This window comes from Strix uralensis, chromosome 1, assembly GCF_047716275.1.
Source record: "Strix uralensis isolate ZFMK-TIS-50842 chromosome 1, bStrUra1, whole genome shotgun sequence".
NCBI classification, from domain to species: Eukaryota; Metazoa; Chordata; class Aves; order Strigiformes; family Strigidae; genus Strix; species Strix uralensis.
The window spans coordinates 154,958,972-155,031,060 of NC_133972.1; the positions used below are offsets into that span (position 1 = coordinate 154,958,972).

At 37.8% G+C, this 72,089-nt stretch overlaps 1 protein-coding gene across 1 annotated transcript; it reads right to left on the minus strand.

Moving 5' to 3' along the window:
• Positions 1-6,481: 6,481 nt before the first annotated feature.
• Positions 6,482-31,755, minus strand: EIF3E (eukaryotic translation initiation factor 3 subunit E). Its single transcript, XM_074886558.1, has 13 exons — positions 31,615-31,755; positions 29,660-29,774; positions 26,587-26,704; positions 22,528-22,570; positions 21,965-22,069; positions 19,907-20,032; positions 18,307-18,431; positions 17,070-17,196; positions 14,875-14,976; positions 13,781-13,890; positions 8,155-8,257; positions 7,771-7,905; positions 6,482-6,646 (listed from the first exon to the last, which is right to left on the minus strand). The coding sequence occupies exons 1-13, from the start codon at positions 31,702-31,704 to the stop codon at positions 6,608-6,610; spliced, it is 1,338 nt and encodes a 445-aa protein (XP_074742659.1). The 5' UTR covers positions 31,705-31,755; the 3' UTR covers positions 6,482-6,607.
• Between the last annotated feature and the right edge of the window lie 40,334 nt (positions 31,756-72,089).

The window sequence follows — 72,089 nt, forward strand, 5'->3', positions numbered from 1 at the left end:
TACTGAAACAAGCTTAAACTTTTATATTGTTTGCATTAAAATTTCTCTTCATGGCCAAATGAGTATATTCAGAGTTGGTTAGCTCCAGGAAGACATGCTCCAACATCACGATCACCTAATTCATAGACATTTTCAAACTCCTTAAGCTATGGAATGTGTTTATACTGCATTATGATTTTACCTGATACTAGAGTTCAAATTTGTCCAGGGGCCATAATGATTGTATGACTGCAAACCCTCACATAGCAGGTATCTTGGGACACAGTGGATGGAGAAGTTTAGTCCATACCACCAGTGCAGTGTGGATGGGTGAGGTGTGCTGTGCCTAGTAGCTACTCTGCTACCACGCAGCCTACTCTTTTACAGGGGGAAATAGGGATTGTACATGGCCTGAATTCAAAGTGCCCTATCACTGAGGATCCACTGAGCAAGACACAAATACAGTACTCATAAAGATGTGTGTGGAGTGGAGTTAAGGAAGATGCTGAGATGTAGCTTACTCCCTAGACCAGGCTGCTAAGACACCATAGCCATCTGCTACCTGAACAACTTCATGTGAGTATCTTTGGATAGCTACAATTCAGTGACAGTTTTGCTCTTTCCAAAGCATTGCTCATTCTCATACAAAATGAAACTATTCATTAGGAGGCTTGCAGTTTTGCATTTTCACATCTTTATATTTAATCAGGACTGCATTATACAAGTAAAGAAGAAAGTTACTTTACAGCCCATCAGCTACCTGCTCAGTCATGGAAATAAATTAATTTCACAACTCTGCTCCTGCTGCTAGTTTTCATCGTTTCTAAGGATACTGAATTAATGAATCCAGCTGCAGGGAGCTCACATGCATCTCCTGTGTAGTTTATTGGCAGTTTATTCTTGGTACTAACCACCACACTATGCTGTTAGCCAGTGGCCTCAGAAGTCTTTCCTGCATTATTGTGCTATGAGGAGGTAGGTGTCTATTCAGTGCCATCTTGCTTATTTACAAAGAGAGTATATACATGAAGTCCTCTGCTGACAGATACAAAAGGATCAAGGAAAGTGTAGCCCACTTTTCAGCAGTGCTGTGCTCTCTGTGCTTTCCACTGACCTGCAGTCACTGATTCCTGGTTCTGAGAACAGTTCCAGCAGTCAGTGCTTTTTGTTGGCACAGCACAGCCTTAGGCCATAAAACTTAGTGATGATTTAGAGTGAAGGAAAATGTGTCTGCCTTTCCAAGCTGCTAGTGGGATTTTGTTTAAACCCTTATTTTAATGTACAGCTCACAGGCCTTGGATTTTGCTTTCCTCTTGGATATTAAAGGTTACATAATTAATTATCAGCGATTGCAGAGGAGTTCCTCACACCATTCTTTCACTTGTATATGCTGTAAAAGGAGCCCATTCCCCTTAGCACTACCTTCCTCTTGTAATTAAAAACCCTTGAATAGCTTTTGCAGGTTTAATCTCTGATGGCATTTCTACGATAGGAATTGAAAAGACATTTATTGAAACTATTAAAAATTTTATTACAAACATGGCAACATATCTTCCCTAAATAAGATTAGAAACAAAACATTTTAAACCCCCAAGAATCATAGCTTTACACATTACACTTGTTTAAAGAGAAAACTCCAATCTTTATTTTCTACAAAAGAAAAACTTGACAATATAACATTGTAACTGCTCAATAAATTTACTGAAAAAAAATAAACCAACTTCATTCAAAGACAGTCCTTGCAGCAGGGGAGGTACAAGATTTCCCCATCTTCAACCTTTCCTCCCTTCCAAAAAAAGGGGAAGAAAGGGAAGTCTTAAAATAGCCCTCCTCTCCCCTTTCCAAGGGCTTCTTTTTGCCGTTACTACAAATATTTTTGTAAAAGCAAAGCCAAAACAAGAGGCACAAAGTGGATCTTCATGTAATTTAAAGAGGAAAACAACTATTCTTGGATGTTTATAAAATATTGCTACTAATGAGATTGCTAAAGCTTTGTCAGTAGAAAGTTATGACAGAATTTGCAATTGTCATGCTTTAAGTTTCATCTACTGCCAATCTATTGCAAACTCATGCTTTGGCCAGCTCCATCCTTTGGCTGAGAACATGCTTTGCCTTCCTCCTTTTGCTCTCCCCTCTCTGTGTAACTCCATCACTCAGTTATTTTGTGAAGACCTCCTAGATTCACTGTGCGAGGAAGACTCTGTTATCAATACCTATGGCAACAAGCTCTGCTGAGCACAAGTTTAGCCACGTGGAAAAGCCATTCGGCGAGCATTCGCAGGGCAGAGCGCTGTCATAGTACCGTCATATGCATCTCATGATAGGGCTCAGCTTTGAGATTCAGGTTCAACAAAGCTTTCCTCTGACTAGCAGTGCTGGCACATACAGAAAAAAATCTGGGGACTAAATTCTTACTGAGCCACTGAAAGCACACAGTAGCTTTACTTCAAGTCAACTGGAACCAAGGCCCTTCACATCCTACAGGATACCAATATTTTGAATGAGGCAGCCCCCTTTCACTCATCAAAACCAGGAGAGATCTATGCAATTTAAGAGAATGATTTTAGCAACATCACCTTAACTGCAGAGAGGCTTGAGAACACATGTGCTCCTCTCCAACCATCTTTATATCTCTCCAAAAAAAATGTTTATTTTTTTTTACGTTAAAGAGCAACATATGTGAACTTTTTCACAACTTCTCCTAGGCAGAGACAATGGCAGGTGACTGACAGGAGTAATACAAATAAAAAATTTGTTTAAAAAACCCTTTCATCTGAAATCAGAATTTCAGAAAATTGGAAACATTACTTAAAACATACTTGCAGGTACCTGAGATATCACCAGTGAATGTAGTTTGCTCTGAATATTACATCATAAAAATGGTTTATATTTTAGTAAACTGACTAACAAATGTCTCTTCTGGAAAGTGACATGGATTCTCATTTTGAACTCCTGTTCTGAAATCCACCTGACTGTGTACTTACAGCAGTGGTTTCAAGCATCACTGCATCAGGATTTAAATGCCAGTGCAAAATCAAGACACCCCCCTACAAAAAATAAAAGTCAACCCACAGAAGCATTTTACATCTACAGCAAGCTGAATAAACTTTGCCTTTTGAGCTTCCCAGAAAGGACCAAAAGAACCCAAAAGAGTAACAATCATTTACTGCATGTGAATGTAGTAAAAGTGTTGGGGTTTTGTTGTTTTTTCCCAGGGAACTGGGACTGACCCTTTGAGATGTACAGCAGCTTGCTGGTGCAAGAATTCAAGTGTGGGGATAACAAAAAAATATTTTGATGTATAACACGTTTACAGAAGGTACTGTAATCATTTTGAACTGAAGTTTGCCTTTAAGGTTTACACATGGAAAAAATTTTCAAGCCTCAAAACTGTTCATGTAAGTGATGTTTCATCCAGTATCTGAGGGAAACTACCAAGAATTTAAGCAGTGGTGCAATCTGCATATAACTTTTCTATGCATGTACACCTAATAGATGAAAGGTCAGAAAAAAAGAGAATGGAAAGCCATAACACAGTACTGTGCTCCTGAAATTAGATAATTTTAAAAGTCTGACTATTTAAGTAAATCCTTCCTGTCAAAAGGAAAGCTGCATGTGGGCCATTTCCCTGCTGTTTACAAAAAACATTCCAATTTTATCTCATTTAAAAATTCTTTAATTATTACACAACAGTACTTTTGTGATTGTGTTATCAAACAGGGAACATGGCTATTACACAATCTGGATTGTTCTAAAGTGAGTGTTTTGGGGTTGTAATGATACAGAACGAATCTACAGTTTACAATTTAGTTAATCTCCTGAGAGAAAACTTGAGGAACAATAAGAAACTTGGCATAAAGAGCATGCTCAGCCTTAGGAAACTACTCTCCAAAGGCAACTTCCTAACTTAAGTCCTGATTCAGACTCTTCATCCCCATCATAGGAACCAATCCTATACATAAAGTGAATCTGTGCTGTAGACAAGCTTTTTGAATTGGTGTATACAGCCTGCTTATCTACCTGCTTATTTCCACCACTTCTTAAATTCCATCTGTTAGGCCAGCATACTGTCATAAGAAATAATTACATTTGGACAAAATGAGTGTTACAGGACAGCAAGAACAACTGGCCAAGGATACACAGGAGAAAATGTAAAAGAAGCTGCTTGCAGAATCAGAGTGCCTGCTGAATGTGCTAGTAACCCAACTAATACTTTCTAGGAAAAAAGAAAAGTTTAAATAAACAATTAATTACAAACCTATCCCAGTTCTAACTATTCTTCTACAGTCCTTTATGCAACAGTAAAATACTTCCCCTGGTAAATGCCCTGTACACCTATTATCTTTTAAATTACAAAAATATGATTTTTTCCCCTTTTCTCCCCCCCTTTATTTTTACAGCTGTGAGCACTACAGGATTAGACTATAGCACAATGGGAAGTTAGATTAAATTATCTGCTGGAAGCTACTTCCATTACTCTGTTTTATCAGATACATTTTAAAATAAGTTATCAGTATGTATATTAATAAATATAACACATTAAATCATAATTTAGACCGGAAAGGACTTCTGGAGGTCATCAAGTCCAACTCCCTACTCAAAGCAGGTCTAAGTATCAGGACAGTCATGTATGTATTAAGTTGAGCATCTCCAAGGGTGGAGATTCCATAACCTCTCTAGGTGACAGGTTCCAGTGATTGATCATCTTCATGGTAAAAAATTAAAAATAATCTTTTTTTACTCCCCCTTAAATCTAATTGCAATGTCCCCATGTTCCAATTTGTGTCCATTGCCACTCATCCTGTCCCCATGCACCTTCAAGACCAGTCTTGCTGTGAGTCTTCCCACTGAAGGGACTGAAGACAGCAATAAAATCTTGACTCAGACTTCTTAAGACTGAACATTACTCAGCTGAGTTTCTCCTTGTATGTCACATGCTCTTGCCTCCTCACCATTTTGGTATCCCTCCACTGTCTTCCACCAGAGGATCAATATCTGCCTTGTATTAGAAAGCTCAAAGTTGGTCACAGTACTCCAGCAGTGTTCTCACAGGAGGAATAGCGATTTCCATAAACTTGCTGATTCTGCTCATACAGCCCAAACAGGACACACTGTGGTTCTGCTACAGGCATGTCTCTTTCCACAAGGGCACCTGCTAACTTATGGTTCACCCTGCTGTCCAGCATATCCCCAGGTCCTTTTCTGGAAAGTTACTTTACATTTAGTTCATGACCCCTGCCTGCACTGCTACATGAGGTTATTCCATCCCAGATGCAGGACTTGACACTTGGCTTTGCTGAACTTCCAAGATGTTCCTGTGAGCCAATTCCTCCAGTCTGCTGCAGTTCCCCTGAACTGCAAACCCACCTTCCAGAACATGGGCAGCTCCCTCCCTAGTTTGATATAGTACAAGATTAGACATGGGAGAGTAGAGAGAAAAGCCTGCCTTGAAAATCACTTCTAAAGAAAGACACCTGCCATCTTCACAGACAAATCAGTTCCTGTGACTGTTTCCAAGCCAACATGTAATTGTGGACAGTAAGTGGGAGGGTTGGCAAGTTAAAACAACTTTCCACATGTAGACAAGTTCCAGAACTTTCAGAGCAGAGAGGCAAAAAAGGTACAATGTTGGAATAAGGTGAGAGTCATTAAATTTTCCCCCAAACCTTAAATGCCAAATTGCATGCAGAGATAGTATCTCTTCCTTTCTAACATTCACTTCACTGATCAGTCACTATACTTCAAGAACCCTAACAAGGATCTTGTATTTTCTGACCTAGAGGTGCTATGATACATTCTGCAGTGCAAAGGTGCTAAGGAAACCCAGGGGAGTGTGAAACACTGGCTGAAAAAAACCAGAAACTTCAAAAAATCCTTCAAATTACAATAGTTGAACACCACAGGGTTTTGGTGCTTCATGTTTGCATCATGAATCTTAAGAACTTCTGATTTCAAAACAAAAGCTTTAAACCATACCCAGATCATTAGTCAGACCTTTTGAAAGACTTTTTCCCCCCTGAAACAAAAAGCTCTGCTCCAGAAGGTTTCCAAGACTGGGCAAGATTAAAAATGGGATTTGGAACAGTAAAAATTCTGAAGCATGAACACACAGGTCTACGCAAATTATGCTGCATGTAGATTATGTTAGGTTTCATAAAAGGTATAGGCTATCCACGCCTTCAATCTACCAAGCTGCTTCTGTGACAAAAACAAAAAGATTTTGGCTTGGCCAAATGTTCAGTGGGGAACCATTTGTTTGTACCATCTGCTTTTAGTTTTTTATGTGACGTTTGCAATGGATAATAAATAATGGTAATTCCCCGCTTCCAAACTCAGACAGCTCTGAGAGCAATAGCATCCTTCGATACAAACAAATCTAACCAAACTGACATTTTAAATTGTGCAAACTGCAATCCAAAATGCTTCAAGAACACCACTATGCTAAAAAGCCCATATACAACACAATGAAGTATCTAACTATTTAAATTAGAGAGATACACAGTTAAAATTAGCCAATTTTATTCAAATAATGTTAGATGTAACACAATTACCTTTTCTCAAAAAGGTTACATATTTATGTACTTTTTAGTCAAATGAAAACTGATTCTTGCCCCTCTGCAGAAATATTTCAGTAGAAGCCAGAGTCTTGAGTAGCCCAGTTAGGTGCCTAAAGAATAAATAAATAAGGATCAGTACAAAATAATTACTATATTATCTGTTTGTTACTGAAATTTATGAGAAATTATTTAAAAAATTTTAATACTAATAAATGGCTAAGAAGTGGGAGTATTGTTAATTAGTGAAGGGTACCCTGTAAGTTTAAAGGAAGTGTTGATATAGCAGAAACACATGCTGTAATTAAGTTGTACAGCCTGAGTTCCCCAACCTAGTAGTTTCAAAAAGGAGTTCTAGAAGATTCAAAAAAAAAGAAAAACTTTGGCAGCTATGTTTTTTTAAAGAAAATAGTATCATGTTAAGTTTCACATGACTTCCCTTTAAAGGAATAAACTAATCCACCACTGCTTGTCCAACTTCCATCAATATTTCAGCAGTGAGGAAGCCCTATAAAACTTTTAATATTTTCTAAGTTCTTTTAACATGTGGTTTGTTTTTTTGGTTGGGGTTTTTTTGTTGTTTTTTGTTTTAAGTACATACGTCCAGGTCCTTAGTAGACTTCAGTCATCTACTTTACACTGTTCTTGTCCCTCAAAGCTTCCCATATTGCAAAGTGCACAGAGGTAAAACCAGATGATCTTGACGACTTCCTTATTTTCACTGGTTCTACTTAAACCTTTGGCTGACCTAGTTATATTCTCTAGTGTTTAATAAAATGAGTTTAACAGTTAGGGTTTTGCACTACTCCCCTTCATGTTCCAGTTTTAAGCATCAGTCATTCTTCTCTCAATACTATGTATGTATACACCTACAGATAACTTTCAAGTACAACCCACTTGAAAAAAGTAATACAACTACTTTTATAAATGTTACCCTTCAAACCCAGCCCTTTTCAGGTGATCATTTAAAGGAATTAGAATCAAATCATGACAGAAACATTACCTAGTAACGCAACAACAACAAAAAAAAAACCCTAGTGATGAGAAGAGAGGTGAGAAGAAAACAAGAGTCACTGTCTAACGCTCACTACAAGAAAATAAGCCTTTTCAATTTATTATGTAGTGCCAGAACTTGAAGTAGGTACATCTGATGAACTAAGAAACAGGCTAAGAATTATACTTAAATATCTCACAAAAAAAGATAGCAGGAATTCCAAGAAGTATGACTTATACCAACCTCAGATCTACCACTCTGATTCAATTTCTTCTCAATGTTCATAGCCAACATTTGACTACGAAAAGACAGGCTTTTGGTCTTTTCAATCACTTGTTGATAAGGTGAGACTGCATTGTTGCCCATCACTACATGGCCCTAAAACACAGGAAAGATAGAGCAAATTTAACAATCACTCAGAAGGCATATGCCTTTAATTTAATGTTCTGTTTTCAGAGCTTTCACAAATCATCTTACACACAAGATTAAAAAAGAGTAAGTGAAGTCCACTACACATTATGGGAAAATAAAAAAAGCAGAAACCAGAATTTGCAGTTTCTGAGTAAGTTAAAAGAAATTTAATGAAAAATTTAACACGTTCACTTGGATCCATCTACACAGCCTTACCAGCTTTGAATCCAGTTTGGCATCTAATCGTGCATTTCGAATTAGATTGACAATCCATCTTTCCGCTTCTTCCGGAGTCATATTTAGTTTATCTGCCAACATACTAAAAGATAACAGACTTAATCAAAAAGTGAAACAGAATCCCTCTATGTTGGTAAACATGACTAAGGACTGAATACAAGTTAAATCGACACAAAATGTGGCACAGCCCAAGACTTGTATTCAATAAATACCACATATCTGGGAAGCATACTTTCATTTGACTGAAATGACTTTAAAGCTTACATACATGCACTCCTGCACATCTCCCACCCCCACTGCTTTACACTGGGACATTGTGAATAAGGAATTCACATCCTGAAAGTATACTTAGTCATCATCTTGCACTTCAATCTTGACCTGTACAATTTTTATATATTCCTATTAAACCTTGCCTACATGAACATTCTTTGGAAAACTGTAATTAAGTAAATCTCACCACAACATAAAACAGCAACCCATCATTATAAAGAGAACTGAATTGCTTTTATTCTTATGTAAATGCAGCCAGCAGTCACAAAGTTTAGACTAGTTAGTCCAAGAAAGCGTCTCTCAGTATCTCAGTAGCTCATTTAGCAATAAACTTCACCCTGAAGTTTCAGAAACAAGAGCCATGAGACAGGGTTTGGTATAGAAGATGTGACAGATACACTATGCTCAAACTTGTTGCAATTTCAAAGAGAGATGGTGGGGGAGGACAGAGAAAGGAAAATTCTTAATGAAACAAGCACTCTAGTCCAAGAATAATTCTTTCTTATGGTGTTTCCTGTGGCTTTCCAGCCAACTTCTTTAGTTTCCTGCTGGCATTTGGCTCATACAGGACATTTGTAATGCTCATTCTTCCATCAGCTTTCAGACTAAGGTAACAAACATGAGGTGAGGGCTACAGACATGACCAAAAGGCCAGCTGGCTACGCTGAGTTGCACAAGAGGTCAATTTCCCACCATTTTACAGGATCTTGCTTAAACATATTCTTCTGCACCTGAAAGAGTGATTTCCTTCTTGATGATTATGAATGTGAAGCAAATACTTGCCTCGTCCACCTAGATAGACTATCTATATAGTCACCTTTATACAGTCTACGCTATGTTCTTGATCTCTCACTCCTCTCCCAACTACAAAAGTAAATTCCACTTTTTGTCATACAAACATGAAGTGAGGTGAATAGAAAAAAAAACAAAGTAACTTAAAATACTGAACTTGCAAGAACTCACTGCAGTGAAACAACACAAACGGGCAACAAAGTATGTGGAGTTTGGCAAAGCAAGGGGAAGTAAATTCCAGCCACAGTTGCTACCCTTCTACTAGAACTGTTAAATTATGGTTGAGTTAGCAATTCTAGAGAGTTAAGGCAGACAAGAGAACAGAAGATATCAGGGATGTAAATTTTTGTGGAATTATCAGTCATCTAGGCAGAATAAGCCTATTTCAATAAGGAATATAATAAGATATCTGAATAGGAAGAAGCTACAAATTCCTTTACTACCTTTCAATCAGTGATGCTAAGCACCTCACTTGAAACTGAAGAAATTTCAAACTTAAAAGAACATGGGGTAGAGTGCATGTGTGTTGCATGTTCTCGTATTTCTCTTTCAGAAGCATCAATAGGATTCAGATAAAGTAACTCCTCCTCCAGATGACCACAGGAATGGCTACTGCCACTACACTGGGGATTAAACTACCTACCTTTGGGATTAAAGCGTGGAACCTCTGTCCTTGGAGGTAGTCAAGAATCAACTAGACAAGGCCTTAAGTAGCCTAATGGAACACTGCAGTGGGTCCTGCTCAGAGTTTTAATCGGATGCACAGGACTGAACCAGATGTCTGCCAGAGGTCCCTTCCAACCTATAGCACCTTTCTGCTTAACCTAAAGAACTTGAGTACTTGGCAGAGAAGAGGGCACAGACTTCTGGAGACTAATTCCAAGCCAGAAACTATGAAGTGCTTTGTATCACCTAGCAGATAATTCTACTTTTTCCTATTATGCCTAGATTTTACTAGCTCAACTTCTTCAGAGGTGGGATTTTTTAAATTAAAGCATGTTCTATAAACAAATATATAGCATATATGCAAGCACATGATAGAAATAGCATACCTCTATCTAGGTATTTTTTCCTGCACATGCATTTGAATTAACTTACAAATCTCAGCATGAAAATGACAGGGTAGAAAGGGATATGAAAACCTGTTTTATCTCAACTTCTAGCTTTGTGATTTACATGGATTTAAAATCTTAATGTAAGAAAAGTTAAAGTAACAACTATCTTTTAATGAAATAAAGATGTCGGTATTTTAAAAAACCTAAAACTTTATCAGACTTTGATGCAAAAGATGACCTTATTTCAGCACTTGTGGCAACTGTGTTCCATTTTAGGATCTGCTTGCAGATTACACCAAAACAGCCAGCACCACCCAAAGTGTCTGGATGTATAGCATGGAGGAGGTATTTGCCTGGTAAAGCAACATACACAGCCAAAAAAGCATTCTCCATCCTTCCAGAGCAAACAAAATTATGTTACAAATAATACTATTCTCCTATTGCACTGTTAAATGGGTATCTAATACTCTCAAGAGATGCAAACTACAGTTTAGCCCCCATACATGTTTAATAGTTCAAGTAATAGTAACACATTCAGATTTACAAACACATATTAACACCATTAACAATAAAGAATGGAAGCAAGAAAAGTTGTTACTTAGATTACCATTGTTTATAAAGATCCCCACTACAATCCAATAAAAATTAGTGAACCATAATGAAAGAATTTTATTAATATTTAAGGAATACTGTCTACCATTTCAAGTTGCAGGTGATTTCAAAGGGTAGTTTCCCAATGGTAGTTTCAAAAATAGTTCTTTAGATTATTTCTGTACCTGTTTTATAAAGGAAATTCACTTATTTGGGTCATGCTAGGGCCAGAGTTATTTAGGTTTTCCTTTGCTTAAAAGGCAAGTTTACTGAATTCTACATATTTTCATATATAAACAAGCCTACTGTTTTCTTCTGTACTGCACACAGAAGAAAAACACATAGAGAAGAAGAATGAAGCATATTCAGGTCTTCAGTTAAATACAGACATATCAAACTAACCAAAACACATTCTGGATTAATTTCATCTATTACTTCTATTAAACATAATATTTCAAACAATAAACTAATTGTAAGATGGAGATGTATAAATTTTAAGTTGCAACTGAAAGCAACTACGTCCTTTGAAAAAGTGTCAGCTGTCTGACAGATGTTAAGTAGTTAAAAAAGAAACCATTAAATGAGCCATGTATTTTCCATTTAACATAAGGCATAGCAGATTTCCCACTAATTGTTTTCAAATTAGTTCTGAATAGTTAAACAGTACTTATCAAGCAGTGTGGTACAACCAACTAGTTTTAAACTCCAGGCATAGCAGTGGAAAACCCTTGTGGACCAAGAAATTGGAGAACTATACCTCATTCAAATGTTTAATTAAAAGCACTTCAACCAGCTAGTTTCTTCAAAAGCAAGTCTGAAATGCACTAAGAAAAATTTATGCACCCCACTTAAGCCCAAATCTAATGATTGTTACAACTTGCGCAGAAATGTAAGACTTACGTCCACAATTTAAAACACAATGACCTACTGAAAAGCATCTCATTACTGACAATTCCACATGCAGTTACCTGAAGCGATACACAGCAGGAATATCTGAAATATGTCCTGACTCAAAGCTTATCACTTGCCACAGAACACACCATAATGCTTATAAAATAAAGACACTGCTACCTATATTTATGCATCACATAACAAAGAGAGTCAACTACAATATTTTCTGTCATACTTGAAGTTGAAATACCACATATGGCACAAAAAATATGAACTGTAAAATAAGTAATAAACACTAAATAAATGACAGCCACCTACCATAGATCTTGATTTGCTAAATAAACATTGCTATTTTTGCTGGAATGAATCACTGGTGTGTTACCCACAGTTTATCAGTATCTTCTGACTGAGAGGCTTGAAGCATAACTAAGACACATCCTCAGACTCTCTGCTCATTGACTGGAGCCAGACCAGAGAAGCACACTGCTTAAAAAGATATCTAGTCTTTACTTAAAAAAGCTTAAACATCTAGTTTCATTGAAAACTTATGCTGGAATATGTGCAGTATTCACAGTACTAAAAATCAATTGTAGCAAAATTGCAAGACACTATAGGGTTTTATATTCCCCAGAAACTCATTCCTAAGAAAACTTTATTTACATTTTTTTCTTCAAATGCTTATTCAAAACCCCTTTATCCTTAAACATGCAATACTCTGCTTAAAGTCATTTTAGATAAAGCATTAGTCTCCTTATAAAAATGAACCTAAATATGGAAGTTTTGTTCACAGTATCTAGTTCAGTTTCCTGTGACTATGCTTAAAACACAATACACCACAGCTGATTAAACTGCACAGATTCACTGTTCGCTTTTTACATTGAACTCATTGACTATTTTAAGCTGATACAAAGGATAAAAAAATAATTTCCCAAATGCACTGAAGAGAAATGTGTCACCCAGTGAAAAGTAATGAGTCTTTGTCCTTTCTCCAACTACACCTATCTATGAGAAAAGTAATCCTTTCAATAAGCTTGCAAAATCTCTAAGACAATTTTCTCTCAAGTCCTTTCCTTTTGAAATCAAGCACTGTTAAATCGGTTCCTCAGAGGACCAGACACACACACTTGCTCTGGATACAAGATCGTAACAAGACTCCATTGCACTTGATCGATTTAACAGCTTTGGTTTCTGCTGTCTCAAGGATCTCTCCACTGTTCTCCACCATTGAGATTTTTATAGCATTCAGTTTTTCACTTCACTTTTTTTCCTTTTTAAATTTAAGGGATGTGGAAATATTGGGAATGGGGGCAAAGGCTAAGTGGAAAGGGATCTCAAGCATGCATAACATCTTCCTGCTTAGTTGCTACAATAGAGGCAATCAGAGCTGATCCATTTGAAAAGTCTGCTTTTACAAAATTAATCTGAGTAAACACCAGTCATCCTTGCTAATAAGACGACAATTTTCTTGCAGCCGGATCACTCACTTTGTGCCATAGGGAATAAAATCTATTGTTCTCTATTTAATTAATGAAAAAAGCAATACAGTTCTAAGTTTTCAAAGAATATACCTACAAGACAGACATGGGTATCTGTACCTACCAAATATAAATTTAAACAATCGCTGTATTTGCAATTTATATTAGGTGACACTGGGTATGAAAGTTCCCATTAAATCCAGTAGAGAGCTAACTTGACACCATGAGAAAGTTTTAGCTTGAAAGCACTGTTTGGTTGGGGCGCTGGGGGTGGTGGAGAGAGGTTGTTTTAAGTTAACCACGAGAACTCAACTTTAAAATATGATTGCTGTAATTTAAGTATATCACATTATTTAAGTATACCACATTAGAGCTATAAAACTAGGAAGACAACTATCCAAATTAATTTTTAGTTAATGATTTTCATTCCATCTGATGAACTGAATATTTTACTACTGAAGTTTACACTGTTTGTCAAACTATCATCCATGACTGATTTTTCTGAACTGGTGTATTAAGAAGTTAACTTACCCAATGCTGATACACTGATGGATGCGACAAAAGGTCTCAAATATAAAGAGACGGGCATTCTCAATGAAGTCCTCAAGGCATGCCACTAAGAAGAAGTCATTCACAAGCACCTGCAAGTGCAAGGAGAAAAGGAACACTAAGAACAAACATGGAAGTAGTCATTTACTGATAGACACTGTCAATAAACAGGATCAGTGAACAGCCCATCTAAAAACAGTTCCTGGTGTGTTCCAAGATGTGGAGAAAAAGCTACAGATTTAGCAGAAATTTTCGTTGTTCTACAGCTTGCTAAGCTAAAATTGCATGCTAACATGATCACCAAGGTCTGACTCAAGAAGAGAACAAGGTCTCCTGCTATCATAATTCTACAAAAGATCCCTCCAACATGTAAAATTTAATGCCCCCCTCATACTGTAGAATTCTTCTCTCTGCCGTTTGATGAACATTCTCTTTACCATGCAAACTAGATTACGTAGTAGTGCAAGAATGCCTATACAGTTCAGATTACAGCCCTATGCAGTGAAGATTATTATAAGACTTCTGATTTACCCAGTTAGGTGACTAATACTAATGACAGGAAAGCCAAACCAGAGGCTATAAGAATTGGTACTAATGTTCAGTTAATAGAAATACCTTTACACTAGTCAACCCAAGTGTTAGGTATCTTTAACTGTTCATAGTAGATAGCTAAGATTCTTCCAAGAATATGTATTTAACTATCCTAATGTAATTTCACATTACTTTCACCATTACGATTCCAGGATGCAGCAGGCAAATCCAAGCTTTTCTTCAAGCACTTTTCAAACACTAATGGAAAAGCTGAAACTCAGCCAGATACATGATTACCTATACACTTCTTGTTCTAGAACCGCTTAAATATAATTTTAAAGCTGCATTTTTACCATAAGTCTTAAGTGTTACAAAATGAGTTGTCAAAAAACCCCCAAAAACCACACATGCACACCTGTGGATCGAGTCTCATCAGAAAACATTGGCAATGGACTCAAACACCACTTCAAACAAGTTAGCTGGCCATTGTGAACTTGAGATCTTTACTTAAGGAAGGGAAGTCTTATAAATGTTATAAATCTTACTGTTTCACACTCCCTCAGCTTCTTCTGTGCACCATCAAAATCGAAATTAACGTACAAGCATTCCACAAACTCTGTGATAGGGTCCCTGTATGTGTAGGACTCCTGTCAAAAAATTAGGAACAATATTAGAAATCAAGGCCACAAGATCACTCCAGTCTTCCTTATATTCTTCAAACAAAATTTAATATGGGAAGCAAGTCCATATATCATCTTAAATAAATTAAGTTAAACTTCCCGATTCCTCTTATAAAAGTTGAGTAAGTGTGCTCTTCCCCCCCGCCCCCCCTCAATAGTATGGATAAACAACCAGAAGTGCAGTTTCATTTTCAGCATTTAGTGGTGCAACCTTTGCATTAAAAAACAAGTCAGAGACTAGAGCTGGTTGTGTATCAAACCTCCAAATTTCTTAAGATATGGTAGAACAGATAGTCTAAATTCTGATTTCAAAGACTAGTCCAACACCAAATCCTTCATGCTTCAAATTGAATGATCCTATGATTTACACTAACAACATAGTTAACACAAATAATGCTACTTTCTATATACAAAATGCTTGAGTTTATTTTGGCATTACAGGAATTACTCAACATTCTTAACTACAAGGCATAAACAACACTAGATCTATATAAATCTGTGTAAATTAAGACATAATTTAACATCCTCTGATATGTCTCTAACACTTATTTTAAGACAGCTTAACCCACTATCTGTCAATATCTGCTTCGGCATACAAAATGATCAGCAGATTAAGGGAATTACTGAGATTTTTTTTCTGAGCAAAGCTGTTTTTTCTTCTACAAAAAATGTATTTACAGTCTCATTATTTAGGTTTAAAATTCAGTTTTATAGTTAAAGGGTTTTTTTACATCAAAATAGTACTTGTTAACCACATAATTAACATCCACTATGTAAAACAGTCTTGGATTGATCACCTTTTAAAATAGATACGAACAAACTGCTTACCTATCAGTTCAATACTTGCAAAGGTATTAGAAGCATTAGCAATCTCTAACTGCTAGTAGTGCAATCGGCCTACCATATGACATCTGACAGAACACTTCATTCAAGGCTTTGTTTTTCCTATGTAGACAAGTTGCTAGTTATCCTGTCTGAACTGCTTTCAAATCTGTAAAACCTTTGCCATTTTATGATTTAATATAATGAACCATACAGAGTAGAAGAATACTAAGAAATAAATCTCTTATCAGGTATTTCAAAGCCAAAGCCAGAGTTGGCATTTTCAAAAGGAACACCCTAGTGATTGGTTTTTTATTCACACCAATTGTACAAGATAAAATGAAAGCAAAAAAAAGTTGTAAAATGTTACTTTACTTCAAATATTAGAAATTCATATTACATGAGAAGCTCAACACTAAAATCAGTTTTTAGCTCAGAAGATGAGTCTCAACACTTCGATTGGTTTATAGTTTCTTGTGCTACTTTTTTGAACACTAATGCTTAAACACAAATTAAGATATGCTTAGAGTTTTATTTTTGCATTGACTGTGCTTTGCATAGGTAGTTACATAAATGAAGTGGATCCTATCAATTGCTAGCCTGTAATAACTGCACTGTCACTATATACCATAGTTTATTATTCAGAATATATGTTATTATCATCAAAAGTGTCTGAAGCATGATGGCTTGTAAGCAAGTTGCATGCCAACTTCAGATAAAAATCTTTGCCATAACCCCCTTGTTTGCTATCAAGCACAATTCTTTTATTGCTCACGTCCATGTCTACATCCTCATGTAACTGTGCCAACAGAAACATTTTCGAGAAACTGCACATGAACACAAACCAGTGCACACAGTTCAGTGGTTATGAAATGCAAACAAGATCTTATTCATACAACAATTCCTTGTAGGGATAGCTGAAAAAGAAGAATCAGATACAAAGGCATTTCACACGTCTTGCTGAATTTTCTGCATTTAATCATACAGAAAGAAAAGCAAAATTAAGTGCATATTCTATTTTATTCATTGCTTGTTGACATGAAAGGAGGAAAAAAGTTATTCCGTCCTCCCACTGGCTGACAATGCATTTTGCTTCACAAGGGAAAATTAGTTCCATGAGAGAAAGTGAGCACCAAAATCCATAAGTAGAAGCCCTAAACCAGACGTATTATTAGAAGAAAGTTATTATGGAGTTTGGTAAAAAAAGGACAGAAAACTTCCGATATTTCAGTCCTTACCTGCTGAATAACCTTGACTAGATCTTTCAGCACTTGTCTACGTTTTCGAACATCCTTGTTTGTTATGACTGCAGTAGTCAGATATCTGAGGATATGCGGGCACATTGTCTGAATTGCATTGAGATATCTAGAAAGAAAAAAATACAGATAAAGCTCAGATAATGCAATTTTGTATTAAAACAGTATTCATGATAAATAGCTTATGCACCTTTTATGCAATAGAATACCAGGGCTTATGACTGACCATTTATTCAAATGTAGAAGAATGACTTATTTCTGTTAACCTTGTGATCACCTTTTTCAGACAGGGAAAAGGGGGAGGGAAGCAAGGGGAAGAGAAGGCAGCAGTGCACTAGGGAGAGAAGGAGCTAACACTGCAAGAGAACAGTCCATATGCTAAACTGATGTCAACACTGGCCTAATCTGTCAGCTACACTGATTTCACAAGAGGGGTTTGCATGGGCACACAGAACCACAGGAAGTCCTTTTTCATATTGTCATCCGAGCCTGCAACTTTCCTGTTCAACTCTCCAATAAACTAGCCCATATTTACAAGTGAGAAGTATAAATTAAAATTAAAAAACAAACCAATACATACACTATGAAACAAAAAGGAGACAAAAAAGCCCACTAAAAATTACTAGTCTACTGGGATCATCATGCAAGAAATTCAACTGCTTTTCTTAAGTACTATTCTCCTCTTCTAATAGATTACCTCCAACCAGGTACTCGAAGGAGAGCAAAACTTGTAACTAATTTCAAGTGTTAAGCTGTTCTAGACTCCTAGATCTATAAGAAGTCAGCCCTCTCAAAAATGGCTATAGTGTTTCAATTTTCATTTTTATTCTCAGATTTTTCTCAAGAATCCTTCTTAAACGGGTTTTTTAAAATCAAAATAGAACAACACCTTCCCCTCCAGCCCTAAAAGATGTGGTAGCACTTGGTAATCTAGCAAAACCAGTTATTCTGTCCCCCCCAAGCACTAGGGAAAAAAAAAAAAGCCAGTTCTTCCTACTTCACCACTCACTTCCCCTTCAAAGAAGTATACCCGTGCTGAAAAGCAGATTATACACAAAAAAAAGACTTGGGGAGAAAAAAAATTTCAAGTGTTAATATCATTAGAGCTTCTGAAACAGCCTCAGGCTATGGGTTGAAAAAAAATGTCTGACAACTTTGCGTATTCATCATCTGTCTTCATTTTGATTTAAAGACCCCAGCATAACACAACATAACTTACTGCGGTTGATAGAGGAAAAGGTCAATGATATTGTCTCTTCCTTTAGGATGATTAAAAAATACAAACAAAGACCAGTGGATGAGCCATGTTCTTTGCTGAAGAGACTGCAGCGGAGAGCTGACAGACTAAAAGAAAACATAACATTGATTTAAGTGAAATAAAACACAAAGTTTGCATGAATACCAATGCATGGAAACCTCCAAGTCTTCAAAAAATTTGTGATTTCCTACTGGCTCTTTTTAGCTGTTACCACTCTCAGGCTGAGTTTGACCTCCAGCTTTTTAACCTGTCATCTGTTAAAGATAAATCTGCTGAAAGTTACAACCAAGAAAAATTTTCCAGTATTATATTCCAACTTGTCTGCCAAAATTTGTATTGTTATGGCAAGAGCATGGATTTTAGTTTCCCAAAGACTACCATACTAAGATAGGTTATTACTTCCCTTTTTAATCCTCAATTTTGTTTCTTGTATTCTTCTCTTCAGATGTGATCTGAGGAACTACTTGGCTTCTCTAGCTTTTCAGTTTTTCTTCCTCTCTAAAGCCTCACAAGAGCTTTTTTGCCAGTCTCAGACAATGATGAAACACCATAATCACTTTCAGCCAAGAAATAAGAATGTAACTATCTTCATTTAAACCAGCTGATAATGCACAAATAGGAATTCAGCTCTAAGTATCTGTATTAGCTCCAAATTTCAGCAGCACCTCAAATAGATTGCAAAGCAACATGTTGAGAATGAACTGACATAGCAAGTAATAATCACTCTAAAGAGCATGACAACTACTATGACTCTATCCTAAAAAAATCTTGGGAGTCTAATGAATAAGTCAAATTTAATAGTCTATTATAACCATATAGGTTCATAAAGATGAGAAAATTAGAGAAGAAAATTTATTAACATTAGTTATCTACCACACTGAGAAAGAATCATTCTGGGCAGGGAGGGGACGGACCACCAAAACAAAACACCAAACACCTTTTCAAGGTTCTGGTTTAGGAGAGTAAAACTCTCACGTTTCAGATATGGCCACTGAAGATTCACAAGCAGAGAAGAAGACTGAGAGGTCTTCAATCACTTCAGCTGCTCTGAATGAGTACTGCAGCCCCACTCTTTCCCTTCATGTTCTTGGTGCTCATCTGAACTCAGGAACTGATGAGGAAGCTGAATTGGCTGAAAACTATTTCCAGAAACAAGATGTCTTGCATTTTTTGTCAAAAGTGCTATCTTCATGCAAGAGTATAGTTTAGTTACATGTATTTTATTCTTTATCCAAAATTAATAGCACAACTATCTGAAATTTAAGCAGCAATTTCACACAATGACACCTTGCCCTCAAACTCATCCTTGAGACTAGTTCAGTTTTCTGTTTACTGGAAATACCTTAAAAGTTCTCAGCTATATTTTCAAGTGTGATAAGAGGAAAAAAGGAGCCTCACTATTTCTTCACAAGCACCCTTTGACTCTCCCACAGTTTTAAACAAACTATCTACTGAAGAAGTGGTAAACTATTCCTAAACAAGACTAAGTGATTCGTAATAAAACTTGAATATCAACACGTCTAACCTCTCACCTTACCAACATGACCAAGATTTTACTTACATTATTATCTATTGTCTCCTTCAGTCTTGTGAGATCTTCCATTGCTGCATCCCAATTCTGCATCAGAATTTCAGATGCCAGTTTTCCCCACAGGGAACTCAAAGCATTTCTGTCTGTTGCTGGAACCTATTTTCAACAACAGCAGCAAAGTCTCTTAATTTTTCTTAAATTATTATTTACTTTGAAATATGAGGAAAAAAATATTTTCTGGCAGTAGTTTTAATTAACAAGATACCAAATTTGCATGGTCCTATCTTTCCAAATGGAGTACTTTTAAAAAAGCAATTTAGGGACAGAAGAAACAGCAGTAATGCTTCTGAAGTTGAAACTAGAAAATCCCATCAAAGTAAGACAAAGCTTCACACTACTGCAGTTTAAGTTAAAGAAAAAAAAGAAAAAATGAAATGACTGAGCACCACATGATACACTAGTTCCAATTTTTTTTTTTTTTTTTTTTTTTTTTTTTTTTACACACCATATAAAAATGCTTCTAAACTGCTAGAACAAGGTTATTTCAAAGCAGGTTCCTGAAGAATTCATGACAGTAGGTAACCACCTTAAAAGAGTTAGTACTCAAGGTTCCTTCTGCTAATGCTGTGCCAAAAAGCATACTTCTTACAGAAACATCCACTAAAACTGCAACTTTGCAGTAGTGAATCTATTTCCTGGAAGGGTAGTCCTAAGGTCAAGCTGTGTTAGTTTTATACAGGAATGAATTACACTAGGTCATTCACAGTGTCAAATTCTCTTCTCAGATCAGTTACAATAGTTCTTTCATAGGTTATGTTTCATCACACAGAACTTTAAACAAATCTCCCATCAGAATTAGTAACAAAAGCCTTATACCAAGCTGTTACCAACACAAAAACAGTACTTTACTTTTTGAAATTAGCTATTTGACATGTAAGAACATAACGCTAAGCCCAGAATTAAAGCATGAAGAATTAAGAATAGCTGCTCACAAGCCTACGTAAGTAACTTTTATTTCCCCTCAGCACACGGCATGTACCTTCATACATAAGAACTCTTCATCATCAATATTTAGACTAAGAATTCACCTTATTCCTACTTTAAAACCTATTCTGATTAAAGACACATTTCCCAATTTTGCAACAAACCAACCTCAATATACAAACCACTACATAGTTTCAGCAATCACTCCACATATCCATGAGAGATACACAGTTTAGAAGTCATTATCTTCCAGACAACCCAGGTACCAATTTAGCTGATACTTTCAGTTGAGGAAGTTCACATGCACTGTGGTGGTTCCAAATCACATGATTAGTTAGCTATTCACAATAACTGCCTTTAGATACTACAGCTGTTATAGCTACAGTATCTGGATTTCCAAGCAGTTACCTTAAATTTCCATTTGTTAGTAAAATGGCACATTCAGCGACCACCAACAATAAATTTACTGTGTTGAGATTCTTAGAAGACACTAAATCTTCATTCTCAAAATTCACTCCCACCATTAACAAATGATATGAATTACAACAACATGAGAAGAGTTGCTTCAGAGACAATGGATCTGGTTCTACAATTCTCATTTAAGCTGTTTACATTTCCTAGGCAGATGACTTATACTCTTAAAACCATCACAAAATTCAAGAGAAGACAGATGAGAGTTCAGATAAGAAGCTGGCAATTCACCATTACCACCAATTATGTTCAATCCACCTGCAAGCTTTTCACTACTGTTGATAAGATCCACACAAAAAACAAGTAGTATTTTTTTTTAAATATTTTTTCCAGGATACATTTACAGTGAGGAAAGAAGCAGCATTCTGTAATTAAATGTCAACATGAGACATACAAATTAAAAGGACAGTTCTGAATTCAGCATGACAATAACAGAATTGCTGGAAAACAGTGATGATTATTAACAATTATTTTTCAACTTTTCTTCGGTGCACACAAATTGTTTCAAAAAAGCTCAAAAGTATTGTATTTTAAGAATAAATACAGAAAACTTACCAGTCTAAGTATTTAATTGGGAAAAAACTATCAAACAAACCACAAAACAAAACCCAAAACCAAACACCCAAAACTTACCAGAACTCTAAAGAAGTAGAGATACTCTGCAGCTCCTGAGTAATTACCACATTCATACTGGAATTTTGCATACCTGTAGAGTGTATCTAGGTACTCTTGCCTAAACTGAAAACAAATACAAAAAAAAGCTTTTCACTAGGAAAAAAGCTGTTACAAGCCAATTTTGATAGTAAAGTAACTTTTGAAATCTTCAGGTTCTTTGAAAGACATTGTACACAGATAAAACAATGGAAAACTATTATACTCTTAATCCACACCACTGAATTAAAGATTATACCAATACTGGAAAAAGAGGTGAAATTCTGTATTACAAAGTAAAACACATCTTAGTTACCAGGATGCCGCTAACACTGAGCTCCGGCTTTACTTTTGTATAAAGACTAAAAAGTTTAAAGGCATTCAAATAAAATACATTAGCATTAGGAATTCTGCCTAGTAGCTACTTTGGCATGAGACAGGCCAAAATGCTGGTCTGTAACTGCTCAGAGCTGTTGGCTGTGGGGGAGGTTGGATGAAGATATTCAGAACTGAATTCAAACAGATATAACAATTAAAACACTTACACCATGTTTCTCAGCTAAATAGTCAAACAGCATCCGACCGTCCCTATAATAAAAAAGATAAAAACTGCTGTTTTTGCAAAACAAACATTGTCACCATGCAACGCTCTGCACAACACAACCTTTAGCTGTTAAGAGTAAAATACCTGAATAGAGTATAAATTTAAGATGATACTCCTCCACTGGTGAGAAAAGCAACTGCAGAAACAACAAGCCAACTACTCCTAAAGTGCTGCGAAGAAGTTTTAAAATCTTAAAATTAATATAATTTTAAATAAATAATGCCACCTGCAACAATAACTCGAGTTAAGAAAGGGTGGGAAGTTTTTTAAAATTTGATGGCATCCTTAGCTTTCAGTATGAAAGCCAAATTCTGACTTGAGCTCTTCCTGCTCATGTTACTCTAGCCAAGCAGTTTGACTTTAACACAACAGGAAAAAAATATGCCAAAAACTAAAGTAAAACAGAATTAGAAAGGAAAACTTCTCCCACAGTTAGCACTGGGACACAATGGTTAGCAAGAATACCTCTACCACAGCAAATGCCTGCAGAATGCACAAGTATAAACAGTAACTATATTTAGTTAAGTTCTAAACATCTAATTTACACATGATCAAATTTCTGAAGTTTTGGAGGTTTTTTTTTTCAACATGGATAATAAAAGGACAAGCAATATTATCTAGATCAAAGGAAAGCTCAAGCCTCCAGTAGGCAAGCATGAAATTATCTACCACCAGTTAGTCTCATATTAATGACCAGAGGACTTCAGATACCTGTGGTATTTTTAAGCAATAGTTAACTTAGTGTATAATTTTTTATCCAGTGTCTACAATGGATTTTGATCAGCTCTTAGAGTGAAATTTAAGCACACCAGCTTTTCAATGCAATAAGAATTCCATTCAAACTCTGCTGTAATCACCTGGCAACAAGAACCATAGTTGAATTTATATAGATAGTTCATATTCATAAATAGGAAGTATTTTCAATTTGGCACTTCAACTGTATGGACTGTCTTTCTACAATATAGAAAGTATTGATGATATTTTTCTATTCTCCAGCCCCCCACTGAAGCGCATGCTCCATCACCTGTAGCTACCCTCCACTTCATCTCTTCTGTGCAGTCACACTTAAACAATCATGTGGCAAAGATGACTTGGACAATTCATGGAACTATTATACTTGACAGAACATGTACTCACGATTTAACTGAAGAGGACAGCACCAAGCTATACATTCCTCTTAGGACAAAGATACAGTAGAAGTGTATGCAGCAGAAAATGTCCCCATTTACTCTGAAGTCAACTGACTGAGTTTAATTAGAACTTATAGTGTAAAATTCTACAGGGAAATGGCACATTGCCAAGGTAGCCAAGAATGACAATACCGAGTAATACTTGTGGAAGCAGCAAAATAACGTCATGGGTTTCTTCCAGTGGAACATACTTCAAGGATGAAGAATACTGACTAATCCTCTATAATTTTAAAGTCAATGTCCTCCAACAGCTGCTTAGAAAAAAAGCAAGTGAAAAAAAGAAACTGAAATGTTTTGGCTTATTCTTGAAAGAACTTCCACTTGCAAAGTCTCCTTTATACATCTCCTACCGCTTCCCAGACTTTGATGTTCCAAATGGCACTGTCCTGGATCAAAACCTAAAGCCCTGAATATTAATATGCAGCTCTAAATTTGATACAGATTCCAAATCACCAGCAGAAATTCACAGCAGTCAAAGAATTAAAAGTTGCTTTCTACTGTCTGAAGCATGCTACTCAGGTCTAGACAGATCCGACACTTTTCAGCCTAATTCTTTCTCCCTATTACTGTATAGCCCCAACAGTCTGGATTAGAACTTGTCAAGCCAATAATCAAAAATCAGTATTTCTGAGCTGCAGAGTTTTCAGACATTTTAACAAAAAAAACAATGTATCAGTTCTGAAACAAAACTTGCTGCATATGAGTAGTAGGACTAATACTTTACAGCATTAGGCAAGTTAAATTCCATGCATTTTTTGATTGTATCTCTTGCTTCCAAAGAGGGTGTTTCCAATTTAAAATAAATACTACTGACCAACTTCGGTGGATCAAAGGTCAAGTACCAGAACACACTTCCCAAGAAATGGTAGCACTTAGAATTGCAGCTAGGTCATTTTTTTTCTAGGCCAAATATTATTATAACAACCTACTGCAAAGCAAGAATTGAACAAGATCTCTATATATGGGTCAGAAGTTTAATTACATTTGAATAGAGTTGTGCTAGTATCAGGAAGCCTCTTCTTTAAAGTTAAGATAATCCCAGTTAATAACTTCAAGGCAGTTAACTAACAGCAATTGAGTCTTTCACTTTCAAAGCTATACTTCCAAAAGCTGTCAAACAGCTCCTGGCTTTGCATAAACACCTAAGTAAATGTAAATATCCATGCTGAAATCAAATATAAAAGGTGGCTTACTTATCCTGACCATGCTTTCTGCAGCAGAAACTTAAGTATATTCTGGTGATATCAGAATAGAAAATAGAAGCTTTTTCTGAAGTGCTGGAAAGCTAACAAATTTCATGATTTCTACTGACAACTTGTTTCATGTGCACATTGAGACCCAATGCAGTGCACCTCAACATTTCTGCACTGACCAAACTCTAAATTAGACTATAAGAAATTCTGAAAACCATGTGCAGAGTGCAGGAAGCATAGGCCAAATGGGCCAATTAGGTTTCTCAGCAAGTTGGGCAAAGAGGAGAAAGGGAAAAAGGATGATAATCTGCACTCAAAACAAGGAGTAAATTCTAATGAAATTCCTTCCCCTTCAGTGACCCATTCTCTTCAGGGGGGTTGCTCCCAAACAAAGGCACACCTCATCAAGAAGATTTCTGCAGACTAGAAAGAAGGGTTTGTGCAGTCAGTGTTTTTCTAAGATAATTCCAGAAGCAATGTTAAGTGTCTTCCATATCAGCAGATGCATAAAGCTTGCCAACAATAAACCCAAGTACAGGCTTCACCTTCAAATTCAAGTCGAGCCATAGGTGCTCTATCTGATGTGGTATGTTCTATCTGAAATCTTAGAGCAGGTAAGGCTGAAGAAGGATTCTAATTAATTTTCCAGAGTTGGTTAGACACATTTACAACAGCAATACAATGCTCCCTATGTAAAGACAACAAGCAGTAACTTAACACTAAACAAATACCTAGTCAACCCTCTGTTGAAGTTTCATAGTTTAAAATTAAAAAAGATTAATCTTCCTCTAACTGACCAGCTTCTGAAAGCACATTTTTAGAATACTTAGCTGAAAACTGACAGGAAGAATTCAAAGCAGATTCATGTGCATTACTTCCTCAATCACTACAGTTGAACCCTTTCCTACCGAGTCCAATTCAGGTTTAACCACAAGAACTCTCACAGTCCTTAGATACAGTGTGCAGACAAACTCATTCTACTTTAATTACTCCCATGAGCAAAGTGAAAGAAAGTGGATACATCTTAAAAAGATTATGACCACTATCTTATATCAACAAGATGGCCAGTTAAGGGTGTGAGGGAGGGGAAGGAGGGAGGGAGGAAGGACAGAGTCCTGAAAAATATGTGCTATGAGGCTGAAAGGATGCTTATCCACTGGGCCTCTCTGAATAAGGAAGACAGCACTCCATAATCCTCTGTGGAAGGTAGAAAAGGGAGAGAAAGCAGATGGTCTCCTAGAAAAGAGAATCTGAATTGTTTCACCCCACATTTTCCCCCCAAAACCCCCAAATAACCCCCTTCAAAAAACAAACAAAAGCAGCTCCCCAACCTCCCCAAAACCAATCTTGGCTGTGATTTGACTGCACCGAATGACGGCTGTCACCTGTCCTGAGTTGATTCATGAACATTAGGAACCTTATGCACAGCAGGTAAAAGCACTGAAAAAAAAGAGTAAATTGTGTCCAGCAATTTCAATTACCTGACCACAAGCACTACTTATATATTGGCTAGAAATAAAAATGTCTGTCTTTGCAGGTGCTATACAGAGAGTTTTCCTATCATCAATGACTAAGAGGTACCAGCAAGCTGTTCTGAGAAGTTATTTCAGAAGTTACCTAGTAGACTGCATTTGCCTTGTAGTCTCTGGATCCTCAAACATCTTGACAATAGGTTCAGTTTCAGCTTGAAGCTGCTTCAGCTGTGCAACAACAGTCGTTCTCTTCTCACGCAAAGCTAAACACAGACAAAAAAAAAGATTTTAATGTAATACCTTAATGTTTTACAGAAACCAACCTGTAATTGCATGGTGCTGACAGCAGTTGAACGTGTCTTCCCAATTCCTACCTCACTTGTCCTCTCAGTCAAGTCACAAAACCAGAGATATCTAACAATTCATTAACTTAAAAACCTTCTAACATTTGGTTCCTTTCCTCCTGGGTGGAGTTGTAATCAAGCCACTAAAGAGCGCGTATAGCTGGAGCAGTCTGTATTAGAGAAGGTATCTTCAGGCTTTTGCTAAGGGAAAAACAACCTTTTAAGTAAGTTCTCTTATTCCAAGTAAACTTAGAAAACAAGTAAACAGTGCTATGATGCCAGTAAGGTTAATCTTCCTCCAACTGACCAGGTTCTGAAAGCACATTTTTAGAATACTTAACTGAAAATTGACAGGAAGAATTTAAAGCAGCTCCATATGGAAATTATGATTTGAAACACTATGCATGTTTAATTAGAACATTAAACCTTTAATGACAAATAGTTAGGAAATAGAACTAACAGCTTTAGAGTGATTATTTTACACAGACCCAAACCTCCTCACCAAGTGCTACCAGTGCAATAAAATGAACACTTAAATAAAATTCAGAAAAGCCTATATATTTAAAAAAACCCTGAAACAGTAGCACCCTGAGACTGTCTATATGAGCCAGAAACATATGGGATAAGAGGAACCAAGATCAAATCCCAGGAGAGAACAGTATGAAGGAAGCCATGAAAGTGAGCCACACACCAGTACACTCAATGCCACAGTGAACCTATTGGACATTTCTTTTGTGATTTGACTACATATTTATTTGTGAAGGAGGTCCAAAGTGGATAACACCATAATGGTGACTGAGCTAAATCTAAGAATGACTTGCCTGATAGGAAGTGTTCCAATAAGGAGAAATTATCTCCAACTTCCGATGAATCTTGAGATTATAAAAGAGGAAGGGGAAACAGATGAAAGAAAAACCATTCAGTTGACTTACTAAGAGTATGAAAATGTTTTCCTGTGACATCCCCTGGCTGTGTAATTTTAAGTTGATCTCATGAAAGACAAGGCAAAAGCAACTGTAAATTATACAGAGACATTTCTAAGTAGAATAGTGTAAGTGAACTTAGCTTGAATACTTGAAACAGTGAGGTCTTCACAAAAAAAAACCCCACAGTGTAAAATTCTAATGAAACCAACAATTCCACAAATAGAAGTAAACTGTCTGTACATACATACTGGTAAGTGTTGATGCATGGAGATGACACATACCAGAAATATCTCAAAGTTAAGACCTTTTCATAGAAAGCTATATAAGCAAGCACCCTGAACACCTGACTCCGCATGAAAGTACCACCTCTGCTTAAGTTCATTTTATACTGTTGAATAAAAGCCATAGATCAAACAACAGTAGGTCACCACATAAAAAAAAATCGCGCCAAACCGATGATGCAAAATCTTCAAGAGATGTGTGAAAAAAGTATAAGAAATTCATTCAACTTCCTTGTAGCTATGACCTTATGAAATTATACACTTAGCAACCTGCTTAGGTGGCTGTAATCAGAATATTAAAAACATTAAACTAGTTACTTTGTGAAAGTGTGTTAGGATTGACATTTCTTGTGCTGTTTACTACTTATACAGTAATATTCTTCTTCAACGATTTAGAAAGGCTGAAGCAAGAAAAGAAAGAGGAAAAGCTATTCAGGCTTTGAGATTTTTACAGCCCTGAGACAGTCTGACTTTTTTTTAATCAGAACTGATAAGTAACCTAAAGGTGAAGCTATCATTACAACTGTTTCTTAGATTACAGAAGTGAAAACCTCTGGTTCTCATTGTTTATTATCAGCCCCACGCATCATTGCATATACACTCATGAACAACAAAATCTAATGCTAGCATATCAAAGATTTGGTCAAAACATTGAATCTGATGTCCGTAAGTCTATGAGTTCACATCATGTATTTCCAAAAAGGCTAACTGGCAACTCTGCCATTTAAAGAGCAAGACCAGAGGCAGAAGAACTTGTACCTGGCTATACAAAAGCACTTGAGCCTCTTCCTCCTAAACTGCAGGCAAGACAGACTGTAGTCACACCAGTTTAGAAAAAGGTGAGGAATTCCACAAAACGAAAAGAGATGGAGAAATAGGAAGAAAGCGTATATCCAAAGACTAGGGTCAGGAAGGAAAGACACCCCCACAAGCTAACAAACAAAAAAAACAACCCAGAAAAAAAACCCAAACCACAAACCCAAGCCACCCATGAAGGACAGAAATTAGAGAAAGCAAGATATTCTGATTTTCTCCACCTCTCCAAACACTCCTCAGGAAGATAGAAATTTTAGTAGTAAACAGGAAAGTTTCCAAAATAATGGAGAATACAGTAAGATATTAAATTTCATATTCATTGTTATATTAATTATGGTTGATTTTCTTCTAGAGAAACAGCAATTTGTATGTTGACAGAAGCTAAGAAAACATGCATTTTCAAAAACGTCTGTATCTCCGCAAAGTCTAAAAATCAGCCATGGACAAACAGATTAATGGAATTACTTACAATGGAAATCTAGCCTTAATATACTGGATGCTTTAAAGAAAAAGTTTAGTGACCCCAAATCGTTGTGCAATAGTGTTTAATTTGACAGATGAAAAACAAGTACAACTCTATTAGGTTATATCTCTAAAGTGCTTGAAATGACCAAATCACTATTGAAATACTTCAGCTATCACTCAAAGACTAAAATCCTGATAGACCAACAAGCCCAGACTTCCCAGTGTTCGGGGATTCTATTTGTTTCAGTATTGCACATCCTTTCTTTCAGGCCAAAGTTAAAGAGTATTCTAGTTTTTGAGTGTAACAAGCGAATTACCACTAGCTATTTAATTTTTTTAGATAGAAAGGTTGTAAAACAAATTTTAGTTCTAAATGAGCAGCTTACCATGTGGAATTTCATCAGAATAAAGATTTTTGTACACATCCATAGCAAAATCCACCATGTTGGTATCACTAAGGAGATCCAGTTTTCCTTGGAGTAGCTCTTTTTCATTGTATATCTGAAACAGCAATTGTTAACAGATTTCTTTGAATACTATATAATTTCCAATTCATGTAGTTACCTTTACAGAACAGTTTATTTATGGATTTTTGTCCCATTAAATCATTTTAAACATCAAATCTCATAGCTTTGCAAGATCTCACAGCTCTATCGTTTAGCATGCTTACTATACAGCCTCTCTACGTTTCAGGTCTTGGCAAGATACCAGCAACTTCCTGCTATTTGTGAATGAAGGAACTTCAAACACTAGTTAGAAAACAAGTAATATTTTAGATTACTATTCCTTTAACAGGAATAATTCCTATTACAATTCATGGGGAAAAAATGCAACATAAAAAATCTCTAAAAATTATATATATTTAAAAGAAAATAATAAAACTTTGGTCAGACTTTTCTTTCAAAGTAGTGAATAGTTTCCACAAAATAATATACTGAATGAACAGTGCAGATTAATCAAATAATTTAAAGTGGATGTCAGAAGTGATACTCAAGATCAAACTTTAATTGTAGCACAGATTAATCTAAAATATGTTGTTACGTGTACAGCATCAGAGCAAATTTGGTTTGGCTCATGTAATTCGATGTTGTTCTTTTAAACTTGTCATATTGGTTTTTAAGACTCCTACCCCACAATTTAGTCATGACTTGTAAACTGCTGTTAGATCTTCAAGACGTAGGTAGGGGCCTAAACTAGAGTATACCTCAAAAACATACTTTCATGAAGGCTGTATTACAATTGACCACACCATATTTGGACATCTTGGATACAGAACCTGCAAAAGTTTAACTGAGCTCTGAACATCATGTTGTTAAAGCTTTAACACTACAAAAATAACTGTTTAATTAACTTGAGCTGATTCACAAATGCCAAATAAGTAAAAATGCCCCCAAGATGACAGACACAAAGCACATACACTAAATATAAAAGCTGTTTACTCTCAATGTATGCTTGCTCAATGTAATACTCTCAATGTAATTGATTTGTTTCTGAAGCCTAAAATAATACCTATTTTAAATTAGAAGTTTATGTAATAGTACACATCTTGTTTAAACTTAAAATGGATGAGTGCTTCAGATACTTTAGATTAAACTCTCATAGATCTAAAATATCACCAGCATTATCGGGTTCTTTGTAGCAATATAGTTAAAAATATATATAAAAAGACCAAAGGACAGCATTAGGAGAACTTACACTTGGTTTAAACACTTTAAAATTGGTGATGACAACACTTTAAAATAAAAGTTGATTAACAACACTATCTAGACGGACACAACCCCACCCACCGCCTTGCAAACCCACGGCTGAGGGGCAACACGAGTGACAACGGCCGCAGACGAGGTGCAGAGCTAACGAGGGCTGTACCACGCCGTCGGAAAATAGGCAGAAAACGAACCACGGCTGTTAGGAAGAGCTTCTACTTTCCCTCCCCCGAATAAGGCTTAAAGGAAGGAAAAAACCCACACCAAATCCGAGGAAGGGGAAAGAGGAGTTCCCTCTGCCTCGCAAGCGATCAGCCCGGACAGCGCCGCTGCGGGAGGAGCGGCTGCCCCAGGCCTCCTCTCGGCCCACGGCCCTGCTCTCCCCCCCCTTCATGAGGAAAACCCACACGCCTCTTCCTCGCCCTCTCCCCACGCGGCGCAGCAGCTCCGAGCTCCTTCCTCAGCAGACGAGCTCCGAGTCGCCTCATGGCCCAGGCCCGGGCCACGCAGCGCCTGAGGAAGGAGACGGCGACGGACACGGCGCGCCCAGGCCCGCGAGAGGCACCAGCCGTAGTGGCACCGCCTGCCGCTCCCCCAGCTACAGGGCGGGCTCTCCCGCCTCTGGGGTGGCCGCGTACCTCCTTGACGGAGAGGAACTCCAGCAGCGGGAAGACCAAATGCCGGTCCAAGAAGTGCGCGATCTTGGTGGTCAGGTCGTACTCCGCCATCTTGGCGACGGAAAAGAAAAGAAAGAGGCGGGGCCTGGCGGCGCGCGGGGAGGTGGCGGGCGGCCGCGGCTCTTATGGGCTGGGCGCCTGCGCATGCGCGGCCCCGTTCGCCCCGGCCGGCACGGGGCGGGGGGCGGGGGGCAGGGGGCGGGCGGGAGCGGGAGCGGGTGGCTGCTCCGGGGCGCCTGGCAGCGGGATGGGAGCGGGGCTTTGTCAGGGAGCCTCGGGTGTTTGCTGTGTCGGTGTGGAGGGAACGGCTGGGCTGAGGGCTGGGCTGTTTTCCGCTCCCTCGCTTGAGGCGGCTGTAGGGCCTGGCCGGGTGCGCGGGGTGGTGGGGCCGGGGCCGGGGCCCTGTGGGGATGAGGCGGGGCTGGGCCCCAGGCAGAGCCCTGCCTCTGCTTCGGGTTGGGTGAAGGCGCTAGTATAGCGCGTTAGTAAGTGATCAGAGAGAGTTTGTGTCTTGTGGTGGGGTCAACTTAATGGAGTTTGATTTCTGAAGTGAATTTCTCCTAAAAGCATTATAGAGTAGTTTTGAGGTGCGAGTCCAGTCCCACCACTTTGTGCTTGGTGTGTGAGCATGACTTGGTTTAATCAGGTAAAGAGGAACCGGGAGGGGGCTCAAACTTTACAACCAAGTGAAATATTTACCAAGTGTTGGTCTACATTGGCCATGGTTCTGAGCCCTTCGTGGTGAGGGTATGGCATGAGTTGCAATAAGGAGCCTGGGGAGCTGGTGGGCAGTGGCTTACGCGGTGAAATCCAAGCAAGCGTGGAAATGTATTGTTGAGTTTAGCAACAGAAGCAGGGGAATCACTAGTACCAATGATAACTTTCTTGTAGCCAAAGTAAGGAAAATGGCAAGTTCACCATGATGTTAACTCTCACCAGAGTATGGAAAGATGTAAAAGGTACTTTTTGCTTTTATAGTTTGTAAAGTTTTCTGATGACTTTTGTCAGGGCATACAGTTGATTCCAGTGAGTCAAGCCTCATCTCTTCACATAAAATATGACTCAAGCCTTTGTCACAAGGAAACTTTGTCTTCCCTGAGCAGAGACATAAATCATTTGCGTAGTGAATCGTGTAACTACAGACTATGTCTATGGCAGCTACAGTAGCTGCTTATGCTGAATAGTGAGTTACTGTAGTGTAGTACAGATTAGTTTTAGAGTTGGTTTGTTTTAAATGTAAATGGGAAATGAGAAGTAAGGAGGTAGTACATTTACTAAGCCATTCTTTGGGCTTCTAGTGATGTGCTCCCTGCCTTAACAGAAGGATCTAAAGGCTACAGAACTAAGGATGTGACAGGCTGGCTTTTAGAGGTAAGTCTTCAGAGTAGTTCAATGCTTACAATGGTGGAAGGTGTCCTGTAAGGAAAAAAAAGTATTTATGCAGGATGAATGAAGGAGTGTGTTCTTCACGTGACCTTGAGTTGTTAACACTTTTATATAAATCTGTGGTGTGTATAGTTTAGTAACGCTCTTATCAGGACATCAGCTGTGGAAAAGAATCTCTTTAGCTGCAAGACAACCTTACAATTTTTTGTAGTAATTGTAGATATCGTTTGCTTTAAATGGTACCTGTATGGTACCTACACATGTCTGATGGCATACATCATCTCTAATGGTTAAAGCTATCCCCCTACAACACTTTTCCCATAGTAACTACATGGTTTTCACCAGGGCCTGTTCAAACTTGCCGTTGGTTGTTCTTCCTTGTGGCAGTTAGGTTACAGAGCTGCCAGTGGAAAGTGGGCTTGGAGTTGCCAGTGGAAGGACCTCAGCAGTACAAAAGGCTAAAGCATCCAAGGCTCTGTGCAGTGCTTGATTCTATTTGATAAGTGACTATCTTCAAGAAACAAGTACAGTAATGAGTGAAAAGGTGTAAAGCACTAGCTGGGGAGAGCCTTTTAGCAGAAAGACAGTTACAACAATACTGTGCCAAGAAGAACTCTCAGGACAGCTGTTTGTTTTAAATTCCCAAAGTGGAACGTGCCCTGTGCTGAGGACTGCTGTTCTGAGAAAAGCATGTTTAACTGCTTTAGCCATATCATTTAGTAAAATAGCTATAGCCCTCTTGGTGAAAATTGTTCTAAAATACACGTAAGCTTTCATCTCAAAACAATCTTAGCCAGTCTTAACTCAGTAACTGGAGATTTGCATTTATTTTGAACTCTTGCACAAACACCTGACTGAGGAATTATACAAGGCATAGCGACCTCTAGGCCAAATTTAATTTTTGACATAGACCAAACTTGAAGCTGAAGAGCTTTAACCTGGTGGAGCGCTTCCCTTCTGGAAATTCAGTCCATTGTACTTAAGTTTCTTAAGTACCAGTGTACTTAAGATTGCTACTTTGGTTCATGAAATAAAAGCCGTTTGGCTAGAATTGTCTCAATAAATATCTTAAGAAAACAGGAATGTATCTTGCTCAGGCAGGGTCTTTTGATTTCATAGTTCTTAAATAGTGAGGAAATTTTGTCTAAAGGATTCCATTTACATAATTGGTTGTCATTTATCTTACTGTTAACACAGCAGTGGAATCCAACATTCTTTGAATTGTTAGAATTAAATAATCACTAGGAAATCTTAGTAAAATATTTTTCTGTCTCACATTATCAAAGGGAAATTAACTTCTTCCACATCCTTTGACACAGAAGACATGATTCTGATCTTATGTAACTTGTTTGTTTTTTTCATTTTGGTATTTGTAATTCAGAAATAATAATTCTGTCTTTTTTTTTTTTTAGCTTTGTTTATATCTGAAATAAAGATTTTAATTCCTGCATTCCATAAGTATTTTTACACTTGTTAAAATAAAAATATTCTTAAAATCAAGAATGTGACATCTAGAAGAATTCGCTGCTGTCAACTATTTTCCGCTAGCAGTGAAATTTACACTTAAGTGTATCTCATAGTGCAGCTGAATCATCATGAAATAGAAGATGACTACGTTGATGTACTATTTAAAGTATTTGGGAAAAAAAATAAATGAGGAAACTCAAAGAGTCCCAAATGGAAGTACCACATTAAAACTTCATAATTATTTGATACATTTTTTATGGTGCAAGGTTATTAGTAAAGAACTTGTCTAATGGAATGATAATTAAAATTAATGGAGTTACTCTGTGGAGTATACGAGCGGAACTTGTATAAGCAGGTTTTCCTCACTTGAAAGGATGGCCATATTAAAAAGCTGAGGGCAGCAATGCTTAACTGATTGTACTTTACCAGTGAGTGGCATTAGGCTCTATCCTCAGTTTTCAGTGTGACATTTGCTGTATTTTTGGAAATATTTCTCTTAGTAAAAAAGCAAACAATTTATGGAACTCATGTTGCAAGGTTCACCGATAATTTGAATCAAGTGAACATTTGAATAGAAGTCAGTCAGTTCTAATACATTCTCTTTCAAGGTTTCAACCAAACAGTATATTTTTGGTTGACAGGTAGGTAGAATACTGCCCCCCCCCCTTCCACAAAGATGATGAAAAACAGAGGAAGCAAGAAGATAATTATTTGATATGGAAAGGTTTTTCATGTGTACTTTGCACTTGTGGGGAAAAATATTCCCTTGCTCATAGCTTACAAATACAGGATACCTATCAGAATAAAGGCTTAAGGGTTGAATCTCTTATACATGTAGATGTCTCTTCTGAAAGGATGCATCATGTATCATAATATACTGGCACATGATAGGGTTAAAATTATAATTGCGAGGAAAACCATATGACTTGTGGCTTTGAGCTTGTTCTTAGTCTGTTGCTTTGCTTTATTTAGAGAATGCAGTATATCAGATTAATGGAGGGGGGAACCTTTTACACAGAAATAGTCTTTATCTTTCCACCCTCTGGTAGAGTTTTGATTTTGTTCATCAAGGTAACAAGAAAAGGTAGGAGAAAGTATAATTTGATTTGAAAATAATAAATGCATCTTCAGTGTTACCAGCTGGCCCAATTCTGTGCTTTCAAGAGAGATTTGAAAGGCCTGTTAGAAGACAGAACTAGATCTGGGAATTACAGAAGATTTCAGTGAGATTAGTTGAATTTCTTAGGAATAAATTAATTCATCTCTCTAACTATGACATAGTGTACTTTAAATATACAGAACAAGGCAAAGGAAATTGTAAGTAAAGCTCTTTATCCCAGAGTATTGGAATCGGTGAGGAAGGGCATAATTTAATCTCAAATTTTTATTATTGGTGATGATGGATGAGCATGAAAGAAACCAGGTTTTCTTTCCAATCCCAAATTGTTTGCAGAGAGAGATTAGGAGAAGAACTGTTGGAGTTCAAGTATATTTGAACGGGAGATCAGAGAAACAAACGAGGCTTTTCAAAATAAGCATGTTCTAAAGTTATTTTCAAAAGAGTATTATAGATTAAGGGGTACAATAAGTCACGCGTTAAGTAACTTGAAATTGTTACTCCTTTGATTTATTTAAAAAAAAGGAAGAAAAGGGAAATAAAGGGGAGGGAGGAAAAAAGGAACTTTTCCCAGTGGGAAATATTTTTAAATGTTATATCCTCAGGAAGTATTTGGGGAAACATAATAGGTTATTATGAAAAAGTTCCAATATAATCAGTGTACAACAACTTGTAGTTAATGTTATTTTATAAGTTCTCTACATGCTGATGAACAGCAAGCAGCTTTTACTGTATATTCTTTCTCTGTCCTTGACCACTGGATCAGTTTAGGTTCAGTTATGAAAAAGTAAACATTTGTGGAAAGATTGTACATGAAAATCTGAGTTGAAGGTGATTCAGATATTTGTATCACCAGGCTTTTTGAAACAACCATTTGAAAACCGTCTGAATTTGATACAAACCTGGTTGTAGCCATGAGTTTCACGACCTCTGTTCCTGTTATATGGTCTTTTTTTTGTCTCAGATATATTTTCTGACTGGCTTTAAAAATTTACTCTCCTCTTCATTGTTTGGGAAGCAGGGCTTGAAACTATTTTAGCTTAAGATGTTTACCTCCAAGTTTTAGTACTTTTAAATGTTTTTAAAATCTTTTTAATACATAGAAAATGGAGAGGGTGTTTGTTTCACAAGGACTTTACTGTAAGGGTGGCAAACTGCAAGCATTATATAGGAAGGGGGTGCATTTCTTGAAACGGAAGAATTTTTTAAGCTTTCTCCAAGTAAAGGAGGGTAAAATAATTTTTTGACACATTCATGTATGTTAGGTAGTACCTGCAGAAGTTTACCAGCTCGCAATTAATTCATTTTTTCTGTGTTTTCTTCTTTTATTATGTTGTAAATGTTTTGTTACTGCTTTATTTAGTACTGCATTATTTGCAGTACTTTATTTAGTACTGCATTAGTTTCTCTATTTAGTTACTGCATTATTTTAATCTAATGAAACTGGTAATCTTCCTTTCAGTAATTACAGCACATTATGGATACCATGTTGCTCTAATAAGGGCTGCAAATGTGTAACATTTGTAACCTGAAATTTGACTCCTAAATACAGGATTTTAAAGTACCTGAGCAAAAGTAATACCCAAATTTAAACACTGTGCATGCCCTGCTTGCTCTCTAGGTTCATTAGGAACTGGTCAGCTCTGATCCAGAAGTCTACAGCTCTTAACATAAACACAGCATAACCTTCTTGATAGCCCTGCTAACTGGAGCACAAATAGATAGATCAATCCCACAATAAATTAATGCTCAAGTAAGCTGCCCCAAGAGTTTAAGGGGAAAAACAGAGGAAAACAGATGTATAATGCTTGATACATGTTCCATCTTTTTTAGGTTCAAAATCCATAGCTTTGTAATCAGGTGGTGGACCTGGGCAACAACTTAAACACATCAGAAAGCAGTTCAGAATCAGAACCAAGCGGAAGGGAGCTGTATCTCCTTCACTTCTCATTTCCCACCTACAATTTTTTTTCATAAACCGGCCCATGTGTACCCTGGCCTGGGTTGCCAAGTAGCTCATTTAACTTCCTGTGAGGATGGGGTATTATTCTCTTGTAGCAAGACAAAATTTAAAGAGAAGAGAGACTTAGGGTTGTCATCTGGGCAAGTGGACAATGCAGGTGTGGCAAATAAGTTTAGAATGTTCCTCTAGCCAAACTAAATGTTGCTGTGAGCAAATGGTCTGGACGTTGGTTTCAGGTATCTTAGGAGGAGCTTATAATTAAAATTGGGGGCACTCTTTAAATAGATGACTCCCTGGCAGCTGTATATTTATCTGCATTTACTGAAGAAATGATTTCTCATTTCTCAGGATTGTTCATTAATCACTGCTGCCAGCCTGCCCTGTTAATTGGGATCTAAGCTGGCTCCGGTAACATGGAAGATGAGGTGTCAGAGATTGCAGCCCCATACTCATTCTCCTGCCCCATTCTGTCATGGGACAGGACTGTGGCTGGCAAGCCTAGTCCTGCCTGCTTTGCAGAGGTGAGTAGCTTGGGAAAGGGTGGTGGTGAATACTTGCAGGTAGTACTAGATGCCTTTGCTGTGGGAGCCCTCTGGGGTATATAGCATGGATTTAAGGGCAATCTGGAGACGTTGTATGAGCATGCTGTATAAATACAGGCAGGATATTTGACCTTTGGATGCCTTTATTGTACCTGTCTTCAGGAGGTCATGATAGCGGTTAAAGTCACCGTAGCAAATCCTACAAGAAAGCTGTATTCCAATTAGTCTAATAGATCCATGGCGTTGTGCATCAGTGTCAAACAGATGGCATTTGTTCAGAAAGGATGGGACTGCTACAGGCTGCAGGATACTAGCTTGTAATGTTATGGGCAAGGCAGAGTAACCAACAGCCCATAGTGGATCTGGGTACTAACAAGATTAGAGGTTTTACCCTACTAGATACCTCACCCGCACTCACTTCCCCCTAACATTAAGTTCAGTAGGTCTTGGCTTCCCTTCCCAGCAGGGAGGTCACTGCTGGTCCGGGAATGCTGGGGACAAAGTCTTGTTGGATTGTGGTGTGCCGCTGCTCACAGTTACTGGCCTTGGCTGTTACAGACCAAGGTCCCTGAGCACCCCCTGGCAGTTGTTTTCTCACATACCCTCTGATCTCCAGGATCTTTCCCCCAGCTGGGATTTTCACTGCCTTCTTTCCAGGCCCCTTTCTTTTCTCCAAAGCCGTGTCCTTTTTTCAGGGAACCCTTCTTTGAGGCCCCTAGCCTCTCATTTTCTCAAATAGTCTATGTGTAGAAACACAATGCATGATCAGCCTCCTAATTGGGGGATCTGTCTCTTAATTGGAGGAGTTGGGATGTACCACTCTTCAGTCACAGTTTTATCAAAATGTATAGCCAGACCGTACTGGTTGTCAGTAGGAAGCAGCAGTCCTCCTGAGAGTTCAGAAGTTCAGGTTCAGGCATTTGCACAGGTATAGACCCAGTTATCACCTGCCTGCCAGTGTTTAAACTTTTTGTTTGGGGTTTTTTTCCTACAACAGTAATGCACCAAAGATGCCTGAAAATAGAAGAAGAAACCATTGCTATTTCGGGCTTTGTCCTTGGGAAGTGGACTGAGTCACCATGCTAACTACAAGAAAAACATTCCAGTCTTACAGTGTTCCCTGTACTCATCTCAAATTAACTTTTCCAGGAGGGATAACATTTTAGGCGCATTTGTTGAGGAGGAAAATTGAAGCAGGGAGATGATAAAGACTTACTCAGAGCTAGCACAATAGATTGGTGGCAGGACCAGGGAAAGAGGAAGAGATCTGACCTCACTCTGGTCTCTTGCAGTACTTAATTGTTGTAGGGGCCTCCAGTCGGTAATGAGTCTAAGACAGTGGAAAGCAGAATTTCTCACGGGGGCGGGGGTTGTGGTGAAGATGTTCATTTCTCTTCTTTTGTTCAAGAGCTGTCTTTGAAGGCATTGTTCTTCCACAGCTGCAGTAGCCTACATTCATTGTGATAATTGTGGGACAATATGTAGAACGGATGATTGATACACGTGATAAAGTTGTGTAAGAATATTACTAGCAGATCATATGGAGATAATAAATTATGCAAAGACAGCTTAAAGAAATAAGCTAAGGACAATTTTTGTGGGGTACAATGTGGGAAATGGTACAGCAGATTGAAATAGGGATAAAAATGGGTGAGAGAAACAGCAACTAAAACATTTGCTGGAACAAGTCACATAAGTTGAAGTATTACAGATAGGTAAAACAGAAAAAATACAGTAAGTAGCTCATGAACAGAAAAAGAAACAAATTCTCTATGCTTATGAAGGGCTCTGTACTCCCCACGCACCCTGTCATCTTTTTTAAGTATCAGAAGGAGGTCTAAATGCACTCGTTCCCTTTGATAGTAAATCCAGGTGTACAGGCAAGGTCTTGATATTTGGGAGGCTGGGACGAAGAGAGAGCTCCAACCATGGAGCTTGCAGAGCAGTCTAGACACATCCAAAGAGGCAGGAAGATGCCACAGTAGAAAGATTGCTGCCTTATAAAATCTAAGATAACTCTGCATTCGAAGCAGAGCACATGTGCGTAGGAGGTACTCTCCTGCACTCCTGAAAGGTATAGGATATGGACAGCAGTGAGCAGGTGAAATTTGTTTTGGATTTGATTTCTTTTTTTTTTTTTTGAGACACCCTTTATAAATTTGTTACCAGCTCTGTGCTAAGGTTTTTGATATCCATCTATTCTCATATTTTCCAGTGCTTCTATTCTGCCTATTAATCAGTTGTCCTGCATGGCCTAGACAGTGTGAACTCTCAGCAAATTTAGTTTTAAGAATGTCTTGAAAGAAAGTTAATGAAGTGGATAAAAAAAGGGAAGATGAAGCCTGCGGTGAGGAGAAATTGTTATTACCAAAGGAGTATCTGAAGTGAAAATGCTAACTTGTTATTAACATCCATCTGCTGAGTCCACCACCTAACTCAAGGTTTTAGCAGGTATTTGCTGCCAATGGCTGCTTTAGGAACAAGCAGTGGAAGAAGGAATGGTATAGGCACTCCTGTCAAATTATCAAATTCACCCTGTGGTCGTGGGCTTCTCTCCCCTTTGACAATAAAGGGAGATTAGCTACTGCCTAAGATGCTGTGCTTGTCTCTCCTGGGACCAACTGGCTAAGAACCCTCATTCTAAATGCAGCCTCAGCCAAGAAGGTGAAGGGAAGGCTGACTTTCCTTTCTCGCTGTTGTATGCAAAATACAATATTGATCTGCACAACTGAATTAATGTTTTCAGTCAACAGAATGTGATGTCTTAGTTCAATAATTATTTCCTCCTTGCCTAACAAGACTGGTATTTCTAAATGTCCTGTATTCTATCCTTGTAGACTAGTCTCCTGTGACATGATATAGTCTTAGGGAGTTTGATCCAAACCTGTTGAAGGCAGTAGGGAGGATCGGTTGACTTCAGTGGATTTTAGAGGATCACAACCAGGTATAGGATTTGGACCAGAGCATTAGTGTAACAATATTATTGCCTGCAGCAGCACAGCATTTTCCCACTATGCTAAATCACCTTAAGATATTTAAAGAGGTACAATTTTCCTTTCTCTTCCCAAAATACTGAAAACTTTTCAGTTGCCTGTGCTAATCTTTTAGAATATTGTTATTTCAGAAATACAGGCATCATGAACTACATAAAGGCACAGAATGTTGCAAAACTGTGATACGTTTTAAATTGTTGAAGCAATTTTCATTCATGATGTTACGTGTTAAGTTTCATCCCACGGGGAAGGTGTGTGTGGGATTTTTGTTTTGGTTTTTTTTTGGTTGGTTATTTTTTTCAAACTGAGTTATTAGGCCCTGAAAAATGGGACTGCTGATATAATCTGAAATAGCATTTCCTGAAGGGCCATGTTAGAGCAATATTCTAGAAGTCTAATAAGCCCCATTGTGAGAGTCATTTGTCATTTTATCCCTACAGGCAAATTTGTAAAGGTTACTGAAGGCTATTTGTCAAAGTTAAACGCTGCTTAAAATTTTGTTTCCAAAATACAGGTAGCTTGTAAATATTACTAGTTGTCCTTTTCAGATTATTTCTGTAAAAATAGTTTTGAATAGGACAGATGGAGAATAAAGTGTCTAAAGTGAAATTGTTTATGTACTTGCTTAATTATGAAGAACTAATTTTCTGTATGAATAGTTTCAAGGTGAGCCTGCACAGTTTTAGTCAGAAAATTAGGATGCTCTATGTGTAAAAACTCCCTGTGCTAATAGCCAATACTCAGAAAAATGCAGGTATTTTAAGTAGGATTGGTTTAAAAGGGGAAACTAAAGTATTGGTGGCTAAAAGTGTGTGAATTGTGTATCCTGCTGTTTGTTCTTCTCTAAATGTGAATGACATCTTGCAATTCCAGAATGTCCTTGTCAGTATACATATTTCAAATGGTTATACTTATAGATGGAAATTAAGCTTCCAGTCTAGTGAATTCCCCCTACTTAACTCTGATATGTTTTAATACAGTGTCTGTATAAAGTATTTGCAATACCAGGAAAAAGGTTGATACAAGAACCCTGCCTTTACGGTAGCAAAATGATTTGTGGTTACTGCTTTTTAACATGTTCTTTAAAGCATGATTTTATGAAAATGCTTACATTTGAAAATCATATTCCACTTAACTACAGCATTAGCATTTTACAGCGAGTTGAGTGAGAACCTTTCTTCTTTTAAATTAGAGGAATTTAGGGTTTTCTTTGTATTTTTCATCCAGTTACTAGCTCTTTACTGACAATGCAAAAAAAAGGAGCGTTTAGATAGCTGAATTCAGAGTAAACTTGCTGTAGGCTTATAGGGTCTGATTTAAAGTAGCCCTTAGATAAGTGATAGTCCTTCCATGTAGCTTGATAGTCAGTTACCCCAATTCATAAAATAAATACTCAAACAAAAAAGGGAATGCTTGTTTTCCTGAACTTTTTAATCAGCAAACTCTTCCCAAAGATGGTTCAAATCCTCTTTTTTAATTTATTCAGCATAAATTAATTAAATTGAAACCTGATTAGCTCACAGTTGGGAGAATATCTCTGCAATGACTTGGAACGCTTGCTAGGGATTAACCCCAAATCCCAGGCCCTCTATTATTTTGCACTGCCTTTTCTGGTGGCATCATTTGTTCATGGTAAGAGACTTTAGAGCCCCTCTTTTGGAGGTTGCTGAAAGATTTGTGCGCCTTTCACCTGTGTTTTAAAATGCTTATATGTTAATATTAGACTCAACAATTCTCCAGTAAGAATTTTCTGAGAATCAGTTACTGAATCAATATTTATGAAGTTGAGTGTATGAGTTACACAGAAGTAGTAGTATTTTACTCTAAGCAGCAGAGGATTTGCCATGGTTGCAAAGTAGTAATTCAATTAGCTTGATGTCAAAGCTTTGCCTGCGTCTTTACTACCAAAGACAAAAGCCCTTCTGAAAGCGCTTGCTCATTATCGAGACATAATAGGATAATACTATGCAGTTAAGTATGAAAAGTTTAATTCTTACATCAACAATGTGTTAATGATAAGCATAACATTAACCTGTTGCCTTCTTTAGAATAAACATTATATGTCAAATGTTTTTAGTTTTACAGAGAAGTCTCATTTTTAAGTCCAGATCATAGCCAAAAGGTGGCAGTATTCTATTCAATATTCATTTGCAAAACAGTACAAAAATGCATGTACTTATTGACACTCTGCTTCTAATACCAGATCAAACTGGATGATTGCATCCTGAAAATAATGTTAGTTTATGAAAAGGACATATTTGGAATGAAATTTGAAATTAAATTTTTTGCTTATACCTGAAAGCTTGCAAAAAATAATCTATTACATAAATTTTAAATATTAGGTGTGTAGTGTTTCACATGAGATCTATATTGTCACCAAAAGATAACTTCGGGGTCTGAGTGTTTTTATGGAGTGCTTGAGAGCATCGAAACTTTTCCTTTAAGTGTTCGCAGAGTTAGCTCATTTTACCTTCAAAAAGAGAGAAATTAATCTCCACATTCTTTTAATATGAGCCAAAACTGCTTCATTAAAATCAATTTGTTTTATATACCCTAGAGATGTTGTAATATTTTTCATAAAGTGAGTATGGGCTTTTTGTGCTGAGACAACAATAAGTTGAAGAATTGTTGAAATACTGCTTTTCCTGCCTGCCAAGTTGTTTAGCTATTCATCAATGGTTTGTCGCGGAATACTTTGAGATAAAAGTTTAAATATTAGTGGGAGAGAACGCTTGCAAGTGCAGTTATGTTCAAGCAAATGTTTCCATGTAAATTTTGATCCATAGTTATATCAGATGTAAATATGAAATTGCTGTAGTTACAGAATAAGTTTAAGTCCAATGCAGTAAATAAGTATTTTATGTTAATATAAAATACTTTTAAAAATCACTTCTTGTTGCAGCCTTCTAGAAATATTTAAGAGTCAAAGACCTATTCCCCAAATATTGGCCAGTCTATTTTCCTGTGAATATATTTTGTCCTTTTCAGTGTTGAAAAGTTTCGATAAACATTGTATGTGGGATGGAAGAAAACTTGATTCAGGGGGCAGAACCTGGGAAATCCAATTGAAATGGTACTGCTTTTAAATATGCTTCCATATTCACTTCCAGTAGAGTATACTTCACACCTGTCTGTCTTTTGTAATGGTAAGCAAAACACGGTACAGTTCCCAAGAGAACTGTTATTAATAGGCCTTGAGATTCACGACTGACTTCTCTCTCTTTTGCCACATTATTTTTCTGGAATAGCCCACTCACTACATCTCTAAGGGCTGTTCCTTCAAAAAAGGACAAGAGACACATTTTTGTTCAAGAATCATTTTGGTGTTCTCACTGATAAGAAAGTGATGTGAAATTTAATTCTTTATTTAATCAAATGAGGCAGAGCATTGTATCACTATCACAAATTCAGGAAACATCATGAAGGTAAGCAGGATGAAGAATCAGACAGATATAGTTGGATGCCACAAATATAAGTAAAAGACTGTTCAGAAGACTAAAATGGATGATGTTAGTTTTTCACCAATAACTCATCACTTTTTAACAAAAAGTCCTAAGGAAGTACAAGTGTGCAAAGCTGACTTTGCTAATAATGTCTTTCCTGTGGGGCTCCAGTGTTTGTGATCCATCTGCTTCTAGAGTTTATTCCCAAAGAGTATTTTGGAAAAGCTTATATATACAGAAAAGCCTGGAAATTTCCTGAAATTATTCTGGGAACAAATCCAGAGGATACTGAAAACTCTGGAACCCATTCTTGTATATGGATATCAAAAAGAACCATTGCCTGGGGCAGTGTGTTCCCAAGATATTTAATATATCCCTGGAGGGGGGGGGGGGGGGGGGGGGAAGTCTTCTCAGTGTATGCATCACATTTTAAGGAAATTTGGTCAGGAAGCACAGCACAACTAGAGCAATAATATATTTACATTTCAAATTCTGTGAGTACATCTAAATCTGAAAGCAGTGGCATACACTTTAAATAAAATGTAATTGTCATAGCTGTCATCATGTAGGTTAAAGATACTTTATGCGTGTGCAGTTACATAAGAGAGAGCAAATGATGCTGAATTTTCTTCCTGTAATTAAACCAGGGGATTTTTATGCATTCAAGTATTGCTCTTAACAGTAAACTTCTTTGTGATCACATGTGAGTAAAGCTTTAGTTGAAGTTTTGTGTGCTAAGAGAAGGATGAGCTCCACGAACAAACCAGAACAAGTGGGGGAAGGCTTTGGAAGGTTTTTACATTCATGTGTGAGAGGAGGTGTGCATCTGCTGGATGCATGTGTACTCTATACCATGTATTTGCTGCTGTGGATGACCTGTGCGTATACACTTGTTTCTAGGGGCTGCTATCTCTGCTCTTTAGAGAGTCTGTGGTTTCCTCTTGAACTTCCGCCTCTGCCAGCACCCTGCTTTATCTTGATGCCAAATGCAGCAGCAGGCAGACTGGGGAAGGCTGTGCACACGTACAGCCATTCCTGAAGTTCATGTGCTGGATCACATACTGCTCATCGGGTGAGACTACACTCCTGAGGGTCTAGTAAGTTATCCCTATGTCTTGCTGATACTTCAATACAAATATAACTGTCTTGTAAATTTAGTCCTCAGTGTTCCTCCAAGAAGAGCTTGCGATGTGCAATAAATCAGCAGTTATTACTTAGATGCTACATTGTTGGTTTTGACCTGTCTATATTGTGGAAATTAATGGGACATTTGCTCTCTCCCGCTTGATATGAATTCCTTTTTTTTTTTTTTTTGGTGGTCGTTCAGTAGTAGACCTTTTAGTAGCTAGCTTCCCAGCAATGTTTCCAAGCTTCAGTTTTCATTGAGCATACTGTTTTTACTTTAAGAAAAGATAATAAACATTTAACTGATGGGCAAAACTTGCCAAAAACTAGTTCATTACATTTGTATGCCTCTATTCAGGATTGCTTTTGGGGAATAAAGACAGGGCAAAAGGTAGGTTGTAGGAAATTTTGTGTCTCTTAGGGGTTTTGATGTTATTTAACTTGGGCATAAAATGCAAATCAGTCTACAAGGGAAATACAATTCATACAAAACTGTGCCTAGCTGTCTTGGAAGTCATAGGGAGACTTTTCAGGGACTGAAATGAAGTTGGGTTGGCCAGGATCTCCTTTGAAGATACTGTTAATGATGACATTGCTGAAGAACATAAAGACAGTGAGACTAATCCTGTGCTGTTTGTGTGCTCTGAAGTTGCTGTGAAATAATAGAAGATGCAGGTTTTTCCTAACATTTTTTTGTGGCACTCATGGTTACTGTGCACATATCTTACATGGCACACAAACAAGAGCACAGCATTGGTTTCACAAGAAACTGCTGTTTCTGTTGCAGATTATTGTGGGATAATATTCTAGATTCTATAGCACTGGTATCTTCTGCTCCCAATTTTTGACATTCCTAAGCTCACATGTTTTGAAGAATTAAATTTCGTGAATGTCATCATGCACTTAATATATATTTTTCTCTAAAGGCTTTGGGTGCTTTGTTTAAGGACTGATTACCACTATGTGGTATACATTATTGCATATATATATAACTTTCCATTTTTCTACCTAAAATTTAGTACATTTTCAGGACAAATTTCAATTTTAGGAGAAATTCCTAACTAGAAATTTCAGTAACGCTGTACAAGGGATAAACATCTTGTTCTATTCATCCCATTCTTCCTTCAGGTATGGATAGGGAGGACTTGATGGAGGATTCTCAAATGTGTAAGATTATTCCTTGCTGGAGCTTTGAACTGATACCCTGTTGTGGAGGCCTTTGTAGTGGGCTTCCTGGCTTTAGCGGATTTGAAATAGTGGAAATTGGAAGTAGTGAGATAGGTGGATTGTTAAAACTTAGAGCTGCCTCCTTTTGCCTTTTATGAGTGTGATCTGGTAAAACCTTAGTTTGACTGCTGAGATGAATAGTTATTCTTGCATTCAACAGCTGTTACTTCATGTGTAGTAATGTCTGAGATCAGGTGCAAGTCAGTTTTTAACCCAGTTCACTGAGGAAGTAAGGCTTCTGTAATCATGCCACAGGCACCTCTGTTAGTCCCTTTGTAACAGTTGTTTAACCTGTAGGCCAGTTCAGTCAAGTTTAAACATAGGGCAGAGATCCCAGAAGAGATAATCTTTTGCAGTAGTTCCAGGGACTGAAGACAGCCCCTGAACCTATTTGTTCATGTGCCAAAGGATGACAGACTTAATTTTCAGCTGGATTTCCTGGCAGGTACGTAGATTAACACGTTAGCCAGCCCGTTAGGTATGTATCTAGCTGCAAGATGAGGAGTATTACGTCTTTTGTCCAACAGAAAACAAACACAAGTAGATAAGGAGAACTTGAAGATACAGTTGCAAAATATGAGTCTGTGTTTTGAGGGGTGGGAGGGGGCTGTTGGTGTCACAGTTCAGCCACGAGACAAGAAAACAAAACCAGCTTTTTCAAGAAGTATCTGATTGCAGCTAATCAAGTATGCAACAAACCTTAAACTCTTTTTTATTAATAATTGTTGTCTAATGTATATACCATTGAAAATATAATCACACAAGTCAAAGAAATTTAGCAGTTTGGGACAATTAAAGTCAGTTTTGTGGACTTCGGTGCTGAGTCTCACAGTCATCCTAAATTTATCTGAAATTGTTATAAATTCTGTTTAATATAGTAGAACTTTAAAATACTGGCAATCCTTAGGGAAAAGTACATCCTTTAAAAAGCCAAGACACATCCATATGGTTGATGAAGCTTAAAATATCTCATTTGATCTTTCTGGCAACCAGCCTATAGTCAGTCTCTAACAAGACCTTTCTATGTATCAGACCTTAGAAACTGCTGAAATCGTGAGAAATGTAAAAGCAGAAATGAACTTGTTCATACTTCTTTTCCCATAGTGGTGAAGTAAAGATCTAATACATGACTGAGGGGAAAGGTGTGGGTAGTGCTGCTTGAAATCACGACCCAAAGGGCCTTGCTCTTTTGGGCTTAGGTCAAGATTGTAGCAAAAACATGGTGTTCTCTACTCCCTTAAAAGGATGTGTATGTTGCTAACGTAGCCCCTTGGAGTCATGATTAGTTACTCAGAGGAAAATGCTTGTCCTCCTATTGGCAAAATATGTGTAGGAATCACAGCTGTTACTCCAAATACTGAAAATGTCTTCAATAGCTGTATACTCTGAGATCAAACAAAAACTGACTGGCTTTAGCCATTGCTGTTGTAGAGGTTAAAATTTCTTTTCATCTGTGTTGCTCTGTCCTGCGTGAGGATAACAGGATGTAGGTTTTGAAACATTCAACAGTGTATGTAGGTACAAAATTTAATGATATCCCTTCATGAAAATGTTCAAGCTGATTTACACAATGTTGACATAAATAAAGGGAATATCTGCTTTTTATAGAAAAGCCAGTAAGATGTCTGGCTGCCTGTCTTGATACCAGAAGCTCATATGAAACAGCCCAAAGCAGAACATTTTGCAGATAGTAGGGTTCCAGAGTTTACAATACACCTTAGTTTGCAAACTGCAAAACACCAATAGGCTGTCTTACAAGGTGTCTTCATATCAGCATGCATATTGCTAGCTATTCTGTCCTTTCATAATTTAGTATATTTTTAAGGTTTGAAAACAGAACTGTAATTAAATACTGCTTGGAAACTGAAGGTTTGGATGATTCAACATGCTGCCCTGTAAACAACAATATGCCACCTCAGTTCACTAAAATGAAATTCACTTTTCTTGTTTTTAATCATACAAAGTTCAAGTTAGCTTGGAATGCAGTTCAGTGTATTTATATTTCAGATTTCGCTGCACATAGCACAGTATATTTTTCTATTTACATTAGTTATACTGAGATTGAGAGACATTTTTAGGCTCTGGATCAAGACATTGCTGAAACAATAGCTGGTTCATTCATTTTAATGGAACTACATGCTGAACAAATGTGAACAGGACTTATTAATGCACACGTAAATCCATGAGCTCAAGTGTGATAGTTTTCACTGACAAAAAAATTGTACCAGGGAAGATCCTTGTATTTCTGCAGACCTTTATAGCAGTTGCAAAAAAGGAATAACTAACTTCAGGGTATGTTAATTTAGGATTAAAATGTTCCTGATGTATTTCAAATCATGTAAAAAATGGAATTGTCTCACAGGTTGAGAAAACAGAGTGCACACTCACTATTATATTTTTTGTGCTAACTGCATATAAAGAGTAAGCAACTCTGATCATGCCAGAAGGTATAACTCTATGATAAGACTTTTACCAGAATTTTTTATCTTCTGTGTGATTGATTACCTTTTGCTTTAATGTTCCTTCTATATGATTTTGCCATTGAAAGCAAACATACTAAATAGAAATGCAGTATGACAAATATAGTTTTAGTTCAACAATCCAAACTGTTGATTTAGAAATCCACAGTTCTCCTTGAAGAAAAGCAGAAGTATTTGCATAGGAAGCACTTACCAGTATTTCACCAAGCCTTTCAGAGCTCAGAAATAATCTAACATCCTGTAAAACATTTCATCTTATGAGCATCTCATCTCCTAGAGGATACCAGCCCTTTAGTGCAAGGCTTAGAGCAGGCATCTACAGAGTCTACCCAAAGTGAAATAGTAGAAAGAATCATCTTGCAGATTCATTTTCTCTAATTTTGGAAGCTCTTTGTCTTTGCTTGTCACGTGTTTAGAGGTGGCATATTTCTTATTTTCAGGCCAGAGTGTATCCTGGCATAGGTTAACCATTTCCAAAGCAGTATTAACACCTGCCCTCTTCTCAGTGATTGTGGGAATGTGATTTGATTTTGAATTTAGGATAAATTGCAAAATAGCTCTTACGTGCTTCAAGTACAATTTAGATGCAATTTACATGCAGGAGAGTAATCCTGGATCCAGTTTCATCTTGCCCATCCTTTCTGAGTTTTAAGTGCTCTAATCACCTTAGCCATTATCAAGGTTGTTGGCACTATCACCATGGTGGTTCTTAGCAGCAAAGAACACCAAATGACTGAATTTCAACAAGGCCTGGGGACCTGAACTTGATAAGTAGTGGTCAGCTCTGAAACCCAGTTTAATGTGCCACAGCATCTTGAGTTTGACACCTTAAGTCTAACCTCACAAAAGAGAGAGATTTTTAGACATGCTTTTTCTAATATTACAATTGAGCCAGGAGGAGAAAAATTTTGCTCCAGGCATATTTGTGTTAAAGCAACTTTCACTGTAGCTTTGGTAATTGTTTCAGTAGGACAAAAGGTCAAATGACTGATCAGCTGTCCCCATTCACTAGTTCTTACAGATCTTTCTGCATATCAATAAGAATTTTGCCTTTAAACTGAAGGAACTAGTTCTTAGCAACTTATGTTTAGAATCATTCATGATACAGGATGGTAAAACTTCTGTAAATAAATAGTAGGCTGAGTAATTTAATTCACTGAAGTGCAGAGAATGCAGATAATTTTTTTTTTTTTTAACCATTACTGGGTAACTAAAGACAAAGGTAATGAGCAGGATGGCTGGCTGAAATGGCAGCTTTCAGTTCACTTTGCAAGTAAAATTACCTCATTTTCCCCTTTGTTTTAATCTACATTTCATTTTGCATTTTGTTGTTCCAAGGAGGCATCATTAATCTTTCCAGTTATTCAGCTATCATCGCTGTGTCCCCTGTGGCTTGGGGATGCAGAGTTGAATTCTTTTGAAAATTCCTGGTGTCAGTAAATCTGTGCAGGATTGTGATTGGAAAGAGAAAGGTCTGTGATGATGACATGAGTTGTCCCTAAGAGAACAGTTGGCAAAACCAAGCAGTCCTCTGGGGTTTTAGGCTACAAGTCCTATAAAACAGGTTGCCAAATGTATGTAGCAAAACTGGAAACTTTGGTGAATTTTCATCAGCTGCACTGAAAAAAAAATTCTTTTTAATGGTCCTATAGTCACATGGACAGGAAGATACATTGCAATGTACTGTAACTAAGTCTCTGTATCCCCTAAACTTTTCTTTACGCGAGTAGTTAAACATTGTTGTCAGAAGTCTGGCATGGTTCGTGAGCAGGATTCCTTCTGTCGTCCACTCATCAGTTGCTAGCTCTTACGAGGTGCTGCCAGGAGAGAAGGAAATTACTTGTAGTCTGTTCAAAAGCACATTGGCCCTGGCGCCTGGCCCATGCAGGCAGTTGTGGGAGAAGTATGCCTGTATGGGGGGATGGAGTTGCTTGGGTAGAGCTCCTCTGTCCTCTTCTCAATGACAGGCACTATGTTTTCACACAGCTTTCTGTCAGGCTTTGAAATGAAACCAACTTTTGGAGTTGAGAGCTCACTTAACCAAGGAGGATATGGTTCCAGTAACTTGTGAAGCCTCTTTTAAAATCTGCTGCTGGTGAAATCTTGACCATGTTGATGGGAAGGTTTGAAGGCAGGAGGTTACCATTGTCTTGAGCAGGATTAAACTTTCTTCTTGTGGGCCTATACTTGGCTTCTAATTAAAAGTTGCCAATTCTTTTTAAAGATGCTGAAAACATGCAGTGCCCATTGACTTCTGTAGGACCTCAACTGGGTGTTCACATTTCAAAAGATAAACTTTTATCTGCTAATTTACATAAGAATTTATGAGCAATTTTAGACTTTTAAACTTGTTCTTTCAGCTACTCCGTTAATTTAAAGAAAGTGGTACCTGTTCTACCTGTAGCTACTACTAAGGTGAGCACATAGGAACTCCCCAGCATTGTATAACCATCTAAAAATTTCTTAAAAGTGCAAGTGTTCTCTTGCTTACCACTGAGCAGTCAGCTGGGATTTCCTTTTGTGTGTGCCATATTATTCCCTGCTTTCTGTCTTTGCTCTTGCTGTTAATAAAAAGCTGAATATAAAAATAAAACTTAGTGAAAATCAGAACTGATGTATAAATATGGCATTCAAGATGTTTTAGCCTTTTTTTTAAAAAAAAAAAAAGAGGTAGTATTTGTTTAATATAACCCGTATGTATTATGACTTTGTGGGTGTACATACCGGTGAATGTTGCTGAGTCTTTTTGCAATAAACTACATGATCATACTTTTAGCTTTTGTGATCCCAGAATCTTAACACCACCTCCCAGCCAGTGACCCTGTAATGAATGTTGCATTTACATTACCAAATCTCATCACCATATGTCCGTGCGCGCTGTGGGGCTCAGAGTGGTTGAAGACTGCTGTAGTTAGGTCTGTGAAATAAAATGAAACACAACTCCAAATATTAGATGAGGAATTTCTGCAAAGATGATGTTTAACAATAAAGATGCTGAAGAGAAACTAATTTGAACTGGGTTCTTTGTAAGGAAGTTAGTTTGCTCAATACCGACAGAGAGATTGAGTAAAGGGAATTTTCTTTTCTTGTAAACGTACACATTGGCAGATAGCTGTACAATTAAAGAGATTTTTATTAACTGCCAGGGTGTGTTCTTTTGATAAAGCTCCATATGTGCTTTGAGGAGATAGTTAAGATTGTTTTTCGTCAGAATGATTAATGACAAAGGACATATAGCCAGACACTCAGGTTGACTTTGAGGGTGAGTCATTCAGATACAAATGTTAAGTAAACCCAATTATTTTCATTGTGCTTCTTTGAAATGATGGTTTAATATACAGCTTAATGGTGACAAATATTTGGTCTTACACCTATGGTGTCCTTTTTAAGTCTTATGTGTTTCCATTCTGATATAGTGACATTTTTTTCAAATTTTAGGAAGACTTACTGAAGGAGATTTTAATTTAGAAACTGTTTCATATCTTTATAAACTTTTCTACGTTACATATGCATACATGAAGAGAGATATGACAAGGTACCATCTCTTTATCTAGTCTACCAATTCTACTGAAAATGATTATTAATTATTTTCTACATTGAATTTCTATAGTAAATTATTCACTATAAAAATGCTTTGACTACAGGGCAATTTATTATCATATATTCATAGGTCCTTTGTCAAGTGAACTTTGAAAGGTTTCAAGGGATGACATTTCCACCACCTTCAATAATCGAACATGAACATCAAAAGGAACTTTTTCCTTGATTCATGGCCTACTTTCAATGTGTCCCTTTTCTTTTAAACTTTTTTTATAAGGAAAGACAAATTACTTGATTATACTGCTCTTCTGTTCCTCCATCCATCCATCTGCTTGTCTAACAGTCCTCTAGTAATTTCCTAACCTGGTAGCCAATTTCAACCAAATTTGTCTGAGGATTAGAGGTCTCAGAACTATTAAGGTCTTACACATATCATGAAAATTGATACTAAAGGAGAGAGACTCAAGTCAGTGCCCCGCTGAGTAAAGCTCAGTCACAGCTTGCCACAGGGAATCTGCTTAACTGATTGCAAGTTCATGCTAGTGAAGTTAAACAAATGTAAGTACTGGCTAGCTCAAGCATTAATTCTGTAGTGAACAACAATGTTGGTTTTTAAATTTTTTTAAGAAAAAGGTTTTTCTTGTTCTCTTTGCATTTGATTTCTTTTGTTGGCAACTGAATTTTTGCTTCTTCAGTGAGAAACTGCAAAGGGTGTTTTAAAACTGCACTGGAATAAATGTGTATTGAATTTCAAATGCTTTGAAAGTAGCAACCTCTGTGTTAAGCTTACAGTTTAGGGGTAACTAGCAGATCATATTCTGTGAGTAGTTATGAGGAATCTGGAGAAGTTATGGCTTGGTTCACTTTCATTTTAGATTGATCATTAAAACTTTTATTGGATGACTGATTCGATTTGTTTCAAAAGGAGTTAACGAAATCCCTCCTGGTGATGTGATAGAGTAATTAAGGTTTGTTATTATGGTAATATGTATTGCTTTAAATATTTTCAATGTTGTTTAATTTAATTTCTTGCCAAAGAACACTCTTATTTTCACAGCAGCTGCTGTTTTTATCTGTAAATGTGCCTGGTAGTGTAGCTTGGAGTCCATCCTTACTAAGGCAAAAGTCCCACTCATTTCAGTATTAAATTTTTATTGTTAATTATAATTGTTTTAATCTCAGTAGTCCACAGTGGGAATACAGACATAAATATTTGAATAAATCTCTTTATTAAACCATTTGTTCTGTCAGAGTTGAAACATCTAACACGTCACCCAAAAGGTGCCAGTGAACCTGATGGATTCATGCTTCCCACCTGCTGTGGGAGAGCAGTGTTCCTCACCCTGTATTCACAGGCTTCCAGGCTGGTACCCTGGTGACAGAGAAGACAATTTATAGCTACCTGGCACCAGAATCACTGCCCTGCTGTGTAGTTTAGCTTGCTAGACTTTGGCACATCACTGTATGGCTGATGTTCCTCTCCATAGGAGACCTCTGTAGGAGTTCCTCTCTATAGCAGCTCAGGTTCAAGGGGCTACAGAAGTTGTCCATTGATAGTCATCTCTTGCTTCTCTAGGAAGCTGTACTAACTTTTCTGGGAGTGGCTTCACTGTCTCTACACTGCTGTGCCTGGTGACATAACCATCAAATGCCTTTCATTTTCCTCCACTGAAATTACAGATCCAAGAAGGAGCTTAATCCGTCTAGCTCTCCTCAGATAACTCATTAGGTATCCAGGAGTTTCCTATAAAGAAACTAGGATGCTCTTAGTACATTTATGCTGTTAAATGTGTTTACTGTAGACTGTGATGCCTGGCCCATAGACCATCAGGTGCAGGATGGTCGCATCCATGTTTTTCAGGGCGACTGCACTCTGAAACAGACTGGTCACATCCATATTGTCCAACTTTTTTGAGTCTCACATGGTGGCCCTACAATCTGCTATTTTTTTATGCGTTTTTCCAACCAAAGTATAATGTGTGGGTTTTACTTCAGTCTGCTAGGGTGGTGATTTCATTATATGAATCTTAAGGTATGTGCTGCAGGCTCTGGGGTAGGACAGAGAGGAATGTATTTGCAGAGGTTATTTGCAGTCATGTTGGAGGACTACGCTAAGCGGAACCCAGAGTGCAGGCTAGCCCATGCTCCACAGAGCTGCCTTCATGTTCTGATTTGAAGGGAGCTAGCTGATTTTCTGCAAAGGAAGGCTGGAGAGTAAGGTAGCCAGGTGACCACTACCTGGGAGTTTGTCAAGGAGCAAAGTGCAGTGTAGACATGTCCACTGATGTAGTTCATTTCCTGGAAGATATGATGTCGTACTGGGGTATTGCATGATACAAAGCAGAATAGCCAGCTCCTGGGGCAGTTTTCTGGAGTGGTTAGTGCTTCCACTATAAATTACCAGATTTCACCAGGTCTGAAAGTTACAACCTTTGCTGTTTTTGTGGCCTTGATCATGAGCCTATCCATAAGGAAAATACTGCATGGTTTAAGGCAGTACAAGAAAGTTAAAGAACATTTTCCTTGTCTTGATATAACTTTTTTATAACACCTGTTTGCCCATAATCATCACTTTTGGTCATTTTCACACTTTTTCCACTTCTGTGATTTGTAGTATTGTACTGAATTGCCTTCACTATTGATTTAAAACAAAACTCAGTTCATTTTTCTCACCGTTGTTGAACGAAACTATTGTTTCAAATGGTAAAAATAAGATCCATTTGGTATTTGGATGCTTCTGGATACTAAAACATTTTCTGTCATCACTCCCTAAGCACAGGACTCATGACTAAGCATCATACCAGGGTTTGAGTCATAAAGGACTATAAGTAATGTCTGAATTCATATGCACTTCCTTGGAAGCTTTTCCACAGTTCTGTCTTAAAGCTTTCCCAGCTGTAGGTGCATTAATCTGTCCACACCATGGGAGGAGTGAGAACTGGGTGCTTTTTCTAAGGTTTATTCTTTTACTTTGTGAAAATCGTAGAAGGCATAGTTAATCAGCTTAAGTCATCTTTTCTCTCCTTCACAGTGTGTTCCTGTGTTAACAATTTAGCATAAATTAGGAGTACACTTTTGAAACAAAACTCCTGATTGTCCCTACTGACTGTGCTTTGCTTCTTATTGTGGGGCAGTTTTGGAGCATGTTGGCTAGATTCCTTTGGATGAAGCTAAATTGGAGTATAGATTCCCCGAGCACACTTAACATACTGCCACAATACCGCATTTAAGGGCAGCCCTTAAAATGTGTGTACCATGGATGTCAGGTCTTCCACACCGAGTGTTCTGCTCCACCAATTCTGTCCTCTTGGTCTTCCGTTGATGTACAAACCACGGCACACAATGCAGATGTCATGTGCTTTTGAAGAAGAGAGTATCTTGGAGTTGGGAGAACAGTAGAACCACTTGTCCAGGTTTCTTCTTTATCTCTTTGGAAATTGTTTTAGCTTCCTTATCTCCTTACAGAGCAAGAATGTGTGGGCACTGTACCATCTTGTGTTATATATCTGGCTAACCACTACAGCACTGAACTTTGTCTAGACACATACTTGTAATGTATGTTGTCCTTCACAGCAAATTAAAATCAGCAGCTTTTCTGTGTAGGGTGAGGATGGGGAAAGCAGAGAGGTTTTCAGATATATATCAGTTTGTCTTACACTGATTTTACATTTGTTTCAGAGGAGTTACTCTAGAGTTGCACTGTTTTAAACAATGAGAAAGTTGAGGGCCATGGCTTGCTGTCCCCATTTTATTTATGTGCCCCAAAATACCTTGGAGGTTATTCAAATAAATGCACTCCATTCCATTTACTTGACTGTCTGATGGCTTAATCATGCAAATAAATGTGTGGATGATATTTATTTGACTGTCCGTCATGTGGTCTCTTTGACTGTATGGTAAAGCATACTTCCATTTTCCCCAAAGAAAAAAATCAAATTAAATGCAAAAAAAAAACACCCATGCTGTAATGCTACAGTTGAGATTTTAAACACACAAAAGTCAGGACATTCAGAGTTATGACTCCCTAGAGCTTGTAGCTCAGCCGTGTTGTACATGTGGTGTAGATTAAAGCAGTGATTTCCTCTCCTTTCTCTTCTGGATCTTTTCCCCTTTTTTTCTTTTAGCTCTTTCATACTGTCTGCTGGAGCTCCTCTGTGGGATGGGTGATCCTGTAAAGGCCTCAGTTGACAGGCATGGGAGCAGATCCTGTGCACATCAGACTGTGGTACTGCTCGTGGTGGCAGAGGAGCATAGCAAGGAAAAGAGGGAGCCAGGGGACCACTTCTGGGGAGCCCAGAAGCTCCCCAAATGGCACGTGTGGGGGTGGTGCTGTCTCTGCTTTGTACTCTTCTCACACTAGTTGTTCTGTGCTGTCCATATTGCAGCATTTTCCAAATAGCACTTCTTTTTTTGTTTCCATGTATGTGCACTTGTCATGAATCTCTTCCTTGATGTACTCTGTATTCATGTTGGTCTGTGTTATAGAGAGGGCAGTAACTTAACAACGAACCCGTAAGTCCTTATTCACGGATATTCCATGAATACCACAGATACTCTGTGAATGAGATAAGCAGACAATGCAATAACATTTCTCAAGAGTCAGATGTAGCCTAGGTTGACTGACAGTGAAGGATGGATGCTTTTCAGCATTCATGCTGATAAGAATTATCTGAAAAGAGTATGTGAGTTTTCACAGCGCTTTTATTTCCTGGGTCTTACCCTTTTTCCTTGTTACTTTTTATATTCTATATTCCTACATAACCCGAATAAAGTATTATATACTCTTTTATGTGGTTACTGTTTCTTTGCTGGTCTCATGAATAACTTGAAGTGTTTTCTTACTTGGCATAGTAAAACTCCCAAAGTTCCTCAACAATATAAATTTCTGGAGGCTGATAGGTGTAAATTGTCCTGAAGAGAATGCTAGTTTGTTTACACTCCTCTAGGCCAAATCCTGTAATAGAAGAGCTCATCTGTCCAACTGCTTTCTTTTTTACAAGTGCATATGATTATACCAGTCTTTGGATTTTCCAAAGAAAAAATAAAAGTATTTGAGACTGTCATTATTAGTAGCTAAAAGTTCCTGCTTTTTCAATTCTATAAACATTGGGATAATTAAACTATTATTCTAAATCCTTTTGAAATAATAGTTTTGGTTTAGTTATTGCATGTTAAGCACTTGTTGTAGTAAAAATAAACACCTTTCTATTTCAACTCACACAAGCAGGATATTATTTCCAAACTCCTCAGGGCAGGGATTGTATTTGTCCTTGTATCTGCAAATTATTTATTGGAAGAGGGGCCCTATCCTCTATACCGCTTCAGCATTAATACTAAGTGATTGTCTTCATATGGAAAATATTGAATCTGAATACACAGAATCTTGTAAATACCAGCAACCTATTGTACAGTCATGACAGCACTTTTCTTTTTCAACTGCTCATATTTCTCTCCTTGGTTCTTCTACATATCTTTGTTTAATTGACTAGAGGAGACCAAAGCAGAAAAGCAAGGGTCTAAAGTTAATATCTGAAATGCAGTTGCTCTGAAAAATCATTTTTTGGTTTTCTGTGAGATGGCTAAAGGATTTATGTCCAGGTATGTTGAGCATGATGAGTACCTACACTACTGGTTTAAGGAGGAATTCTGTCTTGGGGCCAGATCTTCCCACTGCTTCATGGACTAGTCTCCACCATGTGCCAGCCATGGTCACGTGTCTTCCCTCGGGAACAATGTTTTCAGTATCATGGGACTGCTGTGCTTGTGACAAACTCAGAGCTATCGTTCAGCTGCCTTTTTCCAGCCAGCCATGTGTATGAAGGCCAGTCACGGTCAGCTCTGAAGTTGATGCACCTCTTTCTGCTGGCTTCAGGTTATGGGGATCAATTTTACCTCCTTTCTACAGATATCCCTTTCCTCAGACACATAGGAAGAGTTCATCCAGACGTTAAGTCCATAACATATTTCATCTCACTGTGATATTGTGACAGTATTAGTAATAGACTAGCTACTAAATAGCAATACTACTAAAATAATAACTGTGAAAGTAAACTATCTGTAATTAGTACACTGTATCTGCCTTACACAGTGGCTTCACGTACATGTTGTGCTAGGATGCCTTGCATGTTCAGGGAGAACCTCATCATGCCCATGCTGACCCCTCAGACAGTATCTTCAGAGCCTTCCCGATGAACTCTGCCTATCCCTGCAGGTTGATAGCTTTATCCCTTGCAAAATTCTTACTTACTTGGTACATGGAGCTGAAATCTGAGCAAGGTTGAAGAAGTCCAAGAAATTAAAGCAGATGCAAAGGAATTGGTTTGGATATGTGGTTTTACTCAGTGTTGCCAGTTCAGTTTCTATTTTACAACAAGCTTTAACAAGGGATAAATGTTGTATTTTTAGAAAAACAAAATACGTGCTAGTACAAAAGAAAGTGTATTCCAAAGTTTAGTGGGAATTATACTACCTTTTCTTCCTTGGTCTGGAGAAAGAAATAAACCAAACTGATTCAGGCCTGGTTTTGATAAAATAAGAGGAGAAATTCAGGGCAATCACAAAATGGGAGAAAGTAGCAGACATTATGAGAAAATACTGGATGGAGCAGCAATCATAGCATTATACTATAATCGAATGTAGTATGTTATTGGTTTTGCTTTTAATGAAATGCTCTATATAGATCTGTAAAAGACAGTACCTTTTGTCCTTGCTTAAATATTTACAGATTATATTTGGAAGTTGTTATCAGAGTTAAATTAAATGATCCCACTATTTTGTGCCTCATATGTTTGCATAAACCCTATCAGTTCACGTTTAATATGATTTGATATCACAAGAACCACAAACTTCAACTTCATAACCTCTGCAGCTTTTTCAGGTTTTTAGGGCTTACATGTCTTACATTAACTCAAATAAGGAATTATGGAAACAATTAAATTTCTTCCATATTTTTGTGTCACTGACAGGCTTCCAGTTCAGCTTTACAATATGGTGTTTCTTTGCATACAGCTAAAACAAGACATTCCACAGCAACAGAAAATTTGCCGGTTTTTATATCACCACAGGCATATGATATCTGCCATTAACAGTTGGGAAAGTTTCCATTTAAATAAATATGAGGGAAAGAAATATTTCAAAACACTTTTAAATTAAGTCCCAGTAGGTGTATATTGCAAGAGCACACATCAGTTTAACTCAGGATTATATTGATTTTCATTTTTGTCATTCACTGTGGTAAGTCTCCCTTAGATCGTTTGTTTGAATACATTCACATATTTACAAGAAACTGCTTCACTTATGCACAGTATGCCTGCCATTAAAGGTTACAGTTGGATTTGTACTTGCTTATGCAAGATAAAAGAAAAAACAACACATTTCAGCCTGCAAAGTGGTGTCAAAGATGCATTTTACAAAGGGTTCCCCGTTGACTTATTCTTTGTGGATTATAAACGTGAGGCTCTTCTGTCCCACAACAAGGATCTGTCTGGCAAGCCAGGTTATTTTCAAAAGCAATAAAAGACACATATAATAAGAAATATTACTTGAATGTTCACTGTGTCCTTCCTGCTCCTAATGAAAGATTGTTCAGTACAGTGTATTTTGCATTACTTTGCCCAGTCCACTTTTTAATAACTCAAGGGAGTTTCCTGATGAAGTCCACTCTTGTGTACATCTAGTTATTACAATCTCCTGTGTGGATTATTTTTTTCCCCCTAAGAGAATTCTTCTATTCTCTGTTACATGCTCTTGTATTGCCCTTCACAACTTTTCCCAATGGTAGGGGCTTTGAGTGCTTGTCACTGCCATGACAGAAGAAGAATTTCCCTTCCTCTAATCTGCCTAAGATGAACGAGTCCTCCATAGGCTCTGTAGGATCCAGCTGGAACCAGTTAGACTCTTTGGAGCCTCATTTTTACACCCAGCTAAGATCAACCGGGGAAAGGAGAAAGCTTGTTCCCTTTTTCCCTCTCATTAGCACAGGGAAGCATATTGGAAATGTAACAGACAAAGAAAGAATATTTGAAATTTATGCATGAATCCTTCAATATAAGGTAGTAAGTGCTCAGTTTCTCCTAAGCAGTTATAAAATGCATGCTCTCCTTTGTTTCATGGCTTATGGTTTGTCACTAACCTGAGGATCCTGGAGGTGACCGAAAGCAGAAGCTGTGAGTGAGATTTGTGCCTAAATGTGATGCTACTTCAGATCCTCCTGTACATCTCAGACCAGGATATAGATTATAAGGACACAGGCTATTCTGCATCAGTGTGAGTGATCCAGCTAGAAAGGTCTTCTCTCTGCAGCAGTGCTGCATGCCAGACTCCAAAAGGAAGACTAACAACCACAATATTGCTAACTTCTCTTTCTTTACATTTTTTCTTCTTATGGTTTCTCTGCATTATTGGTGGGAACTGTGAGATGATCAGAAATACCTGGATGAATTCATCGCTTTCTTTATGAGTTACTGTTCCTTAACTGATATTTATTATTAAGCTGCTTGAGGAAAAAAGAAGTTTGTAGAAATGTTTGATCGGTAGCTTAATAAATGTCAAAAAATAGGTGTGAAACAGAGGAACTCTTATATCTTTTATAGTTTTATGCTAATAATCATTGTCCTTCAATCTGTCAGCCTCTATGGAAAAAACTGCTATCTATCATCTTGATCCATCTGGGTGAACTACAGTCTCAGCTGTGGTGAAGAGAGAAAACCAGAAAGAAAACTAGATTTGATTTTGGGCAAGTTGACAGTATTTGATTTATTGACGTATACTGGCGTATCATTACTCTGTGTTGTAAAAGTGCACAGTTCCAGAGTCAGTCAGCTCTCAGAGATGGGACTTACAGCAATAAGGTGTGGAACAGCAGAAATGTATTCCTGTGCACATCTATATTGTACATTGCATGGCTGACTTGGACATCCATGGTGGCATGGATTCCTTCCAGTACATTTCTTCAGCCATCCTTGTCCTCTAGAGCTAGACTATAAGATAGACTATAAGACTGTTGTCTATAAAATAAAACTGTTGACTTTAAAGTAATGCCTATGACCAGGCTATAAGATAATGCAGAAGTGGTAAGTGATTTCAAGACTATCACAGGAGCCACCATGGGTGGTAAGATTCCAAACCTATCCAATCTACTTATTCATTGACTTCAACACCATTGATCTAGAATTAATGTGAACGTCCATCTCAGCCTTGTGGGCTGCATGGAAATTTAAGAACAGCCAAAATACAGGGGCAGCTGTCTCTCTTGTTTTTTACTGGCTTGAAAGCTACCAATAATCTTAAAATAAATTAAGGTCTGCTCAGTGCTGTGGGACAGTAGGAGGTTACTATGCTGTATGTCTGAGAATGTGCCAATTTGAGCATTTTTTGGAAGCTGAAGAAACTTGAAAGGTTTGGTCCCTCCACCCCTGCTGTTGAACCCAAACGACACATGCTCCAGCACTGGGAAACCACTGGAGGACTGCTGTGTCGGGTCGCTCCCCTCCTTCGGTCTGGAAATATGCAGAGGTACATCCCGTTTCAGACTCTTAAGTGAAAGCTTTGCTCTGGAGGGAAACATCTCTGTATTAAAACATATTGGTTCCCACCTGTAAGAAATTTTCTTTTTTTCTAATGGAGCTTGTTCTAACCCCCTGTGTAATCCTCTGTTAGTCCCTCTTTGTGCTGAGGGGAGGGCAGAGATGAAAGACTGCATGATGTAGGCAGAGCTGAAGAAAATTGCCTCTGTAGCTGAAACTAACAGTGGTCTCAGCTCTAGAGACCCTGGTTCAAAACTGATATCATGACAGTGACTATTGCATATCCTTGTGTGAGAAGGAGTTTACCATCATTGAGAGAGGCTGTGGAGGGGCTGCTGCAGCTGGCGGGAAGTGCCAGGACCCTCCCTGCAGCCTGAGCAGCATGAGGGCAACACACTGTCTGGGCATCAGGGCTTCTCTGAGCCCTCTGCAGCAAGTGAGATCAGGTTAAAAGAGCTTTATATCCCAGTTTTAGCCTAGAAGATTTTCCTAGTAGTTTTTTCAGAGTTTCTACCGAGAACAGCAGTTTTGGTTGTCCCAGAAATGCCTCCTGCCAGCCACGGAGCCGCCATGTGAGTAGAGCTGTACCTCCGGCTCATCTGTCTGCTCAAGCAATTAAGAGCTTTGCTTCAGCACGATGGAGTGGGGTTTTGTAATGAAACCAGTTCTGATGGTTTCTAAGTTTTCCACCCCTTCTGTCCACAATTAAGATGTGGTCAAAATCAAAGCTAATTTAGTAATGTTTAAAATAAGTTGTTCTGAACGCAATTAAAAGTAAGAAGAGTTTTCTGTTGATTTTGGTAATTCATATTGTGGAGGGACGCTTTGCCAGCAGCTCAGATCAAAGTGGCAGATATGATAATATAAATTTGCTATTTTTTCTGAAGTCTTGGAGAAGGAGGCCAGTATGTCAGTGCAGAGCCTCTCGCAGCACAGAGTCCCTTCCTGTCTCTTCAAGTTAACCATGCTTTCCGTCAGTCTTGCATTAGGTTTTCAGCTGTACATGGACTTGGGACTCAAAGCAACAGTGGAAGGGCTAAACCTTAACATGATAGATAATTCCTTCACAAACAGAAAATGGACTTCCTATTCTTTTCTAAAACCCTTGATCAGGCTGCATACTCTCTTGAAACAAAAATCAGATGAGGTTTCTATCAATATGCATAATTACTGATTAGGAAGAATAGTTTATAGAAGTATAGTTCGACTGTGGTTCTTAAGCAGATAATCTCTTGTAACAGTACATTTTCCAGACTAATTGCTAGATGTGTGAAGGAGTCATTCTCTTTCTACATGCAAATTTAACTCATGAAAATTTCATGGAGATGAGAAGAAAGATGCAGAAAAGCAGAGAGTTTCTGTCCTCCTACAGACCCAAAGGGGGATGACACTGTACCAGTAAGAGTTGGAGAAATCTGTAGTAGTTTTATAACTATTTAACATCAGGAGAAATTAAATTTTCCAGAAAATTTATTTTTTTGCAGAACAAAAGTTTTGAGTGAGGAAAGTATCATCAGTAGTTGTTTACATATCAAAAGGCATATCATATTTACATATCAATATTATAGAATAATGAGTAATAGATTGAAATTTGTTTAGCACATGTAGTACTCTTATGAAATAAGCTGTTATATATTGTAAGGCAAACTTCCTTTTATTCAACTGCTATAGCTGACTTCCCTTGGTTATGTTTCAGCATTTCTTCTCCATCTCTATTACTTTTTAGCCTATAGCACTTCCAGTTCTCTTCAGGGTTCTGCAGTTATCAAGAGTTGATATTAAAAACAAATTAATATTGCAATGGCAACATTTATATAATTTTTTAGAAGACCTAAAGAAATTAGAAAGAATTACTAAGAAAATTGTTGGGGGTTTTTGCTGTTTATTAACAAACATGACCTGAAGAAACAGAAGTGATGTATTTCTGCAAATGAGGGATTTGTGTTTTAGAATATGATAGACTTCAAAATGAGAGAAGGCTTTCAGCTTGCCAACTGCTTTGAGTTATTCCTATCAATCGATTTACCTAATCCATTAAAATCTCTTCCTTGAATTTAAAGGACTGGAAATTGGATTTAACTTGCTGTGTCCGGCTGCTTCACATTACAAAACTAATGGTCTAGACGCAAACCCTTACTTTGATATGTAGCTCTCCAGGATCCAGATCAGGACAGCATGGCTCATCTCTTCTCAGGAGGTATTCAGACCTTCCTTTTTGATTTTTCTTGCAATATAACAGTGAAGTGAGACTGGAGTCTTCAGTGAAGTGAACCCGTAGTTCAGCCCAGGCACACGTACACCGTGGTCTTGTTTTGATGGTTTGCTCTCAAGGGTTAATTGAGAGATGGCAGCACAGAGTGTGTAGTGCTCTGAAGAAAGCTCTAATGGTCCTACTAGCAGGAGTTGGGGGTTTTATGGAATATTTCCTGACCCTGAAAAAGTTAACTTTTTCTTTCTTTTCTTTTTTGGGGGGATATTTTTCCCCCAGGTATCTGAAGAAAAAGTGATGATTACAATAAGAGAACTTGCAAGAGGTTTTCCACATCTAGGGACAGTGGTGACATCCCCATAAATCATGGGTAACCCTAACACAGACAGTCTTAAAGAGGCTTGGTTGTCATACATAGGTAGGATCATTCCCATCATATTTATCTTTCACTCCACAGCTTATAGAAACCAAATTTCTGTCATCAACAATTATTAATCATCCATTTACCCTGCTGAGACATCTAATAAAGCACCAAGCAGAGAATTTGAACACGAGAGAGGAGAGAAAATGTAATCCAAATTTTCAAAAGTAAAGGGAAGAAAAATGTCATGTAACATCTGTGCACCACATGTGCATAAATTACAGTGGGCCTGTGAACATTTCTTCTCTCATCTCTATGTCATGCAGATTTAATAGTTCATAATTTCACGAAAAACAACATTATTATGCACCATGCTTAAAAGGAGGTGTGATCAGCTCTCCAGCAGCACTGCTGCAAGCTGCTCTCCACTGAGGGCAAGCTGGTTGGCAGTTTAGCATCTTGTGGTGTCTCGGTCTTTGCATGCAAAGCTCCTTCTTCGTGGCAAGACTGAGGGAAGCACTGCTGAACTGCACCTCGGAAGGCTGGGCCCAAATGTGATGACCTTTGACTCTCCAAGAAAACTAACGTTTTGTACTTAGACCACCAAAAAATGTTGGAATGTGAGGGCTCCCGCAGAAATACAATGTCTCACTGAGAACACAGCCTTTCCATCAGCAGTGCGTTATAGAACAGGGTTTTTTTAGCTTGAATGAAAAAATGAACAAATTAAGTGTTACACAGCACATTTTACAAAATTTTTACCCACCATGAAATTGCAGGTGTTACTATAAATATGTGTGCTTCCACCTGCTGAACTGAGACAAGCCAATGTGTACAAAGGAATACACAGATAGCCAGGTTTGCTCTTGCCTTTTATTTCTGGTGAAATTTATCCATCTCTGCATGAAATCTGTGCGCACCATTAAATTCCAGGTCTTGGACTGACTCTGCATGCACGTAAGGAAAATCCAAGTGTTGTGTCTTGTAAACATTTATTCCAAGATCTGGAGGAAAGCAATGATTTAGACGCAGAGGTAGGAGCAGAGGAGTAAGGGAGAGAGACATATATTTTATATTTTATATTATTTTCCATTCTTAAAATAACCCTTTTCCCCATCAAAATTATGACATCTTAATGTAGAGACGAAGCTTATAAACATAAAAGGGGTTTTCCCACATAGATATGGTTAATAATAAGAAAAGAAAAGAAAAGAAAAGAAAAGAAAAGAAAAGAAAAGAAAAGAAAAGAAAAGAAAAGAAAAGAAAAGAAAAGAAAAGAAAAGAAAAGAAAAGAAAAGAAAAGAAAAGAAAAGAAAAGAAAAGAAAAGAAAAGAAAAGAAAAGAAAGAAAAGAAAAAAGAGATAAAAGAAGCCATGGATTCCAATATATAAGAAGGAAAAGCAAAATCTTCAGGAAACACACTTGCAATAAACAAATTGGAGACTACAAGCATTCCAGGAGTAGTGTGCTAAGCACACTGGCAACATTTAGACTATGGCCTAAAACATTTAAACTTAACTTTAGTTGTAAAATACAACTTTAGAATCTTGTTCAAAAAAAAAAATTACAGCTTGAAAACAGTTTCCAGCATGAGAAATTTCCATTGTTTCTCTTTTTCTGCAGATGATAGTTCTGATTTAGGGAACAGTATAAAAGATGTAAGAGGATGCAAACCCAATTTGAAGTGTTTCAGATTGTTATCCCAAAGAAGAGCACACAGACAGTCATCTTCTTTTAAGTCTTCAGTTAACAAAATGCTTAAGCACAAGCTTATAGATTGATTTAAGTAGAAGTTCTGTCAAATTGGGTAGGAAATGTTGTTGCAGTTATCAAATCTTACCAAGGGATTGATTTCTAAGTAATCAAATTACTTTGTTAAATGAAAGCCTCATATTTCTCTTCTAAACTCTTGAGACAGCTACTGAATTTTGCAGAGGGCTATTAAATGCAGTGCCCTGCCAGCAGGAAAGCTGACTTTCCCTGGCTGACTTCTCCAGAGGAGGTCTGAACCTGCCAGGGAACTTAACTGGGTTCTGTGTGAGATGAACTATCAAAGCAAGCAAAACCCATGGATGTGTGTGGGGGCCACCAGCTGATGGGCTAACTCCCCCAAACCAGGTAAAAATAAGAGTCAGGCTTTGGAACCTACTTGCTGGAAATTGCCTTTGTCTGCAGCCACACAGTGAAATAATTCCGGTTACTCCAAACGCACATGTATAATTCATGTTTGCATAGGAATAAAGAAAAATGGTGAAGCCAGAATGCCTTAGCAGCCCACATTTCACATTTAAAGATCATTATAACTATCAGAACAAATGATACCATTTTTGATTCCTTTTTTTATTTTTCAAAGACAGAAAAGGTGGTGGTCATGTTTCCATAATGAACAAAGTGAGATTGTAGCATTTCTGTTTTCATAGCAGGAGCAGTTTTCCTGGCTCTCCCTTTTCCCCATATGGTTGATGGGTGCACTGGGATGCTGTTGTCTTGCAGACCTGCTGTCTCCTCACCCTCCGAAGGCTCGATTCCAGTAGTTGTCCTGTCAGTCTGCAAACATAAACCAATTTTTTTATCCTGGGAAAATGGAGAGTAGAAATCAGCTCTGCAGTGAGCATGAAGAACTTCTGACTCATACCTAATTTGATCTAATCTAAATCTTACTGAGCTTATGAGAATCCTACTGGGTTCCTTTTGGCTTTACTTCAGGATGGTGGTTTGGGAAGTAAAGTTATGTTGCATCCATAAGCATTTCATTACTTTCTGGTTTTCATTCATTTTCATTGAATCCTTTGTTTATCAACATGGGATGATATGTTCCTAATACAGTGAACCACTTATCTTCATTGAAATCAGTCTTTCAGATTTGAAATGTAAGATATTTCAGGAAATTTGTTTTAAAATAGCATTATTGGTAAGTAAAAATATTTCACAAAGAAAAAAAATTGTCTGAAAACTTTGCAAGATTTTAATGACAATTGAATGACAGTGTGAACAGACAACTAGAAAATACAATCTGAAAAATTCAATGCAAAATCCAATTTAAGACCTATAGTATAGGAACTGTGTGTTCAGGGAATTAACTCCAAATAGAAAACAGAAGCTCATTGATACGAGCACACTGGAGATAAAACAGGGTGGGAAAATATATGCGTTCCTGGATGTAGTTTTGTTCCTGTTTTAACTCCGTGTATGAGAAGGAATTTACTTTTTGCTTGATTTTTGCAGTCTGTGACTGACTATGGCCAGACAATTCCTGTTGCTGCTGGACAACCCAGCCCTCTTGTCAGCATCGCAAGAAGGATGTGACCAGAATGGATTTATGATAGAGGAGACAATATGTATGGGGAAAACCAGCAGCAGCTCAGCTGTGGTTCTCATTTTGTTGGTGGGGAACTGTGACGATGCATCTTGTGTGGAGAATATAGCTGAAGGTACTTTCCATGGAAAACCCTGAGCAGAGCCTGTGTGAAGCCTGTACTGACAGTAACTATGTGAGCTGCCTGTAAAATGGAGTTCTGAATGTAATTTCAAATATTGCTTGCATATAACTCCAGAGAAATTCATACTTATTTCTGTTCATGTCTCACAAGGTGGCTTTTGCTCAAAAGCATTTTGAAGGGCTTTGTGGGCTGCAGTTGCATAGCCCAGCCAGGAGAACATGCCATCTCCTGGGTTGTGATGTGCTGAAAAGATTGTGTGGAGATTAAAAGATCACAGATGTAATCACAAGTGGCCAGATCAAGAAAACAGGATAAAAGGTTTCTCTGCAACCATGAAATGAAAATGAGGATCGGATTAATAGCTGAAGGCTAGCATCCTAAGGTAAAATGCATAAAGAAATCAATTTTCATTGCACCTCTGTAAAATGAGAGAGGGAGATGAGTGATCTGCTTTGAGGTCTTGGATCCTCATTGGGGTGAAAACTAAAGATCACAGAATCACAGAATCATCAAGGTTGGAAAAGACCTTGAAGATCATCCAGTCCAACCATTGACCTAACAATGACAGTTCCCAACTACACCATATCCCTCAGCGCTATGTCAACCTGACTCTTAAACACCTCCAGGGATGGGGACTCCACCACCTCCCTGGGCAGCCCATTCCAACGCCTAACAACCCGTTCTGGAAAGAAATGCTTCCTAATATCCAGTCTAAACCTTCCCTGGTGCAACTTGAGGCCATTACCTCTTGTCCTATTGCTTGTTACTTGGTTAAAGAGACTCATTCCCAACTCTCTGCAACCTCCTTTCAGGTAGTTGTAGAGGGCGATGAGGTCTCCCCTCAGCCTCCTCTTCTCCACACTAAACATCCCCAGTTCCCTCAGCTGTTCCTCGTACGACATGTGCTCCAGACCCTTCACCAGCTTCGTTGCCCTTCTTTGGACACGCTCGAGCAATTCAATGTCCTTTTTGTAGTGAGGGGCCCAAAACTGAACACAGGAATCAAGGTGCGGCCTCACCAGTGCCGAGTACAGGGGTAAGATCACTTCCCTGTCCCTGCTGGCCACGCTATTTCTGATGCAAGCCAGGATGCCATTGGCCTTCTTGGCCACCTGGGCACACTGCTGGCTCATGTTCATCCCGCTGTCAATCAACACCCTCAGGTCCCTCTCTGACTGGCAGCTCTCCAGCCACTCCTCCCCAAGCCTGTAGCGCTGCTGGGGGTTGTTGTGGCCCAAGTGCAGCACCTGGCATTTGGCCTTATTGAAACTCCTCCAGCTGGCCTTAGCCCATCGCTCCAGCCTGTCCAGGTCTCTCTGCAGAGCCTCCCTACCCTCAAGCAGATCAACACTCCCACCCAACTTGGTGTCATCTGCAAACTTACTGAGGGTGCACTCGATCCCCTCGTCTAGATCATCAATATCCGTTGAATGAAAGCCAGAGCTTACTTTTCCAGCAGTGGAAGCCGACATTTTGGCATCTCAGTGGAATTTTAAGTTTGTCATTGTACTTCAAACAGGTAAAAGATGTTTCCCAGAAGAAAAATGATAAAAATTATCCACATTTCTGTTTCTCTCACAAACCCTGGTAATTCCAGATTGTAAGGTTTAGGAAAAAAATTGTATTAAGTTGAGATATTTCCCTCAGCTTTATCATATAATATTTTTCATTTTTATATATTTTATCATTTTAGACTATTTTACAGGAAGTAAAAGTGAATAACATCAATTTACAGGGATTCATATTTCCAGATAAATAATAAAAGAGAAGTTGATCTTTGTATCTCCTAATTCAGGGATTAATAGTTAAGTTTCTTTCCTGATTACTGCCTACAGAAGTGAGTAGAGATTTTTCACAAAACAATTTTTATGAAATGTTGCTTTGGCTTATATTGAAATATTTTCTTTAAATTTTATTTTGATGAAAAGTATATTGAAGGTATTGTAAAATTTAAAGTAAATTTTAAAAATAATTTTTGCATTGTATTATATTAATTTTCATTTTTGTATAATTTTTACCTTTGCTTTATTCAGGTATAGTAATGGTAATGTATATTATGCACATCCAATATCCATGTGTCCAGCTGTTTCATTATCAAACACAGGGTCTTTTGGCTTAGGAAGGAAATAAAAGATTTTTCAGTGAAAATTATATGTGAGCTTAATGATAATATCTTTAAGGATTCTGAAAATGTCAAGTAACTCTTCTGCTTTTAACAAAGCATAATAAAATAATGTAAAATAAAATACCAAAGACAACAGCACAAAATACTATCTTGAACTGTCTAAATGACAGCTTTCTAGCATGAAAGCAATTGATTTTGAAATACTGGTTTTGTGGATTTTTTGTCCAATTGAGTTTTTCCCAGATATGCCAGTTTTAACAAAACAGCATTTAGCTCTGCATAGGTTTTAATAGACAAAGGTATTTCTGAAATTCTAAATAGAAATTGAAAAAAATCCCTTTTTCCTCAGTCTTTTTTGGTAGTTCAGAAGATGTTAATTTATCTCTACCTGTTGTGAATTAACTGCTTGATCTTCCCACCAGAGCAACCACAGCACTACCAAATTTAACAGTGCTGCAGATCCAGTGAGGATTTGGGTTTTAGGAGAATCGCTACAGGGGGCTGGGCTGCTTGGGCTGGCAGGACTCAGCACACAGCACTAGGATGAATGTGTTTTCCCAGAACACAAAACCTTTACCGGGAAACACCCAAAGAAAACAAAACTCAGTTTTTAACGATGTTTCATCCAGCACTTCACCTGACTTTACTGTTTGTCCTGCATTTTTTGTTTACTTTTTTTAGATCTTCCATTGATTTTAACAAAATTAAGTTTATAGCATATAAACATATCTATCCGTGGGTTGCAGCGGTGTCCCAATTAATGTAATTATATGTTTCTAAGAGCTATATGTGATTGGGGTGTGTGAAGAGGACTTAAGGGGAATGACAGAGGTGCCTGGAGTTGTGAATCTTGCAATTCAGCAAATGTGTTAAATACAGTAATGGAGGAAAATCAAACTCATTCACACATTGGTCATGTGCATGTTAGTTTTAAACATTTGTGTCAGTACTTGTCAGGTAGCGCTGTGGGAGCAGGGCTGTGGAAGGTGCACAGTAGCAGCAGACACAAGTCAAAAACTGCAGCCGCCGGGTTTTAGCTGGTACTTTTTGCTGGTAACACCTCCCATGCATGGTTGGCTGCTTCACCTCACAGGGATGTGGACCAGTGCTCACCAAAAGGGATGAGTTTTCTCATCTGTGTTTTGTGTGCAATCACATGCTGAAAGTGGGAAGAGGGTTTTGCTGAGATGACAGAGCATGTGTGCAGATAATTTCTGTTCTTGTATCTAACTCTTTCCTGCAAAATAACAGTGGTGAGTTGTGGTAACTGAAGAAGACAAAAACCAGAAACCAACATAAGGGAAACAGCGAGGGTGATAGATAAATTCAAGTTACTGTCACAGGAGAGTTTTGCCTTGTGAAAATGCTTTTCATATTAACTCTCTTTTTGTCTGGTTGTCTTTCAGATCAAGAAGATACTGGAGCTTGCAATGCTCAGATTGTTACATTTATGGATTGAGAACAATGATATAAATGTAGTTAAAATGATAAGTT

Coding starts and splice junctions, on each gene's coding strand:
- EIF3E (XM_074886558.1), bottom strand. CDS start 31,704: ATGGCGGAGTACGACCTGACCACCAAGATCGCGCACTTCTTGGACCGG. Junction 22,070..22,527: donor ATTTAGCTGAGAAACATGGT/GTAAGTGTTTTA, acceptor ATTTGTTTTCAG/TTTAGGCAAGAGTACCTAGA. Junction 8,258..13,780: donor CATCAGTGTATCAGCATTGG/GTAAGTTAACTT, acceptor GTTATCTTTTAG/TATGTTGGCAGATAAACTAA.